The sequence below is a fragment of the Oncorhynchus keta genome, chromosome 18 (genome assembly GCF_023373465.1).
Source record: "Oncorhynchus keta strain PuntledgeMale-10-30-2019 chromosome 18, Oket_V2, whole genome shotgun sequence".
In the NCBI taxonomy this organism is placed as follows: domain Eukaryota; kingdom Metazoa; phylum Chordata; class Actinopteri; order Salmoniformes; family Salmonidae; genus Oncorhynchus; species Oncorhynchus keta.
In genome coordinates this window covers 37,527,959-37,600,047 of record NC_068438.1, presented here as the reverse complement: position 1 = coordinate 37,600,047, position 72,089 = coordinate 37,527,959, and the positions used below count along the sequence as shown (strand labels likewise).

Here is a 72,089-nt window from a genome sequence, read left to right as displayed (position 1 = left end):
ACTAAAGACCGGGAGGCCATTCCCAGATTTTTTGGGGGGTGGCACATGGGGAGATTGAGGTTGGAGACCTGAGCCAACTCCCCGTGCTTACCGGAGGGAGCATCGTACTGGTCATGCACCATGTTATGCGGTGGAGCGCACGGTGTCTCCAGTGCGCGTGCACAGCCAGGTGCGTTACCTTCCAGCTCCCCGAATCGGCCAGGCTAGAGTGGGCATCCAGCCAGGTTGGCGGATGTCGGCTCAGCGCATCTGGTCGCCAGTACGCCTCTACGGCCCGTGATATCCTGCGCCAGCTCTGTGAACTGTGTCTCCGGTACATCTGTACAGCCCAGTGCGTCCTGTGCCTGCGTCCCACATCTGAAGGGTGAAAATCCAGCCAGGACAGGTTGTGCAGGCTCCTCGCTCGAGACCTCCAGTGCTCCTCCACGGCCCAGTGTATCCGGTACCTCTGCCTAGGACGGGGCCTCCTGAATGTCTCTCCAGCCTGGTGAGTCCTGTGCCTGCGCTGAGAAGCCTCCAGTGATGATCCATGGCAAGAAGCCTCCAGTGATGATCCATGGCAAGAAGCCTTCAGTGATGATCCATGGCAAGAGGCCTCCAGTGATGATCCATGGCAAGAGGCCTACAGTGGTGAGACATGGCACAAAGCCTCCAGCGACGTTCTCCAGTCCGGAGCCTCCAGCAGCGACAGTCTCCAGTCCAGAGCCTCCAGCAACGACGGTGACCAGTCCGTAGCATCCAGCAATGAGAGTGACCAGTTTGGAGCCTCCAGCAACGAGGGTGCCCAGTCAGGGGCCCGCTACGAGGGTGCCCAGTCAGGGGCCCACTACGAGGGTGCCCAGTCCGGGGCCCGCAACGAAGGTGCCCAGTCCGGGGCCCACTACGAGGGTGCCCAGTCCGGGGCCCACTACGAGGGTGCCCAGTCCGGGGCCCGCTACGAGGGTGCCCAGTCCGGGGCCCGCTACGAGGGTGCCCAGTCCGGGGCCCGCTACGAGGGTTCCCAGTCCGGGGCCCGCAACGAGCGTCCCCAGTCCAGGGCCCGCAACGAGCATCCCCAGTCCAGGGCCCGCAACGAGGGTCCCCAGTCCGGAGTCAGCGGCGAAGGTCCTCGCACTAGAGGCGCCACCAAAGTGGGCCAAGCCAGAGGGGTCTATGTCCCGGACCAATGCCACCACCACGGATAGATGCCCACCCAGACCCTCCCCTATAGATTCAGGTTTTGCGGCCGGAGTCCGCACCTTTGGTGGGGGGGTACTATCTCACCCTGACCTTAGAGATTCTTTTTTATGTCTCAAAGGTCAGGGTGTGATTTGGGTGGCATTCTATGTTTATTTTCTATGTTTTGTATTTCTTTGTTTTGGCCGGGTATGGTTCTCATTCAGGGACACCTGTCTGTCGTTGTCTCTGATTGGGAACCATAAATAGGTAGCCTTTTCCCATCTGTGTTTTGTGGGTAGTTATTTTCTGTTCAGTTTTAATAAATAATCATGGACACGTACACCGCTGCTCTTTGGTCCACTCCGTCTTCATGCAACGACGAGCGTGACAGACGCCTGATTATTTTCTGTTCTACATGATCAAATTGTATTAGTCACATGTGCAGAATACTTACAGTGAAATGATTCATTTCGAGCCCCTAACCAACAATGCAGTTTCAAATAAATACAGATAAGAATAAGAGATAAAAGTAACAAGTAATTAAAGAGCAGCAGTAAAATAACAATAGAGAGACTGTATACAGGGTGTATATATTGTAATATATACTGTATATATTACTATTATTCAACCATGCTGGTCATTTATGAACATTTGAACATCTTGGCCACGTTCTGTTATAATCTCCACCCGGCACAGCCAGAAGAGGACTGGCCACCCCACATATGCTCTCTCTAATTCTCTCTTTCTTTCTATCTCTCGGAGGACCTGAGCCCTAGGACCGTGCCCCAGGACTACCTGACATGATGGCTCCTTGCTGTCCCCCAGTCCACCTGACTGTGCTGCTGCTCCAGTTTCAACTGTTCTGCCTTATTATTATTCGACCATGCTGGTCATTTATGAACATTTGAACATCTTGGTCATGTTCTGTTATAATCTCTACCCGGCACAGCCAGAAGAGGACTGGCCACCCCACATAGCCCGGTTCCTCTCTAGGTTTCTTCCTAGGTTTTGGCCTTTCTAGGGAGTTTTTCCTAGCCACCGTGCTTTTACACCTGCATTGTTTGCTGTTTGGGGTTTTAGGCTGGGTTTCTGTACAGCACTTTGAGATATCAGCTGATGTACGAAGGGCTATATAAATACATTTGATTTGATTTGATTTGTGTACCGATGCAGAGTCAATGTGCGGGGACAACCGTTATTTGGGGTAGTATGTAAATGTAGGAAGAGTTATTCAAGTGACTATGCATAGATGACAACAGAGAGTTGCAGTGGTGTAAAGAGGGGTGAGAGGGAGGGGGGAACTGCAAATAGTCTGGGTAGCCATTTGACTAGATGATCAGGAGTCTTATGGCTTGGGGGTAGAAGCTGTTTAGAAGCCTCTTACACCTAGACTTGGCCCTCCGGTACTGCCTTTCATGCGGTAGCAGAGAGAACAGTCTTTGACCAGGGTGGCTGGAGTTTTTGTCAATTTTTAGGGCCTTCCTCTGACACCGCCTGTAATAGAGGTCCTGTATGGCAGGAAGCATGGCCCCAGTGATGTACTGGGCCGTTCGTATTACTGTCTGTAGTGCCTTGCGGTCGGAGGCCGAGCAGTTGCTATAACAGGCAGTGATGCAACCAGTCAGGATGCTCTCGATGGTGCAGCTGATCATTAATTTCCCAGGATTAAATCAGTCCTTGCTTAGAGGGGAAGAATACAAATAAACAATGGAACTTACTTCAAGGTCCAGATTTGAATTTGAGAGGTATATATCATTAACTTATGAATCCCAAAATGCACTTTCAAATTAATGCAATTCAATGCTGAATATCAATATATTAGAATCAAATAGATGCTAAATAAATTTTTGTTTTGATACATTTTTATAAACAATATTAAATCATTAAGCATCTGTACAACATAATGTATTGTATGAAACTCTTTGTAGTTACATAGCTAAATCATTAAGATACAGCAGAGACTCTCTTTCTGTGGACCAGTTCATCTTTTGAATCTTTTCATCAAGATCTGTTTTATATCTTTTGTCTTGAAACAGTATATCAGTAGATTGATCATAGGAGGGAGCAGGCTATACAACATGATAATAACTATGTAAATCAGTGCTGAATCTAATGCCGGTATTACTGGACAGATACATACAAATTCTAGGGAGAATATAGAGGGCAATGATGATCAGCTGACCACTGCATATATAAAGGGTTTTGAGGCGGCCTTTGGTGCTGGCAATCTTAAGAACTGCAACATTAATGTAGTCAAGGGTCTAGATCAGATCATATTTATAAGATAATACTGCAATAATCTAATTGTGGTCCATTACTACATATGCTCTACGCTAACACTTGACATTTCAATAAAATTGCAATTAACAGTAGATAACATTTATAAGAGTTGTCAACAGACATCAAACTAATCTAAATCAGGCGTGTCAAATCATTCCTTGGAGGCCTCAGCGTCAACTGATTTTCTTTTCCTTACAATTTGTGTGCAATTAAGACCTAACCTGACCTCCCGTGATCAGTAAAAGACAGGAGTGAACACCTGTAGACTCATTGCCTTCCATGGAATGAGTTTGACACCTGTGATCTAAATCAACCAAACCTTGACACTCTTGTTGATTCAGAGTTGAAACCTGACTAGTTAAATTGAGATACAAGCCACTGATGAGTTTTAACAACTTCAATCAAAACTCAACATTGATTCAACATGGTTACATTAATGATGAAATAACATGGGAACAATTTTGACTCAACCACTTTTTATTGGAACAAGCAAGAAACAAGAAATGGCTTTGGTAACCCTAACCATTACATATTTGGAGAAATGTTAGATCTCTTGAAAATATATTTCAGGCGCCCTCTAATCTCCTTGGTTTTGAGACAATACACAAGTGGGTTCACAAGAGAGGGGCCCAGAGTAGAGCCAATGACTAGGCCATTTCTGTGAGAGATCTTGAGAACCAAACCAACCCTGGTGACCAATATTATCAACACCTTGGGGATAAAGAAGCAAGCCACCACTATCATGTGGGAGACACAGGTGTTAAATGTTTTCCTCCTGTCTTTGGATGAAGACATTTGTATCACTACATAAACTATCTTCATGTATGAGACGATTATCAAGGCTAAAGTAACCCATAATACAGCAGTCCCCAAAGCAGAAATTGCATTGAAATATTGTGAAAGATTCACGCATGATGCTCTTATTAAGTTGGCATATTCGCAAAAGTTGTATGGGAGTTTATTTGAGCCACAGAAGGGCAGATTGTTCACCAAGCCAGTCAACAAACTGGCAAGCATGCAGCCTACTGCCCAATTGGCTAATATAAGTAAACATACATTTGTATTAGTTAAGATAGTCTGATATCGAAGAGGATATGAAATTGCAATAAGGCGATCATAAGCCATCAGAGCAATAGCGAAGGGTTCCATGGAACTTCCAAAATGAAATAAGAAGCACTGTATCATGCAGGGTGCATAGGAGATTCTTCTCTCCTCACCAAGGAGAACGTTAACCATTGTAACACTAATGCCGCTGGTGTAGACTTGTCTACCATTGCCAGCGAGCAAATAAAAAAGTACATGGGGGTATGCAGAGGCTTGTTGAATGCTATGACACAAATGTTAGTGATGCTTCCGATCAGAATGAGAAAGAGGGCGAACAAAATGGCTAGTCCCACCAGCTTTGGGTGTTGTACTCCATCAAATCCTGTGATGAGGAATTCTGTAACCGTATGTGTTGTTCTGTTGTTTGGCTCCATGTTCCTGTAAAATAATTTACCAAAAAAAGTAGCAAAAGATTGTATATTGATCTACAGTGATTAGCAGAATATCTAATGGAGAGTGTGCCAGACAATTCTTTAATGTAGGCCAACATCACCAACTCCCAGCACTTTCTTGAATATAGCAGCCATGTACCACTATCAGTACAGAATAACTCTGTGGTCACTGATACAGTTCAGTTTGTATTTACTGCTACATGATGGAATATCTGTGAAAAGAATTGCATAAAAACAGTCTGCATTGTCAAACTGGTGCATTGATTGTAACAGAAAACATATAATGTGAATCATCTAGAAAACATACTGTTGGTCACAAGGTCCAGTTATGTTAATGGGTTGTTAAGTTCAATACTTACCAGGCCAGCCTTGTGCGCCAGGTTTCACACACAGCTGGTAGATGACACTCTGAACCGACTGGCATTGGATGTCTCTGAATTTATCCCCTTTCTGAACCACCTTCTCTCAGCCACTTGAGGAATCCCACGTCATGATTCTCATTAGTCAGCTACATACTGATTTGTTTCCAAAAACAGGTGTAGAAACTGCACACTAGAACATGCATACACGCTGATTGTCTCAAAGGTGTATAAGGCACATAAAGTCGGACATGTTTTGAGTTTTTCTTTATCTGTAATTGGTTGAATTGGGCTCTGCGTCCTTTCATGAGTGAACTGTAATCATAGAGTGCCAAATCCCTCATGAGACCAAATCTCTCTCATAAAATCTTGCATTGATGACAATGGTGAATTCCATGCACAGATCTCAAGGTAGGACCTTTGCCTGTGAGGACATCCTTCCACCCTGCTCTTTATTCAGTCACAACCAAAAATATCGGCACCCTTGATATAGATCAGAAAAAAAGAATGTCAAATAAATCATAGAAATACTGAGCTATACTGTATGCACATTTTTTAAATACACTTTTTATACTAATACAATTGCTCAGAGAAATATTTTCTTTCATAAATACCACAAAAAAACAAAAAAAGATAGGTGTCAAAATTCTTATAATACGTAGAATGTATGCACACATGACTGTAAGTCGCTTTGGATAAAAGCGTCTGCTAAATGGCATATATATCTTATAAACATAGTCATACAAAATGTTATCAAATGTTATCTGCATTAACCTTGTTAATATTGTAACTATTGTTCTACAGTTAATCTCATTTTAAGTAACTTTATTTTGCCATTTCATGGCTTCCAATCCACTGGGTATAAAAATGAGGTAACACGCATCTAAAATCCATTTGTCATTCATCACCATAGACAAAGGCAATGAATGTCACGAATCCCGCCGAAGATGGTGCTTCTTTTTCGGGCGGTGCTCGGCTGTCGTCATCGCCGGCCTACTACCTGCCACCGATCCCCTTTTCTGTTTAATTTAGTTGTGTCTGATTAGTTGCACCTGTTTTGTGTTTAGGTTGTGATTGTGGGCTATTTAAGCCCAGTAAGCCCGTCGGCTTTTGTGCGGGCTTGTTTCTGTTCGTTTTGTGGATGTGATATTTTCTGTATTTCTCCGGAATGTTTGTGTCCTGTTTTTGGGCTGGTCATTTGGGCCGGTCATGAACTCATGAACTTATATACATGTCGATCCGACTGGACAACCTGCTAGCTGCCCGCGGGCGTTCAGAGGGGTTCTTGACAATTTCACCTCCCAGCCCTCCCGCTTCAACTCCGATGGAGTTGGGAGGAGCTGCATCTAGGGGGACCGGAGGAGGAGTCTACTCCTGTACCTACTGCGGCCGGAGAGGACACACTTCGGACCGGTGCTGGAAGAGTCCATCTGGGAGTAGAGATGGCAGGCGGAACACTTCTCGGCCATCCCAGGTGACTAGGCACCAAACTCCCCCATCGACGGTGGGATTGCGTGATAAACCTCCAGGAGAACGCTGCACTTCCCAGGAGTTACGTGTACCCATTGTCACAGGAGGAGACGTTGGCTATGGAGACATATGTCACGGAATCTCTGACACAGAGGTACATTCGGCCCTCCATGTCACCCGTCTCCTCGAGTTTATTTTCTGTGAGGAAAAAGGAGGGAGGACTGCGTCCGTGCATTGATTATCGAGGTCTAAATTCGATCACAGTGGGATTTAGTCATCCGCTACCTCTCATCGCTACGGCGGTGGAATCATTCCACGGAGCGCGTTTTTTTTTTACAAAACTGGACCGCGTATAACCTGGTGCATATTCGGTGAGGAGACGAGTGGAAAACAGCGTTTAGTACCACATCAGGCCACTTATGAGTACCTTGTCATGCCGTATGGGTTAAAGAATTCTCCAGCAGTCTTTCAATCCTTTGTAGATGAGATTCTCAGGGACTTGCATGGGCAAGGTGTGGTGGTATACATTGATGACATCTTGATCTATTCTACCACACCCGCCGCACATGTCTCCCTGGTACGCAAGGTCCTTGGGCGACTGCTAGAGAATGACCTGTACGTCAAGGCTGAGAAATGTGTGTTCTCCAAACGAGCCGTTTCCTTCCTGGGTTATCGCATTTCCACCTCGGGGGTGGTGATGGAGCGTGACTGCGTTAATGTTGTGCGTAATTGGCCGACTCCGACCACGTAAAAGGAGGTGCAGCAGTTTTTATGGTTTGCCAATTCCTACCGGAGGTTTTGGCCAATTGGCGATGCCTATTACCTCACTGCTGAAGGGGTGGCCGGTGCGTCTACAGTGGTTGGCCGTGGCAGATGAAGCTTTCAACCAGTTGAAGGCGCTGTTTACTGACGCGCCCGTGTTGGCGCATCCGGACCCTTTGTTAGCATTCATAGTGGAGGTGGATGCATCCGAGGCTGGGGTTGGAGCCATGCTGTCACAGCGATAGGGGACGCCACTGAGGCTCCGCCCCTGCTCTTTCTTTTCTAGAAGCTTGGTCCGGCGGAGCAGAACTATGATGTGGGGGACCGGGTGTTGTTAGCTATGGTAAAAGCCCTGAAGGTGTGGAGACACTGGCATTGGAGGGCTAAACACCCTTTCCTCATCTGGACTGACCACCGCAATCTGGAGTATATCCGGGCGGCGAGGAGACTGAATCCGCGTCAGGCTAGGTGGGCCATGTTCTTTACACAATTTAGATTTACGATCTCTTATAGACCAGGTTTCCTTAACACTAAGGCCGACGCGCTGTCCCGTCTCTATGACACTGAGGACCGGTCCATTGATCCTACTCCCATCCTTCCAGCCTCTAGGCTGGTGGCTCCGGTGGTATGGGAGGTGGACGAGGACACAGTGGTATGGGAGGTGGACGCAGACATCGAGCGGGCGTTGAGGTTGGAACCTGCGCCACAGTGTCCGACCGGTCTCAGGTACGTGCCGCTTGGTGTCCGTGATCAATTGATTCGGTGGGCTCACACACTACCTTCTTCAGGTCATCCAGGGATTGCGAGGTCTTAGGGGGAAATACTGGTGGCCAAGGACGTGAGGCTCTATGTCTCCTCCTGTTCGGTATGCACCCAGAGTAAGGCTCCTAGGGCACCTGCCTAGAGGGAAGTTACAGCCCCTCCCGGTTCCACAATGGCCCTGGTCTCATCTATCGGTGGACTTTCTTACGGATCTTCCCCCATCTCAGGGGAATACTACCATTCTGGTCGTTGTGGATCGGTTCTCTAAGTCCTGCCGTCTCCTCCCATTGCCTGGTCTCTCTACTGCCCTCCAGACTGCAGAGGCTCTATTTACCCACGGCTTCCGGTACTACGGGGTGCCGGAGGACATTGTATCTGATTGAGGTCCCCAGTTCACGTCCCGTGTTTGGAGGGCGTTTATGGAGTGTCTGGGGGTCTCGGTCAGCCTGACCTCTGGTTGTCACCCCGAGAGTAATGGGCAGGTGGAGAGAGTGAACCAGGAAGTGGGTAGGTTTCTGAGGTCGTATTGCCAGGACCGGCCAGGAGAATGGGCGAGGTACATCCCATGGGCGGAGTTGGCCCAGAACTCACTATGTCACTCCTCCATGAACATGTTGCCGTTTCAATGCGTGCTGGGCTACCAGCCGGTCCTGGCTCCGTGGTATCAGAGTCAGACCGAAGCTCCTGCGGTGGAGGAATGGGTACAGCGCTCTAGGGAGAACTATCGGGCAGTCCAGGACTCTCTCACGCAGGCCAGTGGACGGCTGAAGAAGAGCGCTGACCGCCACCTCAGTGAGGCCCCTGTGTTCGCACCAGGGGACAGGGTCTGTCTCTCGACCCGAAACCTACCCCACCGCCTGCCCTACTGGAAGCTGGGGCCGCAGTGTGTGGGGCCATTTAAAGTACTGAGGAGGATAAACAAGGTGTATTATAGATTGCAACTTCCCTCTTACTATCGCATTTACCCCTCGTTTCATGTGTCTCTCCTCAGGCCGGTGGTAGCTGGTCCCCTTCAAGAAGGTGAGGTGCCGGAGGTCCCTCCTCCACCTCTGGACATAAAGGGGTCCCCGACGTACACAGTACGAGCTATTCTAGACTCGAGACGCCGGGTGAGGGGCCTGCAGTACCTCGTGGACTGGAGGGGTACGGTTCGGAGGAGAGGTGCTGGGTACCGGGAGGGGGGGCATTCTAGATCCTTCCCTCTTGAGGGACTTCCACCGCCTCCACCCTGCGCCTCGCCCTCGCCCTCCGGGTCGGCGTGCTGCGGGAGCTGTCATGAGGGGGGGGTACTGTCATGAATCCCGCCGAAGATGGTGCCTCTTCCTGTTCGAGCGGCGCCCGACTTTTGTGCGGGCTTGTTTCTCTGTTCGTTTTGCGGATGTGATATTTTCTGTATTTCTCCGGACTGTTTGTGTACTGTTTTTGGGCCGGTCATTGTATGCGCCTGGTGTTTTGGCGTGACCTACTTTTCTCTGGAATAAATACAGTTGTCCTTTACCCTCTGCTTTACCCTTTACCCTCTGCTCTCTGAGCCTGACTCTGCACCCACTACTCCTAGAAGTCATAACAATTAACTCACAAACGACAAGAACAAATGGTTGTTGACTTTCATACATCAGGCAGAATCAGTCTCTCGGTCCCAGATTTGATGCACCTGTACTGTCTCTGCCTTTTACACTGAACAAAAATATGCAACATGTTTAAGTTTTTACTGAGTTACAGTTCAAATGTGTATGTGACAAATACAATTTGATTGGATTTGATTTGATTTTATAAGGAATCCGTCAATTGAAATAAATGCATTAGGCCATAAGCTATGGATTTCACATGACTGGGAAGAAAGATATGCATCTGTTGGTCACAGATAGCTTAAAAATAGGTAGGGGCATGGATTGGAAAACCAGTCAGTATCTGGTGTGACCACCATTTGCCTCATGCAGCGTGACACATTGCATGGAGTTGATCAGGTTGTTGATTGAAGCCTGTGGAATGTTGTCCTACCCCTCTTCAATGGCTGTGTGAAGTTTCTAGGGACACTCTGTCGTGCACGTTGGTCCAGATCATCCCAAACATGCTGAATGAGTGACAACATGTGAGTATGGAGGCCATGGAAGAACTGGGACATTTTCAGCTTCTAGGAATAGTGTACAGATTCTTGCGACAATGGGCAGTGCATTATCAAACTAAAACATGAAGTGATTGCGGCAGATGAATGTCACAACAATGTGCCTCAGGATCTTGTCACGGTATCACTGTGCATTCAAATTGCCGTCAAAAAAATGCAGTTGTGTTTGTTGTCTGTAGCTCATGCCTGACCATGCCATAACCCCACTGCCACCATGGGACACTCCGTTCACAACGTTGTCATTAGCAAACCGCTCACTGAGATTCATCCATGAAAAGCACACTTCTCCTAACCTGGCGAGGTTACACGTGGTCTGTGGTTGTGAGACCGGTTGGACATACTGACAAATTCTCTTAAAGACACTCGAGGCGGCTTATTATAAAGAATTTGACATTAAATTATCTGGCAACAGCTCTGGTGGACATTCCTGGAGTCAGCATGCCAATTGCACACTCCCTCAAAATTTCAGACAACTGTGATGATTCAGTTGGAGACATGCATAGACACGTATTCAAGGATGAACAGGGAGTACTGGCGGGGGCTCAACACGCACCCCTGTGGGGCCCCCGTTTTGAGGGTCAGCATAGCAGAGGTGTTGCAGCCTACCTTCACCACCTGGGGCACTATGGTTTTGAAGGCTGAGCTGTAGTCTATGAACAGCATTCTTACATAGGTATTCCTCTTGTCCAGGTGGGATAGGGCAGGGTGCAGTGCAATGGCCATTGCGACGTCTTTGGATCTGTTGGGGCGGTATGCAAATTGTTGTGAGTCTAGGGTGTCGGGTAAGGTGGAGGTGATATTATCCTTAACTAGCCTGTAAAGCATTTCATGATGTCAGAAGTGAATTCTACAAGGTGATAGTAGTTTAGTTCACTTAGTTTCGCTATCTTTGGTACTAGAACAATGGTGGACATCTTGAAGCAAGTGGGGACAACAGACTGGGATAGGGGGAGATTGAGTATGTCCATAAACCCTCCTGCCAGACTTGGCCAGAGGTCAGAGGTCAAAGCTCATCTGTTTGTACCCATCCATGTTCCCAGTCACCTTTCTGTGGTAAAATACAATGGTCTGCACATTTTATTTGGTGTGAATCTATCTATGGTTAGGAGCAGGATGGTGGTGTGATCTGATTTGCTTAATGGAGGGTGGGGGAGGGCCTTGGAGCCGTCCCGGAAGGGAGAGTAACAATGGCCAAGCATGTTCTCTCCACGTATACCACAGGAGATGTATTTGGTTGAATTTTGAGAGCATTATCCTTATATTTCCTTTATTAAAGTCCCCAGCATCAATAAATGCCGTATTAGGATATAATCACCGCCGTGAGCGTACATATTACTTTTATTAGAAATGACACCGACAAAAACAATAAACAATCCAAAACAATTGTGAAGCTTAAGGGCTATGTGCCAAAAACAAAGTTAACTTCCCACACAGAAAGGAGGTAAAAGGGCTACCTAAGTATGGTTCCCGACAGACAGCTGTCCCTGATTGAGAACCATACCGGCCAAAACATAGAAATACAACATTATAGAAAAACAAAACATAGAAAGCTACAGATATGCCATTTCCATTTTGCACAAAGACCAGTGTTGTTCCTTGTGAGCCGTCGCTGTTTGGGCTTGGGGGGAAAATAACCAAATACATTTTCTTGGCAGCTAATGTGGTCAACATTTGATGGTGATGTATTCCAGATTGGGAAAACAAAAGGAATTACAGCCCATTATGGCACTGCTGCAACAATAAAGAGTATTCAGGAATCCTTATAACAAGACACCGTATAAATCGAATCCTTAGTAGAAACAAAATCAAAGTGGACACCCTGCCTCTGTTTTGTTTTTTAGGCCAGAAGAAATGCAACCACTCTCAAATTCATAGACAGAACTATGGATGCAAGGAATGACCATCCATGATATAATTGTTTTTATTGTCACCATGTTTAAAGGCTATTCAGTGTTTGCTTACATTTAAATTGTTTACAAATATTGGAGTAAAACAAGCTTATATTTTGGGTTGTGCTGGTGGTATGACAGTTCAACTAAACTCTTGATGCATGTATAAGTTATATTGTTGAAGAAACAATGGCTATATATCAGGGTTATTCAAATGTGACCCGACGAGGTCCGGCGCCTGATTCCTTTCTGTTCTACCTGATCAAATCAAATTGTATTTGTCAGATGTGCAGAATACAACAGGTACAGTGAAATGATTACTTACGAGCCCCTAACCAACAGTGCAGTTTCAAAAAAGATAACAATAAAAGATAAAAGTAACAAGTAATTAAAGAGCAGCATTAAAATAACAATAGCAACACTGAATACAGGGGGGTACCAATGCAGTCAATGTATGAGGGTATCTGTTAGTTGAAGTAGTACTGTATGTACATGTAGGTAGAGTTATTAAAGTGTCTATGCATAGACAAAACAGAGAGTTGCTGTGGTGTAACGAGGGGGTGAGAGGGGGGTTGGGAAACACTGCAAATAGTCTTGGTAGCCTGTTCAGGAGTCTTATGGCTTGGGGGTAGAAGCTGTTTAGAAGCCTCGGCACTCGGGTACTGCCTGCAATGCGGTAGCAGAGTGAACAGTCTTTGACCAGGGTGGCTGGAGTCTTTGACCATTTTTAGGGCCTTCTTCTGACACCGCCTGATATAGAGGTCCTGGATGGCAGGAAGCTTGGCCCCAGTGATGTACTGGGCCGTCCGTACTACCCTCTATAATGCTTTGCGGTCGGAGGCCGAGCAGTTGTCATACCAGGCAGTGATGTAAGCAGTCAGGATGCTCTCAATGGTGCATCTGATCATTAATATCCAAGGTTTAACCTCTAGCGACGAGCAATCCCGTATCCGGGAGCGTAATCATAGCCTCAAGCGCATTACCACAACGCAACGTTTCCTATTCATGAAAATCGCAAATGAAATGAAAGAAATATATTCAAACACAAGCTTAGCCTTTTGTTAACAACACTGTCATCTCAGATTTTCAAAATATGCGTTACAGCCAACGTTAGACAAGCATTTGTGTAAGTTTAGCATGGCATAATGCTCTGCTAGGCTGTGCTGGCAGCAGGCAACATTTTCACAAAAATAGGAAAAGCATTCAAATAAAATCATTTACCTTTGAAGAACTTCAGATGTTTTCAATCAGGAGACTCTCAGTTAGATAGCAAATGTTCATTTTTTTCCAAAAAGATTATTTGTGTAGGAGAAATCGCTCCGTTTTGTTCATCACTTTTGGCTAAGAAAAAAAAAATAAAATACATTCACTACAACGCCAAACCTTTTTCCAAATTAACTCCATAATATCGACAGAAACATGGCAAACGTTGTTTAGAATCATACTCAAGGTGTTTTTCACATATCTATTCGGTGATAAACATTCGTGGCAGTTGGGTTTCTCTTCGGAAGCAAATGGAAAAATACACGCAGCTGGAGATTACACAATAATTGCAACGGAGGACACCAAGCGACCGCCTGGTAAATGTAGTTTCTTATGGTCAATCTTCCAATGATATGCCTACAAACACGTCACAATGCTGCAGACACCTTGGGGAAAACGTGGAAAACGTAAGCTGACTACTAGCTCCTCCACAGCCATATAAGGAGTCATTGCCATGAGGCGGTTTTAAAAAATGCGGCACTTCCTGATTGGATTTTTATCTGGGTTTTTCTGTAACATCAGTTCTGTGGCACTCGCAGACAATATCTTTGCAGTTTTGGAAACGTCAGAGTGTTTTCTATCCAAGGCTGTCAATTATATAAGTAGTCAAGCATCTTTTCGTGACAAAATATTTTGTTTAAAACGGGAACGTTTTTCATCCAAAAATTAAAATAGCGCCCCCTATATCCAACTGGTTAAATCAGTCCTTGTTTAGATGGGAAGAATAAAAAAGCAATGGAACTACCTTCAAGGTCCAGATTTGAATTTGAAGGTTATATATAATTAATTTATGAGTCTGAAAATGCTCTTTAAAAATAACATTTATTAAGCAATTCAATGCTAAATATCAATATAATTTGATACAAATATTAGATACATTTTTTATAAACAATATTAAATCATTAAGCATCTGTACAACATAATGTATTGTATGAAACTCTTTGTAGTTAGTCTTTCTGTGGACCAGTTCATCTTTTGAATCTTTTCATCAAGCTCTGTTTTATATATTTTGTCTTGAAACAGTATATCAGTAGATTGATCATAGGAGGGAGCAGGCTATTCAACATGATAATAACAATATGTAAATCTGAATCTAATGCCGGTATTACTGGACAGATACATACAAATTCTTGGTAGAATATAGAGGGCAATGACGATCAGCTGGCCACTGCAGATAGAAAGGGTTTTGAGGCAGCCTTTGGTGCTGTTAATCTTAAGAACTGCAACAACAATGTAGTCAATTGTCTAGATCAGATCCTATTTTTAAGATAATACTGCAATAATCTATTTGTGGTCCATTACTACATATGCTTTATGATAACACTTGACATTTCAATAAAATTGCATTCAACAGTAGATAACGTTTAATACGGTTCGAATGGGCTAAATTGTCAAATCCAATCAATTTTGACTGACGTTTATATTTTGTTGTCAAAAAACATCAAACTAATTTAAATCAGGCGTGTCAAACTCATTCTTTGGAGGGCTCAGCGTCTACTGATTTTTGTTATTTCCTGACAATTTGTGTGCAATTAAGACCTAGAGTATAAGGTGAGGGGAGTTCCTAACTAACCAGTGACCAATTAAGACCTAGAGTATAAGGTGAGGGGAGTTCCTAACTAACCAGTGACCAATTAAGTCCAAGAGTATTAAGTGAGGGGAGTTCCTAACTGACCAGTGACCTCCCGTGATCAGTAAAAGACAGGAGTGAAAAGCTGCAAACACATTGCCTTCCATGGAATAAGTGTGACACCTTTTATCTAAATCAACCAAACTTTGACACTCTTGTTGATTCACAGTTGAACTGGTTAAGTTGAGATAAAAATCAAAAATGACTTTTTACAAATTCAATCAAAACTCAACATTGATTCAACATGGTTACATTAATGATGAAATAACATGGGAACAATTTTGACTCAACCACTTTTTATTGGAACAAGCAAGAAATAAGAAATGGCTTTGGTAACCCTAACCATTACATATTTGGAGAAATGTTAGATCTCTTCAAAATATATTTCAGGCGCCCTCTAATCTCCTTGGTTTTGAGACAATACACAAGTGGGTTCACAAGAGAGGGGCCCAGAGTAGAGCCAATGATTAGGCCATTTCTATGAGAGAGCGTGAGAACCAAACCAACCCTGGTGACCAATATTAACAACACCTTGGGGATAAAGAAGCAAGCCACCACTATCATGTGGGAGACACAGGTGTTAAATGTTTTCCTCCTGTCTTTGGATGAAGACATTTGTATCACTACATAAACTATCTTCATGTATGAGAAGAATATCAAGGCTAAAGTAACCCAAAATATGGTGGTCGCCACAGTAGAAGCTACACTGAAATAAAATGTAGGATTCACACATGCTGCTCTTACTAAGGCTGCATATTCACAAAAGCTGTATGGGAGTTTATTTGAGCCACAAAAGGGCAAATTGTTCACTAAGCCAGTCCACAGACTGGCAAATGTGCAGCCTAGTGCCCAAGTCGCTATTATAAGTAAACATACATTTGTATTAGTTAAGATAGTCTGATATCGAAGAGGATATGAAATTGCAATAAGGCGATCATAAGCCATCAGAGCAATAGCGAAGGGTTCCATAGAACTTCCTAAATGAAATAAGAAGCACTGTATCATGCAGGGTGCATAGGAGATTCTTCTCTCCTCACCAAGGAGAACGTTAACCATTGTAACACTAGTGCCGCTGGAGAAGACTATGTCTACCATTGCCAGCGAGCAAATAAAAAAATACATGGGGGTATGCAGAGGCTTGTTGAATGCTATGACACAAATGTTAGTGATGCTTCCGATCAGAATGAGAAAGAGGGCGAACAAAATGGCTGCTCCCACCAGCTTTGGGTGTTGTACTTCATCCAATCCTGTGATGAGGAATTCTGTTACCGTATGTGTTGTACTGTTGTTTGGCTCCATGTTCCTGTAAAATAATTTACCAAAAAAAGAAGCTAAAGATTGTATATTGATCTACAGTGATAAGCAGAATATCTAATGGAGAGTGTGCCAGACAATTCTTTAATGTAGGCCAACATCACCAACTCCCAGCACTTTCTTGAATATAGCAGCCATGTACCACTATCAGTACAGAATAACTCTGTGGTCACTGATACAGTTCAGTTTGTATTTACTGCTACATGATGGAATATCTGTGAAAAGAATTGCATAAAAACAGTCTGCATTGTCAAACTGGTGCATTGATTGTAACAGAAAACATATCATGTGAATCATCTAGAAAACATACTGTTGGTCACAAGGTCCAGTTATGTTAATGGATTGTTAAGTTCAATACTTACCAGGCCAGCCTTGTGCGCCAGGTTTCACACACAGCTGGTAGATGACACTCTGAACCGACTGGCATTGGATGTCTCTGAATTTATCCCCTTTCTGAACCACCTTCTCTCAGCCACTTGAGGAATCCCACGTCATGATTCTCATTAGTCATACTTGGTTACCTGTATACTGATTTGTTTCCAAGTGTACGAATAAACTGCACACTAGAACATGTATACACGGCATGATTGTCTCAAAGGTCTATAAGACACATAAAGACGGACATGTTTGGAGTTTTTCTTTATTTGTAATTTGTTGATTTGGGCCCTAAGTCCTTTCATGAGTGAACTGTAATCATAGAGTGCCAAATCCCTCATGAGACCCAATCTCTCTCATAAAACTTGCATTGATGACAATGGTGAATTCCATGCACAGATCTCAAGATAGGACCTTGTCCTGTGAGGACATCCCTCCCCCATGCATTTTTTACACTCACAACCCAAATTATCGGCTCCCTTGATATAGATGAGCAAAAAAGACTATAAAATAAATCATAGAAATACTGAGCGATACTGGATGCACATTTTGTAATTACAATTTTTATACTAATACAATTGCTCAGAGCAAAATATTTTCTTTCATAAGTAACACAAAAAATCTAAAAGATAGGTGTCAGAATTCTTATTAACATAATCTAACAAAAATGTTAAAAAATATGTAACAATTTCAAAGTTTTTATTGAGTTGCAGTTCATATAAGGAAATCCGTCAATTGAAATAAATGCATTAGGCCCTAATCTATGGATTTCACATGACTGGGAAGAAAGATATGCCTCTGTCACAGATACCTTAAAGAAAATAGGGGCGTGGATTGGAAAACCAGTCAGTATCTGGTGTGACCACCATTTGCCTAATGCAGCGTGACACATCGCATGGAGTTGATCAGGTTGTTGATTGAAGCCTGTGGAATGTTGTCCTACTCCCCTTCAATGGCTGTGTGAAGTTGCTAGGGACACGCTGTCGTGCATGTTGGTCCAGATCCTCCCAAACATAGCCAATGAGTGACAACAGGTGAGTATGGAGGACATGGAGGAACTGGGACATTTTCAGCTTCCAGGAATTTGAAGGAACTGACAGTTTGTGCAGAAATTCTTTGATTGGACATACACACAGTTTCTTCAGCTGTCCAGGTGGCTGGTCTGCAGATCATCGTGACATGGGGCAGTGCATTATCAAACTGAAACATGAAGTGATGGCGGCAGATGAATTGCACGACAATATGCCTCAAGATCCCGTCACGGTATCGCTGTGCATTCAAATTGCCGTCAATAAAATGCAATTGTGTCTGTGTCTGTAGCTTATGCCTGCCCATACCATAACCCCACCGCCAACATGGGGCACTCTGTTCACAACGTTGTCATTAGCAAACTGCTCACTCACATGACTCCACACGAGCTGTCTGCCATCTGCCAGTTGTACAGTTGAAAGTGAGATTCATCCATGAAAAGCACACTTCTGCAGCAATGCCGGTGACCATTGAAAGTGAGCATTTGCCCACTGAAGTTGGTAACAATGCCGAACTGCAGTCAGGTCAAGACCCTGGTGAGGACTATGAGCATGCAGATGAGCTTTCCTGGGATGGTTTCTGACTGTTTGTGCAGAAATTCTTTGGTTGTGCATATCCACAGTTTCTTCAGCTGTCCAGGAGGCTGGTCTCAGACGATCCTGCAGGTGAAGAAGCTGGATCTGGAGGCCTGTGGTTGTGAGGCCGGTTGGAGGTACTGACAAATTCTCTAAAACGACAGTGGAAGCGGATTATAATAGAGAAATTTAAATTAAATTCTCTGGCAACAGCTGTGGTGGACATTCCTGCAGTAATTGCACACTCCCTCAAAACTTTAGACATCTGTGGCATTGAATTGCATGACAAAACTGCACATTTTAGAGGGGACTTTTATCATCTCCAGGACAAGGTGCACCTGTGTAATGATCATGCTGTTTAATCAGCTTCTTGATATGCCACACTTGACAGGTGGATGGATTATCTTGGTAAAAGAGAAATGCTCACTAACAGGGATGTAAACCAATTAGTACACAACATTGGCGAGAAACAAGTGTTTTTTGCGTGTGAAACATTTATGGGAAGTTTAATTTCAGCTCATTAAACATGGGACCAACATTTTACATGTTGCGTTTATATTTTTGTTCAGTGCAGAAGGTAGAGGAGTGAACAAGCCGTGGATTGGGTGGCTGGGGTCCTTGATGATCTTCTTGGCCTTCCTGTGAGACTGGGTGCTTTAGGTGTCCAGGAGGGCAGTTAGTGTGCCCCTGATAATGCTTTGTGCTGACCACACCTGCGATTGCGGGTTGTGCAGTTGTAGTACTAGGCCTTGATACAGCCCAACAGAATGCTCTCGATGGTGCATCCATAGAAGTTTGTGATGTTCTTAGCGGTCAACCCACATTTCTTCAGCCTCCGGAGGTTGATGAGGCACTGTTGTGCCTTTTTCTCCATTATGTCTGTTTTAAGGGACCATTTCAGGTCCTCAGTGGCATGCATGCTAAATAACTTTAAGCGGCAGCACATCAATGTGGATGGGGGCATTCTCTCTCTGCTGTCTCCTGTATTCCACGATCACCTATTTAGTTGACATTGAGCGGGAGGTAATGTTCCTGTCACTCTTCCGCCAGGGCCCTCACCTCCTCCCTATAGGCTGTCTCTGCAATGTTGGTATCAGGCCTACCACTGTTGTGTTTTCAGCAAACTTGATTATTGAGTTGGAGACATGCGTGGACAAGCATTCAAGGATGAACAGGGAGTACAGGTGGGGGCTCAACACACACCTCTGTGGGGCCCCCTTTTGAGGGTCAACATTGCGGAGGTGTTGCAGCCTACCTTCACCACCTGGGGCACTATGGTTTTGAAGGCTAAGCTGTAGTCTATGAACAGCATTCTTACATAGGTATTCCTCTTGTCCAGGTGGGATAGGGCAGGGTGCAGTGCAATGGCCCTTGCGACGTCTGTGGATCTGTTGGGACGGTATGCAAATTGTTGTGAGTCTAGGGTGTCGGGTAAGGTGGAGGTGATATTATCCTTAACTAGCCTGTAAAAGCATTTCATGATGTCAGAAGTGAATGCTACCAGGCGATAGTAGTTTAGATCACTTACCTTCGCTATCTTTGGTAAGGGAATACCCCCTGTATTGGACAAAAATGAATGGCATGTCATTGGCATCGGACAAACCATATACACATTGGCCAATACCACCCAATTCGGCGTTGATTCATCCAAAGTGTATTGCAAATGCCATATGGTAATTGCCAGTTGTAACACTTTAAAAATTCAACAGGGGGCAAATGCGCTCCACCGGGGTTTTTCATATTGGATATGTAACCCAAATTAATGTCCAAAAGTAAAATTTTGAAAAAATGAACTTTTTTTCAAAAACTTATCACCCCTTAAAAAGTGCTTTCTGGACCGTTTTTCGAAATTCTTTCGATTTTTTGTCAATTACACATGTGTAAGAACTGTATGAATATACTTTTGTCCAATTTTATTATCATAATTTTTTTTTAAATTTTATATGCGCATAAGGAATATGTTTTGTCCAATTCCAATATGATTTCATAGGAAGTCAAAAGTCAAAGTCAAAAATGTCAAAATTTTGTAAAAAACTTCACACACCCATAAAAAGTGCTTTCTGGACCGTTTTCGAAATTCTTTCGATTTTTGTCAATTACACATGTGTAAGAACTGTATGAATATACTTTTGTCCAATTTTATTATCATAATTTTTTTTTTTTTTTTTTTTACATGCGCATAAGGAATATGTTTTGTCCAATTCCAATATGATTTCATAGGAAGTCAAAGTCAAAAGTCAAAAATGTCAAAATTTTGTAAAAAACTTCACACACCCTTAAAAAAGTGCTTTCTGGACCGTTTTTGAAATTCTTTCAATTTTTTGTCAATTACACATGTGTAAGAACTGTATGAATATACTTTTGTCCAATTTTATTATCATATTTTTTTATATATTTTTTTAAATTGTGCATAAGGATTTTTGTGGGCCAAATGACGTAAGAAATTTGACATGCTCAAAAATCCTGCAGAAATGCAAAATTGACTGGCCTGATGAACTCGGGATGGCCGGGCAGTGATAGTTGTTCCTTTCCATCACTCGTTGTGTTGACTTCATCATGTCCATTTTGTGATGTTTTTTCACTATATAATCATATTGCAAGTGCACGTGCATTTGCAATATGTTTCAATGTGCATTTACCATATGAAATTTGACCTTGCTCAAAAATGCAAAATTGACTGGTCTGATGAACACAGGATGGCCGAGCAGTGATAGTTGTACATTTCCATCACTCGTTGTGTTGATTTCATCATCTCCGTTAGGTGATGTTTTTACACTATAGAATCATATTGCAAATGCACGTGCATTGTTGTGCAACTGGTAACCCAAAAATAAAAATATGGTTGTAAATGCATTTACCGGTCATTCTGATATTAATGCTCGCTATGGGAACACAGGATGGCCGGGCAGTGATAGTTGTACATTTCCATCACTCGTTGTGTTGATTTCATCATGTCCATTAGGTGATGTTTTTACACTATAGAATCATATTGCAAGTGCGCGCATTTGCAATATGTTTCAATGTGCATTTACCATATGAAATTTGACATGCTCAAAAATGCAAAATTGACTGGTCTGATGGACACAGGATGGCCGAGCAGTGATAGTTGTACATTTCCATCACTCGTTGTGTTGATTTCATCATGTCCATTAGGTGATGTTTTTACACTATAGAATCATATTGCAAGTGCGCGCATTTGCAATATGTTTCAATGTGCATTTACCATATGAAATTTGAAATGCTCAAAAATGCAAAATTGACTGGTCTGATGGACACAGGATGGCCGAGCAGTGATAGTTGTACATTTCCATCACTCGTTGTGTTGATTTCATCATGTCCATTAGGTGATGTTTTTTCACTATAGAATCATATTGCAAATGCACGTGCATTGTTGTGCAACTGGTAACCCAAAAATAAAAATATGGTTGTAAATGCATTTACCGGTCATTCTGATATTAATGCTCGCTATGGGAACACTGGATGGCCGGGCAGTGATAGTTGTACATTTCCATCACTCGTTGTGTTGATTTCATCATGTCCATTAGGTGATGTTTTTACACTATAGAATCATATTGCAAGTGCGCGCGCATTTGCAATATGTTTCAATGCATTTACCATATGAAATTTGACATGCTCAAAAATGCAAAATTGACTGGTCTGATGGACACAGGATGGCCGAGCAGTGATAGTTGTACATTTCCATCACTCGTTGTGTTGATTTCATCATGTCCATTAGGTGATGTTTTTTCACTATAGAATCATATTGCAAGTGCGCGCATTTGCAATATGTTTCAATGTGCATTTACCATATGAAATTTGACATGCTCAAAAATGCAAAATTGACTGGTCTGATGAACACAGGATGGCTGAGCAGTGATAGTTGTACATTTCCATCACCTGTTGTGTTGATTTCATCATGTCCATTTGTTTATGTTTTCTCACTTTTGCAAAGTCACTGTGCATTTGCAATATGGTTCAATGGGCAGGTACCATCACGAATTTGTCATGCTATAAAAATCCTGCAGGAATGTGAAATTGACTGGTCTGATGAACACAGGATGGCCGAGCAGTGATAGTTGTACATTTCCATCACTTGTTGTGTTGATTTCATCATGTCCATTAGGTGATGTTTTTTCACTATAGAATCATATTGCAAATGCACGTGCATTGTTGTGCAACTGGTAACCCAAAAATTAAAATATGGTTGTAAATGCATTTACCGGTCATTCTGATATTAATGCTCGCTATGGGAACACAGGATGGCCGGGCAGTGATAGTTGTACATTTCCATCACTCGTTGTGTTGATTTCATCATGTCCATTAGGTGATGTTTTTACACTATAGAATCATATTGCAAGTGCGCGCGCATTTGCAATATGTTTCAATGTGCATTTACCATATGAAATTTGAAATGCTCAAAATGCAAAATTGACTGGTCTGATGGACACAGGATGGCCGAGCAGTGATAGTTGTACATTTCCATCACTCGTTGTGTTGATTTCATCATGTCCATTAGGTGATGTTTTTTCACTATAGAATCATATTGCAAATGCACGTGCATTGTTGTGCAACTGGTAACCCAAAAATAAAAATATGGTTGTAAATGCATTTACCGGTCATTCTGATATTAATGCTGGTCTATGGGAACACTGGATGGCCGGGCAGTGATAGTTGTACATTTCCATCACTCGTTGTGTTGATTTCATCATGTCCATTAGGTGATGTTTTTACACTATAGAATCATATTGCAAGTGCGCGCGCATTTGCAATATGTTTCAATGTGCATTTACCATATGAAATTTGACATGCTCAAAAATGCAAAATTGACTGGTCTGATGGACACAGGATGGCCGAGCAGTGATAGTTGTACATTTCCATCACTCGTTGTGTTGATTTCATCATGTCCATTAGGTGATGTTTTTTCACTATAGAATCATATTGCAAATGCACGTGCATTGTTGTGCAACTGGTAACCCAAAAATAAAAATATGGTTGTAAATGCATTTACCGGTCATTCTGATATTAATGCTCGCTATGGGAACACAGGATGGCCGGGCAGTGATAGTTGTACATTTCCATCACTCGTTGTGTTGATTTCATCATGTCCATTAGGTGATGTTTTTACACTATAGAATCATATTGCAAGTGCGCGCGCATTTGCAATATGTTTCAATGTGCATTTACCATATGAAATTTGACATGCTCAAAAATGCAAAATTGACTGGTCTGATGGACACAGGATGGCCGAGCAGTGATAGTTGTACATTTCCATCACTCGTTGTGTTGATTTCATCATGTCCATTAGGTGATGTTTTTACACTATAGAATCATATTGCAAGTGCGCGCGCATTTGCAATATGTTTCAATGTGCATTTACCATATGAAATTTGACATGCTCAAAAATGCAAAATTGACTGGTCTGATGGACACAGGATGGCCGAGCAGTGATAGTTGTACATTTCCATCACTCGTTGTGTTGATTTCATCATGTCCATTAGGTGATGTTTTTACACTATAGAATCATATTGCAAGTGCGCGCGCATTTGCAATATGTTTCAATGTGCATTTACCATATGAAATTTGACATGCTCAAAAATGCAAAATTGACTGGTCTGATGGACACAGGATGGCCGAGCAGTGATAGTTGTACATTTCCATCACTCGTTGTGTTGATTTCATCATGTCCATTAGGTGATGTTTTTACACTATAGAATCATATTGCAAGTGCGCGCGCATTTGCAATATGTTTCAATGTGCATTTACCATATGAAATTTGACATGCTCAAAAATGCAAAATTGACTGGTCTGATGGACACAGGATGGCCGAGCAGTGATAGTTGTACATTTCCATCACTCGTTGTGTTGATTTCATCATGTCCATTAGGTGATGTTTTTACACTATAGAATCATATTGCAAGTGCGCGCGCATTTGCAATATGTTTCAATGTGCATTTACCATATGAAATTTGACATGCTCAAAAATGCAAAATTGACTGGTCTGATGAACACAGGATGGCTGAGCAGTGATAGTTGTACATTTCCATCACCTGTTGTGTTGATTTCATCATGTCCATTTGTTTATGTTTTCTCACTTTTGCAAAGTCACTGTGCATTTGCAATATGGTTCAATGGGCAGGTACCATCACGAATTTGTCATGCTATAAAAATCCTGCAGGAATGTGAAATTGACTGGCCCGATGAACTCGGGATAGCTGGGCAGTGATTCTGGTTCATCTCCATGGCTCGTTAGGGTTGATTTCAGAATGTCACTTTTGGTGATGGTCCCTCTCCGTTTAAACATATTGCTAATGTACAAAAGTCAACTAGCAAGTCAGTGTCCATCAGTCAATTAGATGTCATTTTGACACCAAACTGATACCAATTGACACCAAACCCACTTTTTCCAACTCATTTAGAAGCCAACTATCATATATGTCAGAGCAGGCCCATAATTCACAGCGCCTTTAGTTTAAAACATAATAAAAACGTAAAACACATAGTTACGTTCTAGCTGCGGGTCCAGGTCAGACATTATGTGAAGGCCTATGTGAGGCGACCCCGAATCCCGAGTTTCGGCTCGATAGGTCCTTCGGTGCCCGAGTAAAACCCTAATTGGTGCTGAAAATCCACTTTTTCCATGCCTTGCTATGGGGTCCTTGAATGAGCTATCGGACCGAAACGTTGGGGTCCGTCTCTATGGGCCGAGCCGGTTCCAATGCACCTAGTCTTGTGTCTCTGAGACTTTTCTAAATGTCGCCATTTTCGTAATGGTCAAAATGAATTGAAATCATTGCAAATGTACGAGGCTATTTCTCGGTCCGAGAACCTTCTAGAGCCACCTAACTCACCACGCACTATCGACCCGAGGTCTAGAACAGGTTTCTAAAGTTTCGGAACTCTAGGTCTGACGGTTCTTTTTTAGCTCGAACAAAGCTAACTATTGGAGGCACTGTCTGTCTCTACAACCCCAATACGTCCCTCCTTCCAAGTTGTGTGTCTGTGTGATTTAGTTTTCCTTTGAAATTTTATGGGAAAAATGACTGATTTACAGTTCATGGGGGTTGCCTAATCACACATATGAAGTTTTGGACAGATCTGACTTTTTTAACCCCTCGAAACAGCCCCTGAGACACCAATTAAGGCACTTCCGGTTGGCACAGGAAGCTATAAGTCAACACATATCCTCACTGGGCTATGCTTTTACAGAATCCTGTGTTTTAAGTCCTTACGTTAAGAATTGACTGATTTACACAGGGTTGAATGCACTATGTCTATCAAACTGCAGGCAGGTAATGGAAAAACACTTTTAGGGTGATTTTAACCACTTCCGGTTGGTCCAGGAAGCCTAGAATCAACACAGGTAGACCTCATACTGGCCTGATGGACTGTTACCAAAGACAGGTTCATACGGCATTCATAACCCATATAGACTTCAGGTTGAATTTAGGGGTAAAGGCAATGTATTCCTATGGGGAGAGAAATCAATGCAAACTATTTGAAGTAAACACCTTCTTTTAACTATTAAGGGTTAATGCCACACGGTCAAGGTTAGGCTTGCACGGATCGGAAGGACCTTAGGAACGTACCTGAGGTCGAATTGTGCTTCTCACCCTAACGGTTCTCTCACTGTCACCCAAAAGCAAATGACGTTGTGGGGCAGGCTTCATTTTGGGCCTACTTTTCTAATGGTCGCTGCGCTCAGACCGAGCGAGCTACGGTCAAGCGGGATATCTCGTTGAACTCGGCACGGCCTAGAGATTATGTTTATGCCATTGCCTGCTCTCTGTGTCTTTGAGAACCGCACTTTTCACTCCATCCTTGCTGTGTGTGCGTGTGAGAGCTTTTCTTTGACATCTGTTGGGAGAAATGACTGATTTACAGTTCATGAGGGTTACCTAGTCACACATATGAAGTTTTGAAAAGATCTGACCTTTTTAACCCTTGGAAACTGCCACTGTGACAACATTAAAGGCACTTCCGGTTGGCACAGGAAGCTATAAGTAAACCCATGTCTTGATTGACATAGAAACTTACAGAATCCTGAGTTTTAAGTCCTTACGTTAAGAATTGACTGATTTACACAGGGTTGAATGCACTATGTCTATCAAACTGCAGGCAGGTAATGGAAAAACACTTTTAGGGTGATTTTAACCACTTCCGGTTGGTCCAGGAAGCCTAGAATCAACACAGGTAGACCTCATACTGGCCTGATGGACTGTTACCAAAGACAGGTTCATACGGCATTCATAACCCATATAGACTTCAGGTTGAATTTAGGGGTAAAGGCAATGTATTCCTATGGGGAGAGAAATCAATGCAAACTATTTGAAGTAAACACCTTCTTTTAACTATTAAGGGTTAATGCCACACGGTCAACGTTAGGCTTGCACGGATCGGAAGGACCTTAGGAACGTACCTGAGGTCGAATTGTGCTTCTCACCCTAACGGTTCTCTCACTGTCACCCAAAAGCAAATGACGTTGTGGGGCAGGCTTCATTTTGGGCCTACTTTTCTAATGGTCGCTGCGCTCAGACCGAGCGAGCTACGGTCAAGCGGGATATCTCGTTGAACTCGGCACGGCCTAGACATTATGTTTATGCCATTGCCTGCTCTCTGTGTCTTTAAGAACCACACTTTTTCACTCCATCCTTGCTGTGTGTGCGTGTGAGAGCTTTTCTTTGACATCTGCTGGGAGAAATGACTGATTTACAGTTTAGGAGGGTTACCTGGTCACACATATGAAGTTTTGGAGAGATGTGACTTTTCTAACCCTTCAAAACAGACAGTGTGACCCAATTAAAGGCACTTCCGGTTGGCACAGGAAGCTATAAGTAAACACATGTCTTGATTGACATAGCCACTTACAGAATCCTGAGTTTTAAGTCTTTAAGTTAAGAATTGACTGATCTACACAGGGTTGAATGCACTATGTCTATCAAACTGCATGCAGTGTATGGATCAACACTGATAAGGTGATTTCAACCACTTCCGGTTGCTTCAGGAAGCTTATAATTGGCACAGGTAGACCTCATAGTGGTCTGATGGACTGTCATAGAAGACAGGTTCATAAGTCATTCATAACCCACATAGGCTTCAGGTTGAATTTAGGGGTGCAGGCAATGTATTCCTATGGGGAGAGAAGTCAATGCAAACTCTTTGAAGTAAACACCTTATTTTAACTATTAAGGGTTAATGCCACATGGTCAAGGTTAGGCTTGCACGGATCGGGAGGACCTCAGGAACGTACCTGAGGTCGAATTGTGCTTCTCACCCTAACGGTTCTCTCACTGTCACCCAAAAGCAAATGACATTGAGGGCCAGGCTTCCTTTTTGCGCCTTCTTTTTTTCAAGGTCGCTGCACTCAGAGCGAGCTACGGTCAAGCGGGCGTCTCGTTGAACTCTGCACAGCCTGGAGACTATGGTGATGCCATTTTTGTGTTGATTTCAGAATGCCATTTTGGTGATGGTCCCTCTCCGTTTAAACATATTGCTAATGTACAAAAGTCAACTAGCAAGTCAGTGTCCACCAGTCAATTAGATGTCATTCTGACACCAAACTGATACCAATTGACACCAAACCCACTTTTTCCAACTCATTTAGAAGCCAACTATCACATATGTCAGAGCAGGCCCATAATTCACAGCGCCATTAGTTTAAAACATAATAAAAACGTAAAACACATAGTTACGTTCTAGCTGCGGGTCCAGGTCAGACATTATGTGAAGGCCTATGTGAGGCGACCCCGAATCCCGAGTTTCGGCTCGATAGGTCCTTCGGTGCCCGAGTAAAACCCTAATTGGTGCTGAAAATCCACTTTTTTCCATGCCTTGCTATGGGGTCCTTGAATGAGCGATCGGACCGAAACGTTGGGGTCCGTCTCTATGGGCCGAGCCGGTTCCAATGCACCTAGTCTTGTGTCTCTGAGACTTTTCTAAATGTCGCCATTTTCGTAATGGTCAAAATGAATTGAAATCATTGCAAATGTACGAGGCTATTTCTCGGTCCGAGAACCTTCTAGAGCCACCTAACTCACCACGCACTATCGACCCGAGGTCTAGAACAGGTTTCTAAAGTTTCGAACTCTAGGTCTGACGGTTCTTTTTTAGCTCGAACAAAGCTAACTATTGGAGGCACTGTCTGTCTCTACAACCCCCAATACGTCCCTCCTTCCAAGTTGTGTGTCTGTGTGATTTAGTTTTCCTTTGAAATTTTATGGGAAAAATGACTGATTTACAGTTCATGGGGGTTGCCTAATCACACATATGAAGTTTTGGACAGATCTGACTTTTTTAACCCCTCGAAACAGCCCCTGAGACACCAATTAAGGCACTTCCGGTTGTCACAGGAAGCTATAAGTCAACACATATCCTCACTGGGCTATGCTTTTACAGAATCCTGAGTTTTAAGTCCTTACGTTAAGAATTGACTGATTTACACAGGGTTGAATGCACTATGTCTATCAAACTGCAGGCAGGTAATGGAAAAACACTTTTAGGGTGATTTTAACCACTTCCGGTTGGTCCAGGAAGCTTAGAATCAACACAGGTAGACCTCATACTGGCCTGATGGACTGTTACCAAAGACAGGTTCATACGGCATTCATAACCCATATAGACTTCAGGTTGAATTTAGGGGTAAAGGCAATGTATTCCTATGGGGAGAGAAATCAATGCAAACTTTTTGAAGTAAACACCATCTTTTAACTATTAAGGGTTAATGCCACACTGTCAACGTTAGGCTTGCACGGATCGGAAGGACCTTAGGAACATACCTGAGGTCGAATTGTGCTTCTCACCCTAACGGTTCTCTCACTGTCACCCAAAAGCAAATGACGTTGTGGGGCAGGCTTCATTTTGGGCCTACTTTTCTAATGGTCGCTGCGCTCAGACCGAGCGAGCTACGGTCAAGCGGGATATCTCGTTGAACTCGGCACGGCCTAGACATTATGTTTATGCCATTGCCTGCTCTCTGTGTCTTTAAGAACCACACTTTTTCACTCCATCCTTGCTGTGTGTGCGTGTGAGAGCTTTTCTTTGACATCTGCTGGGAGAAATGACTGATTTACAGTTCACGAGGGTTACCTAGTCACACATATGAAGTTTTGAAAAGATCTGACCTTTTTAACCCATGGAAACTGCCACTGTGACACCATTAAAGGCACTTCCGGTTGGCACAGGAAGCTATAAATAAACTCATATCATGATTGGGGTATGCCTTTACAGAATCCCGAGTTTTAAGTCTTTACGTTAAGAACTGAGTTATTTACGGAGGGTTTAGTGAGTGTGTGTTATTTCAGAAAATCATAGAAAATCACAGAAATCTCGCAGAGCTCCGCAGCACACTTTAAAAGATTCGTAAGAACAACCTGCAACTGGATCTGTAACCGTTGAAAAAAAACACCTATCCGTGAACATCACCAAGGTGTCGTTATGCGATTTCTCTTAAATGACGATAGATAAATGGCTGGTTCTTTTTTATTGACACCGGAGGCTCCTTGACTTTGACGTGAAGTGGAAAAATAATTTCTCTATTTTCATTTTGGACCTTTAATCCCAGATAAATGGCCATAACTCAAAAACCGTTGAGGCCTAGACGCCATCTTGTTCGGGGCCAACTGCCCATTATGCCGCCCCTACGCTCACCGAGTTTCGGTTTCTAAATATTTTCAGTTTTCGAGATAAGGCCCCGTCGTGAATCGTGATGTTTTGTAGCAATAGCCATATGATTGCTTATGCCCTCTTGTGGGAATTTCCGGGACATGGGAAAAATGACATAAATCTTATTATTTTTGTAAAACGGAAACCGAATGTCCGACAACGTTCATTTGATGACTTCCTGGTAGGTCCGGCCCTGCCGCTCGGCCCGACGCCGTCCGCGAATTTTACAAACGATTTCGGACGTCTAGTAAGGGACCGTACATTTGCAATATGGACTTTCTCACTAACCATACAGGTACTGCCGAATTCTTCCCTTATGTATGTACAGGAACAATGGTGGCATCTTGAAGCAAGTGTGGACAACAGACTGGGAAAAGGGGAGATTGAATATGTTCATAAACCCTCCAGCCAGACTTTGCCAGAGGTCAGAGGTCAAAGCTAACCTGTCTGTACCCGCCCATGTTCCCAGTCACCTTATCGTGGTAAAATAGAGTGGTTTTCAATTTTTTATTGTGTGAATCCTGCCATCTTTCCATGGGTAGGAGCAGGATGGTGGTGTGATCTGATTTGCCCGAAGGGAGGGTTGGGCAGGGCCTTGTAGCCGACCCGGAAGGGAGAGTAACAAAGGTCAAGCAGGTTCACCACGTGTAGCATAGGAAATGTGTTTGGTAGAATTTTGAGAGCATTATCCTCAGATTTCCTTTATAAAAGTCCCCAGCAACAATAAAAGCCATATTAGGATATGCCATTTCCAGTTTGCACAAAGACCAGTGTAGTTCCTTGTGAGCTGTCGCTGTTTGGGCTTGGGGGGAAAATAACCAAAGAAAATTTTCCCGGCAGCTAATGTGGTCGACATTTGATGGTGATGTATTCCAGATTGGGAAAACAAAAGGAATTACAGCCCATTATGGCACTGCTGCAACAATAAAGAGTATTCAGGAATCCTTATAACAAGACACCTTATAAATCGAATCCTTAGTAGAAACAAAATCAAAGTGGACACCCTGCCTTTGTTTTCAATTAATTAAAGAGCAGCAGTAAAATAACAGTTGCGACACTGAATACAGGGGGGTCGCGATACAGAGTCAATGTGGGGGGGCATCGGTTTAGTTTAGATATTATGTACATGTAGGTTGAGTTATTAAAGTGACTATGCAATAGATGACAACAGAGAGTAGCAGTGGTGTAAAGAGGGGGTGAGAGGGAGGGGGGGGGACACTGCAAATAGTCTGGGTAGCCATTTGACTAGATGTTCAGGAGTCTTATGGCTTGGGGATAGAAACTGTTTAGAAGCTTCTTGGACCTAGACTTGGCGCTCCGATACTGCTTGCCGTGTGGTAGCAGAGAGAACAGTCTATGACCAGGGTGGCTGGAGTCTTTGACAATTTTAGGGCCTTCCCCTGACACTGCCTGGTATAGAGGTCCTGTATGGGAGGAAGCTTGGCCCCAGTAATGTACTGGGCCGTTCGTACTAATGTCTGTAGTGCAACTAATGTCTGTACAACATAATGTATTGTATGAAACTATTCGTAGTTACATAGCTAAATCATTACGATACAGCAGAGACTCTCTTTCTGTGGACCAGTTCATCTTTTGAATCTTTTCATCAAGCTCTGTTTTACATCTTTTGTCTTCAAACAGTATATCAGTAGATTGATCATAGGAGGGAGCAGGCAATACAACATGATAATAACAATATGTAAATCTGAATCTAATGCCGGTATTACTGGACAGATACATACAAATTCTAGGGAGAAGATAGAGGGCAATGATGATCAGCTGGCTACTGCAGATAGAAAGAGTTTTGAGGCGGCCTTTGGTGCTGGCAATCTTAAGAACTGCAACAATAATGTAGTCAATTGTCTAGATCAGATCATATTTATAAGATAATACTGCAATAATCTAATAGTGGTCCATTACTACATATGCTTTACGCTAACACTTGACATTTCAAAAGTTGCATTTAATAGTAGATAATATTAAATATGGTTAGAATGGGCTAAAATGTAAAATCAAATCAATTTTGACTGACATTTTATTAAGTTGTCAAAAAACATCAAACTAATCTAAATCAGGCGTGTCAAACTCATTCTTTGGAGGGCTCAGCGTCTCCTGTTTTTTTGTTATTTTCTTACAATTTGTGTGCAATTAAGACCTAGAATATCAGGTGGTGGGAGTTGCTTACTAATCAGTGACCAATTAAGACCTAGAGTATCAGGTGAGGGGAGTTCCTAACTAACCAGTGACCAATTAAGACCTAAAGTATCAGGTGAGGGGAGTTCCTAACTAACCAGTGACCAATTAAGACCGAGAGTATCAGGTGAGGGGAGTTCCTAACTAACTAGTGACCAATTAAGACCTATAGTATCAGGTGAGGGGAGTTCCTAACTAACCAGTGACCTCCCGTGATCAGTAAAAGACAGGAGTGAACACCTGTAGACTCATTGCCTTCCATGGAATGAGTTTGACACCTGTGATCTAAATCAAGCAAACCTTGACACTCTTGTTGATTCAGAGTTGAAACCTGACTGGTTCATTTGAGATACAAGCCACTGATGAGTTTTCGTAAATTCATTCAAAACTCAACATTGATTCAACATGATTACAATGATGATGAAATAACATGGAAACAATATTGACTAAACCACATTTTGAAATGTGCAATGCACATGCAAGAAACAAGAAATGGCTTTGGTAACCCTAACCATTACATATTTGGACTAATTTCAGATCTCTTGAAAATATATTTCAGGCGCCCTCTAATCTCCTTGGTTTTGAGACAATACACAAGTGGGTTCACAAGAGAGGGGCCCAGAGTAGAGCCAATGATTAGGCCATTTCTATGAGAGAGCGTGAGAACCAAACCAACCCTGGTGACCAACATTAACAACACCTTGGGGATAAAGAAGCAAGCCACCACTATCATGTGGGAGACACAGGTGTTAAATGTTTTCCTCCTGTCTTTGGATGAAGACATTTGTATCACTACATAAACTATCTTCATGTATGAGAAGAATATCAAGGCTAAATTAACCCATAATATAGTAGTCCCCACAGCAGATATTGCGTTGAAATAATATGTAGGATTCACACATGCTGCTCTTACTAATGCTGCATATTCACAAAAGCTGTATTGGAGTTTATTTGAGCCACAAAAGGGCAGATTGTTCACCAAGCCAGTAAACAAACTGGCAAACATGCAGCCTACTGCCCAAGTCGCTATTATAAGTAAACATACATTTTTATTAGTTAAGATAGTCTGATATCGAAGAGGATATGAAATTGCAATAAGGCGATCATAAGCCATCAGAGCAATAGCGAAGGGTTCCATAGTGCTTCCTAAAGTAAATAAGAAGCACTGTATCATGCAGGGTGCATAGGGGACTCTTCTCTCCTCACCAAGGAGAACGTTAAGCATTGTAACACTAATGCCGCTGGTGTAGACTATGTCTACCATTGCCAGCGAGCAAATAAAAAAGTACATGGGGGTATGCAGAGGCTTGTTGAATGCTATGACACAAATGTTAGTGATGCTTCCGATCAGAATGAGAAAGAGGGCGAACAAAATGGCTAGTCCCACCAGCTTTGGGTGTTGTACTTCATCAAATCCTGTGATGAGGAATTCTGTAACCGTATGTGTTGTTCTGTTGTTTGGCTCCATGTTCCTGTAAAATACTTTACAACAAAAAAAGAGGCAGATTATTGTAAATTGATCTACAGTATTAGCAGAATCTCTAATGGAGAGTGTGCCAGACAATTCTTTAATGTAGGCCAACATCACCAACTCCCAGCACTTTCTTGAATATAGCAGCCATGTACCACTATCAGTACAGAATAACTCTGTGGTCACTGATACAGTTCAGTTTGTATTTACTGCTACATGATGGAATATCTGTGAAAAGAATTGCATAAAAACAGTCTGCATTGTCAAACTGGTGCATTGATTGTAACAGAAAACATATCATGTGAATCATCTAGAAAACATACTGTTGGTCACAAGGTCCAGTTATGTTAATGGATTGTTAAGTTCAATACTTACCAGGCCAGCCTTGTGCGCCAGGTTTCACACACAGCTGGTAGATGACACTCTGAACCGACTGGCATTGGATGTCTCTGAATTTATCCCCTTTCTGAACCACCTTCTCTCAGCCACTTGAGGAATCCCACGTCATGATTCTCATTAGTCAGCTACATACTGATTTGTTTCCAAAAAGTGCACACTAGAACATGCATACATGCTGATTGGCTCATAGGTCTATAAGGCACATAAAGACGGACATATTTTGAGTTTTTATTTTTCAGTAATTTGTTGAATTGGGCCCTAAGTCCTTCATGAGTGAACTGTAATCATAGAGTGCCAAATCCCTCATGAGACCCAATATCTCTCATAAAACTTGCATTGATGACATTGGTGAATTCCATGCAAAGATCTCAAGATAGGACCTTGTCCTGTGAGGACATCCCTCCCCCCTGCTCTGTATTCAGTCACAACCAAAATTATCGGCACCCTTGGTATAGATGAGCAAAAAAGACTGTAAAATAAATCATAGAAATACTGAGCTATACTGTATGCACATTTTGTAAATACATTTTTTATACTAATACAATTGCTCAGAGAAAAATATTTTCTTTCATAAGTAATACAAAAAACAAAAAGAGATTTATATTCATAAGAATTTATACAACTAACAAAATGTTATCAAAATGTTATTTGCATTAACCTTCTACTGTTCTACTGTTAATCTCATTTTAAGTAACTGTATTTTGGCCTTTCATAGCTTCCTGTTTCACTGGGTTATAAAAATGAGGTAACACAAATGTAAAATCCATTGTCATCCATCAGCATAAAGAAAGGCAATGAACTCACAAATGAAGAGAAACAAATAGTTGTTGACTTTCAGAAATCAGGCAGTGGGTACAAAAAAACTATTGAAAAACCAATTGTACCACTTGTCACTATTAGGGCAACAATCAAGAAGTGTAAGATTACTGGAACAGTGGTAAACTTGCCTGCACACGCACAGTGAGAAAGCTTGTTCGGGAGGCTTGCCTGCACAAGCACAGTGAGAAAGCTTGTTCGGGAGGCTTGCCTGCACAAGCACAGTGAGAAAGCTTGTTCGGGAGGCTTGCCTGGACACGCACAGTGAGAAAGCTTGTTCGGGAGGCTTGCCTGGACACGCACAGTGAGAAAGCTTGTTCGGGAGGCTTGCCTGGACACGCACAGTGAGAAAGCTTGTTCGGGAGGCTTGCCTGCACACGCACAGTGAGAAAGCTTGTTCGGGAGGCTTGCCTGCACACGCACAGTGAGAAAGCTTGTTCGGGAGGCTTGCCTGCACAAGCACAGTGAGAAAGCTTGTTCGGGAGGCTTGCCTGCACAAGCACAGTGAGAAAGCTTGTTCGGGAGGCTTGCCTGGACACGCACAGTGAGAAAGCTTGTTCGGGAGGCTTGCCTGGACACGCACAGTGAGAAAGCTTGTTCGGGAGGCTTGCCTGCACACGCACAGTGAGAAAGCTTGTTCGGGAGGCTTGCCTGCACACGCACAGTGAGAAAGCTTGTTCGGGAGGCTTGCCTGGACACGCACAGTGAGAAAGCTTGTTCGGGAGGCTTGCCTGCACAAGCACAGTGAGAAAGCTTGTTCGGGAGGCTTGCCTGCACACGCACAGTGAGAAAGCTTGTTCGGGAGGCTTGCCTGCACACGCACAGTGAGAAAGCTTGTTCGGGAGGCTTGCCTGCACACGCACAGTGAGAAAGCTTGTTCGGGAGGCTTGCCTGCACACGCACAGTGAGAAAGCTTGTTCGGGAGGCTTGCCTGCACACGCACAGTGAGAAAGCTTGTTCGGGAGGCTTGCCTGCACACGCACAGTGAGAAAGCTTGTTCGGGAGGCTTGCCTGCACACGCACAGTGAGAAAGCTTGTTCGGGAGGCTTGCCTGCACACGCACAGTGAGAAAGCTTGTTCGGGAGGCTTGCCTGCACACGCACAGTGAGAAAGCTTGTTCGGGAGGCTTGCCTGCACACGCACAGTGAGAAAGCTTGTTCGGGAGGCTTGCCTGCACACGCACAGTGAGAAAGCTTGTTCGGGAGGCTTGCCTGCACACGCACAGTGAGAAAGCTTGTTCGGGAGGCTTGCCTGCACACGCACAGTGAGAAAGCTTGTTCGGGAGGCTTGCCTTAAAAAAAGCCTTTATTGGTAGCAACCAACACATATAAATGCCTGGAGTTACAGCATTGCCACTTGGATTGGAACCTAGTGCTATGGTCAGAGTAGATGAAAATACATCTCTTCAGCCAGGCACACCAGTGGTGGGTTTGGCCTTGAAAGAAACTTGACCGCAAGTGACTCTTCCAGCAAGACAATATCCCCAAGCAGATATAAAGATCCACAATTAAATGTTTAATTGACCACAAAAATCAACATTTTGCAATATCCTTCTGTCTCAGGACTTGAACCCCATTGAAAACCTGTATTTTGAATTGACGAGGGCAGTCCATAAGCGCAGATCGAAGGATATCAAGGAGGAATGGTCTAAGGTCCCTCCAAATGTGTTATTCAATCAAATAAAACATTATAGAAAAGGGCAAAGTGCCGTTATCCGCGCATGGGGAAGATGCACCACGTCTGCTAAATGACTTAAATGTAAATGTAAATGTATTGAAAACACGGGTGCCAATCATTGTGACACCTATATCTTTTTAAATATTTTTTTACTAACATATTTTTCTCTGAGCAATTGTATTAATATAAAATAAATATAGTTTTTCATTTTTATTGTTGCATACAATGTACAGTAGCTCAGTTCTTTGCTCATCTTTATCAAGAGTGCCAATCATTTTGGTCGTGACTATGTTTTTTAAATTATGACTTAGGCTGCTACCTTTTTAATATTGTATTCCATTGAGCTCCCCTCTCTCTCAACCTTTCAATATCTGTGAGTAGGTTTTGTCATGTGATTCATTAGAGTAGTCACCCTTTCACAGACAGTGCTGTTCCAGGGGATCATTAAGGGTCAACGCAAAAATATATTGTAATCCCAAGGCCCAGCTTGTCTAATGACATTAGTAAAGCATTTATACATTCCCTAGGAACAGAAAGGAGCAGCAGTCTTTTAAACCATCCCAGAGGGTTCCAGCATTAATAATTTATTCAATTAGGTAACAGCCCCATAGACTGTTCTGGGGTGTACTGTTCTGAGGTGTAAACAGACCAAAAGAACAAAGTGTGTGTATAAGCATTCATGATTAGCTTTCATAGCCCATTCATAACCATTATGGAAGCAACCCTAGTTGGCTACTGTAGAAAAAGGCCAACACCATGATTTGGTTACCTTATCTTTCAACATGAAAAATTACTTTTAAAAAGAGAATGCAATATATTATTTTCACTTCATAGTATACAGTATAATCTTCCGTAATTAGCACAATTCTTTATGACCCAAAATATAAACAATATTTTTTGAGAACTCTTGGGCGTGTCAACACTGGTTGAAAGTCTGTGGTGTGATTGCAATGAAGACACACACCATTAGAATAAAAACATTTTAGATAAACAAAAATGGACAACATGTAGTTGTTATCGCATGCATAGTGGAATCATAACAGCAAAACAGAAACACAGACGCGCGCACACACACACACACACACACACACACACACACACACACACACACACACACACACACACACACACACACACACACACACACACACACACACACACACACACACACACACACACACACACACACACACACACACACACACACACACACACACTAATCACACACAAGGGAACTTAGTGTATGAGAGGGACACTAATTAGACAGTAATCCTTCAAGACTTCATTTGTTGTATGTTGTTGAAAGACAGGGGTTGCCTCTGAGAATCATGTACACTTCTAACAAACGTCTGTGTCTTGCAAGAACATGAAACAACATGTCAATCTACCCTTAGACACAGTAGCAACGTAGGTTTTATATGCAGTATTTCTTCTATTTTGTTTGGATAAATCATCAGAGGAAGTTTTAAGGGAACTAGAAAATTAAGTGACTACTTTTCAAGTAGTACTGAAGGTCTATAGGTGCATGACAATCACAAAAGCACTAAACTCTTATGAAAAGTAGAGGCATAATATACCTCTCAAAGCTGTAGGTTATCCACAATGGGCTCCTTTTGTAGCTCAGTTGGTGCTTGTAACGCCAGGGTAGTGGGTTCAATTCCACCCATACATAAAATGTATGCATTCATGACTGTAAGTCGCTTTGGATAAAAGTGTCTGGTAAATTACATATATTTCATTTATTTATGTTCACATGATCAACCTAGTGTCCATGCAAAATGTATGAAATGTGACATGAGAGTACGGACTGGATTGACTGCCTGCCCACAGAGTGACTGTATTTGGTCACCCCATTTAGTCAGATGCAGAGCCATGTATTAAGACCTGGGCCAACTTTTCAATGTCACGCCCAAGTGTTGTTCTTCTAGGGGTTTTGTATATTATGTTGGCCTGATATGGTTCCCAATCAGAGATAGCTGTGTATCGCTGTCTCTGATTGGGGATCATATTTAGGTAGCCATTTCCCTTTTATGTTTGTGGGATCTTGACTATGTGTAGTTGCCTGTGAGCACTATTTTGTGTAGCTTCACGTTTCGTTTGTTATTTTTGTTGGTTTGTTCGGTGTTCATGCAATAAAAGAGAATGTACGCATACCACGCTGCACCTTGGTCCGATTATTACGACGAATGTGACATTCAAATTCTGAATATTGTTCTAATTCTAGACAAAGTGGAACTGACAGCATTTTAGCAACATGACATTTCATTCAAATCTGTTCATATACACACCCAGGAAGAATATGACTTATTATTATTATTTTTGTTGCATTTTCTGACAAGCGAGCGTTTAGATATGGTCATTTTGACCTTTTCATAAATTCATAGAATGTTTAAGAATGACGTATAGTGAGACATTTGTGAAAATTCTATTGCAATATAGAGTGGGAAAGCAGCCGTGTGTTTGGACAATTAATAGACACTGCAGTAAATAATAGTTCTTTTGTGTTTTCCATGTTTTAATGTTGGTCAGGACGTGAGCTGGGTGGGCATTCTATGTTGTGTCTCTAGTTTTTCAGTTTCTATGTACGACCTGATATGGTTCTCAATCAGAGACAGATGTTAGTCATTGTCTCTGATTGGGAACCATATTTAGGTTGCTTGTTTTGTGTTGGGGTTTGTGGGTGGTTGTTTCCTGTCTTTGTGTTCTCTGCACCAGATAGGACTGTGTTGGTTTGTGGGTGGTTGTTTCCTGTCTTTGTGTTCTCTGCACCAGATAGAACTGTGTTGGGGTTTGTGGGTGGTTGTTTCCTGTCTTTGTGTTCTCTGCACCAGATAGGACTGTGTTGGGGTTTGTGGGTGGTTGTTTCCTATCTTTGTGTTCTCTGCACCAGATAGGACTGTGTTGGGGTTTGTGGGTGGTTGTTTCCTGTCTTTGTGTTCTCTGCACCAGATAGGACTGTGTTGGGGTTTGTGGGTGGTTGTTTCCTGTCTTTGTGTTCTCTGCACCAGATAGGACTGTGTTGGGGTTTGTGGGTGGTTGTTTCCTGTCTTTGTGTTCTCTGCACCAGATAGGACTGTGTTGGGGTTTGTGGGTGGTTGTTTCCTGTCTTTGTGTTCTCTGCACCAGATAGGACTGTGTTGGGGTTTGTGGGTGGTTGTTTCCTGTCTTTGTGTTCTCTGCACCAGATAGGACTGTGTTGGGGTTTGTGGGTGGTTGTTTCCTGTCTTTGTGTTCTCTGCACCAGATAGGACTGTGTTGGGGTTTGTGGGTGGTTGTTTCCTGTCTTTGTGTTCTCTGCACCAGATAGGACTGTGTTGGGGTTTGTGGGTGGTTGTTTCCTGTCTTTGTGTTCTCTGTTACCAGATAGGACTGTGTTGGGGTTTGTGGGTGGTTGTTTCCTGTCTTTGTGTTCTCTGCACCAGATAGGACTGTGTTGGGGTTTGTGGGTGGTTGTTTCCTGTCTTTGTGTTCTCTGCACCAGATAGGACTGTGTTGGGGTTTGTGGGTGGTTGTTTCCTGTCTTTGTGTTCTCTGCACCAGATAGGACTGTGTTGGGGTTTGTGGGTGGTTGTTTCCTGTCTTTGTGTTCTCTGCACCAGATAGGACTGTGTTGGGGTTTGTGGGTGGTTGTTTCCTGTCTTTGTGTTCTCTGCACCAGATAGGACTGTGTTGGGGTTTGTGGGTGGTTGTTTCCTGTCTTTGTGTTCTCTGCACCAGATAGGACTGTGTTGGGGTTTGTGGGTGGTTGTTTCCTGTCTTTGTGTTCTCTGCACCAGATAGGACTGTGTTGGGGTTTGTGGGTGGTTGTTTCCTGTCTTTGTGTTCTCTGCACCAGATAGGACTGTGTTGGTTTGTGGGTGGTTGTTTCCTGTCTTTGTGTTCTCTGCACCAGATAGGACTGTGTTGGTTTGTGGGTGGTTGTTTCCTGTCTTTGTGTTCTCTGCACCAGATAGGACTGTGTTGGGGTTTGTGGGTGGTTGTTTCCTGTCTTTGTGTTCTCTGCACCAGATAGGACTGTGTTGGTTTGTGGGTGGTTGTTTCCTGTCTTTGTGTTCTCTGCACCAGATAGGACTGTGTTGGGGTTTGTGGGTGGTTGTTTCCTGTCTTTGTGTTCTCTGCACCAGATAGGACTGTGTTGGGGTTTGTGGGTGGTTGTTTCCTGTCTTTGTGTTCTCTGCACCAGATAGGACTGTTTTGGGTTTTGCCACAGTTGTTATTTTGTGCAGTGTTCAAGTTATCGTCTTATTAAACATGTTGAACACGAACTACGCTGCATTTTGGTCCTCTCCTTCGACGGAAGAAAACCGTTACGTCTGTCCTTTCCAGGGCCGGAGTGTTTACAGGCAGTTGCAACTGTTCAAAGGCTGGGTCATTAATAATGGTTGGAATGGAGTCAATGGAAAGGTATCAAACACATACAGTGTTTATGGGTCCATTGACTCCATTCCATTCACTCCATTCCATTCACTCCATTCCATTCACTCCATTCCATTCACTCCATTCCAGCCATTATCATGAGCTGTCGTCCCCTCAGCAGCCTCCACTGATTTCTGCAAATATGTAAATACCATGGGAGTCCTCTTACATTAGGAAACTTCATAATTCTACTGATCAAATAACCAAGAAAAGGTAGACTCTCTCCCCCTCAGTTACCTATGCACATCAACAACATCAAGATCAACAACTAATGCTAGCCAGAGCAAGATGCGCTAACATCTAACCAGGGAACATTAAATAAACCCTCTCAAACGTTTTTCAGCTCATTGGCCGTCAAAATTGCACTGATGAATGATGGGGAATAGTAGCCTGCTCGTCCTTCTGCAGCTTGCCTGCCAACGCCTGCTTGTCCAACCCACGTTTTGACGACTGAATCGGAACTTGCCTGCCTGCCCACCCATTTTCTCCATGACAAGTACATTTGATTGACATAAGAGAGCACGAGCCATATTGATAAACACAACCAATTCGCTGGCCAGACAGAATATTTGTTTTTACAAAAAAACACAACTGTGACCCAAACTGGCCATTGTTTAATAAAACAAATATTGCATTTTATAATGTCCACTTATTATTAGTATATAGCATTTTAACATACTGAAACAAAATAGCTAAATAATTTGTTCAGCCTTTGCTGCTATGCTTGCAGATGTGCGTAATATGCTGTGACCCTAATCAATACGTTTTTAACTCCAAATATCAAAAACGTAGCTGTAGGTTGTAACATTTAAACTTAAAATATGTTTTTCATTTAATTAAATAATCCTTATGGGTTAACACGCTATTCGTGGGTTGCAAATTTCGTCACAATATTGTTTTTAAGGTTTGTTTTGGACTGATGCCAGATTTAGCATTCTACTGAATAATTTGTCTATGAACGCTGATTAAGATTTCATCAGAAGTGCATTAGAGTGGATTGGATCTGCATCTGACTTTAGATGCTTTAGATCTGCATCTGACTTTATTATTATTTTTTATTTTTTAAACATTTTTAAATGTTATGAACACAACAAATACAAAAACAGAAACATACAAACAATAGTACATACACCTAACAGACAGTGTCATTACATGGCAAGATATATTTTCATTTTTTAAATTTGATAATAATATTTCAATTCTATCTTAAATAATGTGAAGAGGATTTGTTCTCTGTTCACTTCATTGTATGGATAAAGAATCTTACATGAAAAATAAACCATTTAACTATGAAATATAAATCAGGGTCCATATCATTTGGATCAAAATAAAGCATAATATCAGAGTCTCTCAGATTAACATTAATAGTAGTTTATTTTAAAATAAAATCTTCTAACTCCAGAATCTTCAGACATCAGAACAGTCCCAAAATAAATGGTCAAGAGTTTCTGGGTCACAACCACAAAATACACATGTTATCAATAGCTATTTTAAATCTGTGTATAATAAAGGTCTTTACAGGGTAGATTCTATGAATGAGTTTGTATGATACTACTTTCACCTTATTAGATACAATATTTGCCAGACAACAACAAGACTTTGTTCCAGTTCACTTGTAATAGCTATTGACTTGCCTAGTTAAATAAAGGTTAAACAATTATAGGGCTGCATTCCAGTACATTTTAGCAGAGGGAATAGTAACATCTTGACATAGTTTTCTTATATACATGTTATTACATTTATAGTTTAAAATGTAAATTCCTTCTTGTTGTATTGAGGCTGCAATATCCTCAACAATTGCGCTTGGAATATTGTTATATTCTCCTAAAAGAAAAGCAACATTAGGGACAGCTCTAACAACAATTTTATACTCCTCAGGAGTGAATGTAACATTGTGTGTTCTTATGAATTCTCAAGAGTCATTATTCAATAATTGTTTAACCGAGATAATGTTGTCTAACCAGTTCTGGAAAAACAAAGACTTTTTTTGTATTTTTTGTCTTTATTATTCCAGATTGTATACCTATGTGGGGAAAAAAATTATATATTATATATATATTAGAGCTTTTAATATCCAGAGCATTCGACCCTCCCTCACCTTGGGTGCTACATATTACTGCTTCTCTTAAATAATGAGCTTTATTCCGCCATATGAAGTGAAATAATTTAGTATCATTTTAGTTACTGACAGGAACATCTAAGGCAAGGGAGGTATAAACTCATCTGGACCTTCAGATTGATAAAAGTAAACGTCCAGATAAAGAAAGTGTTACGAGTAAATGTAACAAGACAGGAACAGCGTCAGCACACGGGTAACAAGACAGGAACAGCGTCAGCACACGGGTAACAAGACAGGAACAGCGTCAGCACACGGGTAACAAGACAGGAACAGCGTCAGCACACGGGTAACAAGACAGGCACAGCGTCAGCACACGGGTAACAAGACAGGAACAGCGTCAGCACACGGGTAACAAGACAGGCACAGCGTCAGCACACGGGTAACAAGACAGGAACAGCGTCAGCACACGGGTAACAAGACAGGAACAGCGTCAGCACACGGGTAACAAGACAGGAACAGCGTCAGCACACGGGTAACAAGACAGGAACAGCGTCAGCACACGGGTAACAAGACAGGAACAGCGTCAGCACACGGGTAACAAGACAGGCACAGCGTCAGCACACGGGTAACAAGACAGGAACAGCGTCAGCACACGGGTAACAAGACAGGAACAGCGTCAGCACACGGGTAACAAGACAGGAACAGCGTCAGCACACGGGTAACAAGACAGGCACAGCGTCAGCACACGGGTAACAAGACAGGAAAAGGAACAGCGTCAGCACACGGTTAACAAGACAGGAACAGCGGGTAACAGCACACGGGTAACAAGAAGACAGGCACAGCGTCAGCACACGGGTAACAAGACAGGAACAGCGTCAGCACACGGGTAACAAGACAGGCACAGCGTCAGCACACGGGTAACAAGACAGGAACAGCGTCAGCACACGGGTAACAAGACAGGAACAGCGTCAGCACACGGGTAACAAGACAGGCACAGCGTCAGCACACGGGTAACAAGACAGGAACAGCGTCAGCACACGGGTAACAAGACAGGAACAGCGTCAGCACACGGGTAACAAGACAGGCACAGCGTCAGCACACGGGTAACAAGACAGGAACAGCGTCAGCACACGGGTAACAAGACAGGAACAGCGTCAGCACACGGGTAACAAGACAGGAACAGCGTCAGCACACGGGTAACAAGACAGGAACAGCGTCAGCACACGGGTAACAAGACAGGAACAGCGTCAGCAAACGGGTAACAAGACAGGAACAGCGTCAGCAAACGGGTAACAACGACATTAGAACATTAATGCAGCAGTGGAGAACAGAGAAGGGGAACTGACTAATATAGGGGAGGTAATAAACAGGTGATTGAGTCCAGGTGAGTCCAATAATACCCTGATGCACGTGATGGGGAAAGGTTGGGGAGCCTGTTGGGGTGCCTTTGTGCGCAGGGAGGGAGAGCGGGAGCATGTGTGACAGACTTAAATAGTTGGGAGTTCCTCCAATTGTCTTGTATAATATCCTGGCGTCCATCTTGCAATTATCATCTTCCAACAGTCTACTATTGAGTTTCCAATATTTCCGATTTGGTTAATTAACTTCAGATCCATTGATATTTATAGATAAATACATAACTTTATGATCAGTAAGAATTGATGGTTCAATGGATACCTTTACAACAGTATTATCTAATAAATTAGAAATCAACCAATTAGAAATCACCCATCAATTCTTGACTGTCTGGACATGTCCTTGTTACTCCAAGTGAAGTCCCTTTTATCAGGATATTTAGATCTCCAAATATTGACTAATCCAAGACATAGGTTATTAAACTCAGGATTAACAATGCTGGATCTGTTAGGAGGGGGATATCTGTCAATCATCACATTAGATACAGAATTAAAATCTCCACCTAAGATAATTTTGACATCCTGAAATACACTTATAACTCTATTAATCTCTTCAAATTGTTGAAATAATATCCTGTTGCTTTGTTGTTGGATGCATATATATTCCCTAATAAAAAACATTTCACAGTTGAAATTCAGTGTTGAAATGAACCAACCTCCAGAGTGGTGAATCTTACTGCTGATGACCTTTCCGTTAAATATACCTCTTAAAACTGTTACACTTGCAGAGTGGTTGTTGCCATATGATAACCAGATAGCCTTACCCCACTGATTTTTCCAAAAAGCTAGATCGGAAAAACAAGCATGAGTCTCTTGTAGAAAGTAAAAGTCTGCATTCAACCATTTGCAATACAGGAAAATAACCTTATGTTTGAGTAAACTACAAATACCCCTGACATGAATTGAACAAAGAGATAAAGACATGGAGTTCAACCAACCTTGTTATGCTAATATAAGCTTTCCCTAAGGATATGAAACTCAAAAGGATTTCCATCCCATTATTAACCTCTCCAACAAAAAACTAAGATATCCTGGTCATAAAGTTACCAAAGTATTCTTCCTCACAAAAGGGGAGACATTGAGTAGACTTTACAATAAGCAGTTATTCACCCATAGTTAGTGTTTCGTTGACCAGTTCTCAGGTCAACCTTTTCTCACTCAAGTGTTTGTGTAATATTTTTACAGAGAAAGGCTGCTTTACACCTGGCAATTAGGCTGTTTTCGGGCCTGACCAGTTCTGTCCGAGTTCGACTCTCAAATGTTCTGATTTGGCTGCATTTCTTTCCCATCGATGGACACTCTTGCACTGACAACAAAATTATGTTTTCCCTGCCTTTCGAGCTGCAGCCACCATCGGCCACAGTTTCTCTCATGTCACTTTGAGCTCAGATCCCCAGTGAACCTAAATGTCTGCTTGATGAAGAACTCGCAGAGAAGATCCTGAGTAGATCTGTTGGTGAACCGGATGATGGTTGTCCTCGGTCTCATGTCTTGATCCTTGAGTCTTCCCAAACTTTTAATAATGTATTTCACCTTTATTTAACCAGGTAGGCCAGTTGAGACCACCTTTATTTAACCAGGTAGGCTAGTTGAGAACACCTTTATTTAACCAGGTAGGCCAGTTGAGAACACCTTTATTTAACCAGGTAGGCCAGTTGAGAACAAGTTATCATTTACAACTCTGACCTGGCCAAGATAAAGCAAAGTAGTGCGACAAAAACAACAACACCGAGTTACACATAAATAACAATATAGAAAAATCTATGTACAGTGTGTGCAAATGTAGAAGAGTAGAGAGGTAGGCAATAAATAGGCCATAGAGGCGAAATAATTGCAAATTAGCATAAACACTGGAATGATAGATGTGCAGATGATGATGTGCAAGTAGAGACAGAGCAACAACAAAACAATAACAATATGGGGATGAGTTAGTTGGGTGGGCTATTTAGAGATGGGCTGTGTACAGGTGCAATGATCGGTAAGCTGCTCTGATAGATGATGCTTAAAGTTAGTGAGGGAGATGTAAGTCTCCAGCTTCAGTGATTTTTGCAATTCGTTCCAGTCCTTTGCAGCAGATAACTGGAAGGGAATGCGGCCAAAGGAGTTGTTGGCTTTGGGGAGGACCAGTGAAATATACCTGCTGGAGCGAGTGCAATGGGTGGGTGTTGCTATGGTGACCAGTGAGCTGAGATAAGGTGGGGCTTTACCTAGCGAAGACTTATAGATGACCTGGAGCCAGTGGGTACAGGTCGCAGTGGTGGGTAGTATATGGGGCTTTGGTGACAAAACGGATGGCACTGTGATAGACTACTAGTTGGTGAACCACGCGAGGCAGACATTTGAGAAGCCAAGGATATTGAGTCTGCCGATAAGAATGCAATGATTGACAGAGTCGAAAGCCTGAAGACGGCTGCACAATACTGTCTTTTATTGGTGGCAGTTATGATATCGTTTAGGACCTTGAGCGTGGCTGAGGTGCACCCATGACCAGCTCGGAAACCAGATAGAATAGTGGAGAACTGGTGGGATTCGAAATGGTCAGTGATCTGTTTGTTAACTTGGCTTTCAAAGATTTTCGAAAGGCAGGGCAGGATGGATGTAGATCTATAACAGTTTGGGTCTAGAGTGTCTCCCCCTTTGAAAAGGGGGATGACCCCGGCAGCATTCTAATATATGGGGGTACCCGAAGGACGATACGAAAGAGAGGTTGAACAGGCTAGTAATAGGGGTTGCAACAATTTCGGCGGATCATTTTAGAAAGAGAGGGTCCAGATTGTCTTGCCCAGCTGATTTGTAGCGATCCAGATTTTGCAGCTCTTTCAGATCATCAGCTGTCTGGATTTGGGTGAAGGAGAAGCAGGGTGATGCTCAGGCAAGTTGGTGCTGAGCTGTTGGCCAGGTTAGGGGTAGCCAGTTGGAAAGCATGGCCAGCCGTAGAAAAATGCTTCTTGAAATTATTGATTAGTGTAGATTTATCGTGGTGACAGTGTTTCCTCGCCTCAGTGCAGTGGGCAGAGGTGCTCTTATTCTCCATGGACTTTACAGTGTCCCAAAACTTTTTGGAATTAGTGCTACAGGGTGTACATTTATATTTGAAAAAGCTAACAAATGTCTGTTTGAAAAAGCTAGGCTTACCTAACTGACTTAGTATATTGGTTTCTGACTTCCCTGAAAACTGGCATATCGCGGGGGCTATTCGATGCTAATGCAGAACTGCACATTATGTTTTTGTGCTGGTCAAGGCCAGTCAAGTCCGGGGTGAACCAACGGCTATATCTGATCTTAGTTCTACATTTTTTGAAAGGGGCATGCTTATTTAAGATGGTGAGGAAAGCACTTTTAATGAAAGAGCAAACAGGCATACTATACGGACGGGATGAGGTCAATATCCTTCCAGGATGCCCGGGCCAGGTCGATTAGAAACACCTGCTCGCTGAAGTGTTTAAGGGAGCGATTGACAGTAATGAGGGGTGGTCGTTTGGCCTGGGACCCATTACGCACGCAGGCAATGAGGCAGTGATCACTGAGATTCTGGTTGAAGACATCAGAGGTGTATTTAGAGGGCAAGTTGGTCAGGATGATATCTAATGATGAACGATGTCCACATTTTCCTGAAGTTTGGCCTTTGATTTGGAAATGACAGCTCCACAGATGTCAACAACGCTGCATTTTATGTCCTCACCGGCCTGCTCTGCAATTCTACGGAGCCTCAGTTTCCACCTGCCATGCTATATCTCCACCCCATTCACCTTTTGCTCAAGTGCAGCCACATTCTGTTCATTTCTCTGGCAGATATTTTCCACTTTCTTCATGTCACTTTTAAGTTTTCACTTCTCCAAAGATAAAGATAACAGATTTTTTCGTGGCCTCAATTTTCATCGTATTCTCCCTAACCATGTCCTCCAACCCATTTGCCCTTTCATCTATCTTTGCTGTCAAAAGCATTACAATATTGTTTTGCATCTTATGACGTGACATACAGGGGGGCAAAAAAGTATTTAGTCAGCCACCAATTATGCAAGTTCTCCCATAGGTACACTTCAACTATGACAGACAAAATGAGGAAAAAAAATCCAGAAAATCACATTGTAGGATTTTTTAATGAATTTATTTGCAAATTATGGTGGAAAATAAGTATTTGGTCACCTACAAACAAGCAAGATTTCTGGCTCTCACAGACCTGTAACTTCTTCTTTGAGAGGCTCCTCTATCCTCCACTCGTTACCTGTATTAATGGCACCTGTTTGAACTTGTTATCAGTATAAAAGACACCTGTCCACAACCTCAAACAGTCGCACTCCAAACTCCACTATGGCCAAGACCAAAGAGCTGTCAAAGGACACCAGAAACAAAATTATAGACCTGCACCAGGCTGGGAAGACTGAATCTGCAATAGGTAAGCAGCTTGGTTTGAAGAAATAAACTGTGGGAGCAATTATTAGGAAATGGAAGACATACAAGACCACCGATAATCTCCCTTGATCTGGAGCTCCATGCAACATCTCACCTCGTGGGGTCAAAATGATCACAAGAACGGTGAGCAAAAATCCCAGAACCACACAGGGGGACCTAGTGAATGACCTGCAGAGAGCTGGGAACAAAGTAACAAAGCCTACCGTCAGTAACACACTACGCCGCCAGGGACTCAAATCCTGCAGTGCCAGTAATGTCCCCCTGCTTAAGCCAGTACATGTCCAGACCCGTTTGAAGTTTGCTAGAGAGCATTTGGATGATCCAGAAGAAGATTGGAAGAATGTCATATGGTCAGATGAAACCAAAATATAACTTTTTGGTAAAAACTAAACTCGTCGTGTTTGGAGGACAAAGAATGCTGAGTTGCATCCAAAGAACACCATACCTACTGTGAAGCATGGGGGTGGAAACATCATGCTTTGGGGCTGTTTTTCAGCAAAGGGACCAGAACGAATGATCCGTGTAAAGGAAAGAATGAATGGGGCCATGTATCGTGAGATTTTGAGTGAAAACCTCCTTCCATCAGCAAGGGCATTGAAATGAAACGTGGCTGGGTCTTTCAGCATGACAATGATCCCAAACACACCGCCCGAGCAACGAAGGAGTGGCTTCGTAAGAAACATTTCAAGGTCCTGGAGTGGCCTAGCCAGTCTCCAGATCTCAACCCCATAGAAAATCTTTGGAGGGAGTTGAAAGTCTGTGTTGCCCAGCAACGGCCCCAAAACATCACTGCTCTAGAGGAGATCTGCAGGGAGGAATGGGCCAAAATACCAGCAACAGTGTGTGAAAACCTTGTGAAGACTTACAGAAAACTTTTGACCTCTGTCATTGCCAACAAAGGGTATATAAAAAAGTATTGAGAAACTTTTGTTATTGACCAAGTACTTATTTTCCACCATAATTTGCAAATAAATTCATAAAACATCCTACAATGTGATTTTCTTGATTTTTTTTCTCATTTTGTCTGACATAGTTGAAGTGTACCTATGATGAAAATTACAGGCCTCTCTCATCTTTTTAAGTGGGAGAACTTGCACAATTGGTGGCTGACTAAATACCATTTTTTGCCCCACTGTACCCTCTTGGCGTCTCATCTTTTTTCCCTATGGCTTGACTGGAGTGCTGCGGACTGCAAGTTGTGAGCATTGTAGTCCGTGCTCACCACATTTTCATCACCCATAGTAGTATTTCCCCCCCCAATTCTGAAGAGGAGTACCCAAAACCATACCATACCATCTGTTGCTGTTAATTGTTCACATGACAATTTCTCCACTTCCTTTCTTTTGGTTGTGGAAGTTTCCATGTAGACAAGCTAGTTTTTGAGCTAGCTAGCTGATCCGGCTGTCTAGTATTGTCGCAAACTTAGTTTTAGAGGTGAATAACTTGCAGAAAGTAATCAGCTACTTTGGTAAACAAACTAAACCATATTCATACGGGGTTTTATGACCTTAGAAATGACCAAATGGTCATATTTGGGTAAGGTATTCCAATACAATAACTCCAATAATTCCCCCAAAAATGTCTCTGCACTGACCGCTATCTTGCGTGCCCTCTAGATGCAGTGTAGATGCAGCCACTGGATTTGAGCTATCTAACGTTAGCATTGCTAGCTATTTTTTACAAACTTTGCAAGCTAATGACAACATTGCCTTCTGTCTAAAATAAATTTGACGACATGATAATGCTGGAAAAGTTGTTTCCTCCTAAATATTTGACTACTTCAGCAATGTCATCGTATGTCGAGGCACAATAGTTGTAACGAGTTTCCTCCTCTTCTTCCGAAGAGGAGAGGCGAAACGGATCAGAGGACCAATACGCGGCGTGGTAATTTTCCATGGTACTTTTTAATGCTATAAGGTACACATGAACAAACTAACAAAACAAGAAATGTGAAAACTCAAATTACAGTCCTATCTGGTGCACACACAGAGACAGGAAACAATCACCCACAAACACACAGTGAAACCCAGGCCACCTAAGTATGATTCTCAATCAGAGACAACTAATGACACCTGCCTCTGATTGAGAACCATACTAGGCCGAAACATCGAAATAACCAAAACATAGAAAAACAAACATAGACTACCCACCCAACTCACGCCCTGACCATACTAACTAAACACAAAACACAGAAAATAAAGGTCAGAACGTGACAGTACCCCCTAAAGGTGCGGACTCCGGCCGCAAAACCTTGACCTATAGGGGAGGGTCTGGGTGGGCGTCTGTCCGCGGTGGCGGTTCTGGCGCGGACGCGGACCCCACTTCACGATTGTCTTTGTCCGCCTTATTAACAGAACCACATCCTCCATCTCCACTATCTTACTTCCCACCAGGAACATGATGCCGAACGGGACGTACCACATGATCCAGGACACCAGCACCATGGTGGCTTCATTGAAAGCGTTGAAGAAGCGTATGAGCTCCTCCCCCTCTTCTCCCAGCTTCCTCAGTGCCACACCGAACACCATGGCAAAGAGAACCAGGCCCAAGATGTTCATACCATCTGGTTCTGTGCCCACAGGAACCATGGCAACCCCTCTCAATGACCCCACTGGACAGAGGGGCAGCTCGGGACAGAGGGGCAGAAGCTCTGGACAGAGGGGCAGGGGCTCTGGCGCCTCTGGGCTGAGGGGCTCTGGCGCCTCTGGGCTGAGGGGCTCTGGCGCCTCTGGGCTGAGGGGCTCCGGCAGCGGCGCCGGACAGGCTGGAGGCTCCGGCAGTGGCGCCGGACAGGCGGGACGCTCCGGCAGCGGCGCCGGACAGGCGGGACGCTCCGGCAGCGGCGCCGGACAGGCGGGAGGCTCCGGCAGCGGCGCCGGACAGGCGGGACGCTGGACAGGCGGGGCGCTCCGGCAGCGGCGCCGGACAGGCGGGACGCTCCGGCAGCGGCGCCAGACCGGCGGGACGCTCCGCTGGCGCCGGATGGGCGGGACGCTCCGGCAGCGGCGCCGGACAGGCGGGAGCACCTGCAGAGAGGAGACAGAGAGACAGCCTGGTGCGTGGAGCTGCTACAGGAGGCAGCGGCGCCGGACAGGCGGGACGCTCCAGCAGCGGCGCCGGACAGGCGGGAGGCTCCGGCAGCGGCGCCGGACAGGCGGGAGGCTCCGGCAGTGGCGCCGGACAGGCGGGAGGCTCCGGCAGCGGCGCCGGACAGGCGGGAGGCTCCGGACAGGCGGGAGGCTCCGGCAGCGGCGCCCGGACAGGCGGGAGGCTCTGCAGTGGCGCCGGACAGGCGGAACGCTCCGGCAGCGGCGCCGGACAGGCGGGAGCACCTGCAGGGAGAGACTGAGAGACAGCCTGGTGCGTGGGGCTGCCACAGGAACTACCAGGCTGGGGAGACTTTCAGGAGGCTTGGTGTTAGGAGGAGCCTGAAAGACCGGGCTGTGGGGAGCACTGGAGCTCTGGTGCGCAACCTGGCACCACTTCCCCAGGCTGGACAACTACTCGAGCCCGGACCCTCCAGAGTGCAGGCACAGGTTGAACCGGGCTGTGGGTAAGCACGGGAGATCTAGTGCTTACTACACGCACCTCTCCCCTAGGCTCCACTCCCACAGTTGCCCGGTACGAGCGGAGCGCAGGCAGAGGACGCACTGCACCCTCCCAGCGCCCCGGAGACACAGCACGCAGAGCCGGCGCAGGATAACCTGGACCAAGACTGCGTACCGGCGACCAGACCCGCTGAGCAGGCACCATACGCCCTGGCTCAATGCCCACACTCGCATGGCACTCTCGGGGGCTGCCCTATAGCGCACCGGGCTATGGACACGCACTGGCGACACCGTGCGCTCAACCGCATAACACGGTGCCTGACCAGTAATGCGCTGCTTATCATAAGCACGAGGAGTGAGCTCAGGTCTGCTACCTGGCTTAGTACCACACTCGTGTGCCCCCCAAAAAAAAAAAATTTGGGGCTGCCTCTCGTACCTGTCGCACTGCCGTGCTGGCTCCTCATATTGCTGCCGCTCAGCTTTCGCTGCCTCCAGCTCTGCTTTGGGGCTGCGATTTTCCCAGCCCGTGCCCAGGGTCCCTCTCCGTTCAGTATCTGCTCCCATGTCCAGGAGTCCTGTGATGGTGGCCTCTGTTGCTGATGCTGCTGCTGCTGTCGCCGCTGTCCTTTACCACGCCGCTTGGTCCGATTGTGGTGGGTGATTCTGTATTCTACTAAATCTTACTACAGTCATCATACTTACACTGCAGACTCCTCTCAGTCATACACAATGTACTGAGTAGGTTTGCGTTAATGATGACCAGCGATTATGACACGGCCAGTATAGCATCCAAATGTTTAATAGCTAATAAAGACTTCTAACACAGATCTGCTAGTTTGACTCATCCAGGAATAAACAGTAGGAACAACACCGTGTATGGTGTCCATATTAAGACAGCCTCAATCTCGGCAGGACTTTGGCTCTCCTAATATGGACACCGTAACCATGAACTGAGCCCGTGTAAAATAGACATCAACAGTCAATAAATAAAAAAAGTACACATGTATTTTTTTCCGGTTTAAGCTAATTGATTTACATATGTAACATGTTTGTATTGTGTGTTAATGAAACAGACAGTATGCAGGCTCCCATCACATTCCTGAAGCTGCTTGGCATTTTGTAGAAGAGGAACTTAACAAAACACACCACATCACAGAGCAGAGGCCTACAGCCTGTCTAGCAATCTGTTGAAATTATTATTCAATTTATGTCCTTGGAGAATCATTTAGCTCATCCTCTATTCGTACAGTGATATTTTGGGAGTCAAAGGCCCTCATTCTGACAACATGCTATTTGCCCAAAAGAACGAGTGAACTCTCACCATCCATTACCACCCATCCCTTTCTGTAACGAGTTTTTTCCTCCTCTTCTTCCGAAGAGGAGAGGCGAAACGGATCAGAGGACCAATACGCGGCGTGGTAATTTTCCATGGTACTTTTTTAATGCTATAAGGTACACATGAACAAACTAACAAAACAAGAAATGTGAAAACTCAAATTACAGTCCTATCTGGTGCACACACAGAGACAGGAAACAATCACCCACAAACACACAGTGAAACCCAGGCCACCTAAGTATGATTCTCAATCAGAGACAACTAATGACACCTGCCTCTGATTGAGAACCATACTAGGCCGAAACATCGAAATAACCAAAACATAGAAAAACAAACATAGACTACCCACCCAACTCACGCCCTGACCATACTAACTAAACACAAAACACAGAAAATAAAGGTCAGAACGTGACAATAGTGTAATTTAGACTACACAGTAGTTAGCCTCCATCCAGAATGACTGGGTTTCTCACTGCTTTAGGGCACTGCTATGGCGCCGCCAATAGAGGGCGGCTTGAGAACATTCATAACAATGGCATGACGCGACTGAGTGACAGAGCTGCAACCTATGAATAGTTTGATTGTATTGACATTCCCAGCCTTAGTTAAAGTGGTCTGTTTTTGTTTAAAATATTAAGTAATTGAAACTGAAACGCTGCAACCCGAATGGGTGGTGGCAGCAAACAATATACTAGGCCAGCTGTGATTTACAACCTGATTGTAATATTTCTTGGACTACCAAGACATTTTATTGGTAAATTATATTAATCATGCATTGAACTGCATCCATATATTCTGCCAACAGTGCCTTACTGTATGCCATTGTAGAACCTATTTTTAAAACCTCTTATAAAGTTGGTTTTGAAATCTGCAAAGTCGTTAAAACACTGTTAGTTCCACCGTAAGATATATAGCATTGTTTAAATATTCCTCATGTAATGTTAATGGGGCGCTAACATGGCTGCCATAGAATTTAGAAGTGTCAAATAAATTCATCATAATGTTCATTCTAGACAAAGGTATGGGCAACTTTGTTATGGGTGGGGGCCCAAATAAATCAGAACTCATCATGAGGGGCCGCAGTGGGTCTAAGTACCCACAAAAGACAGTACAGTATGTATGCAGTCAGAGCCTGACCTAGCTTTTTGGGGGACCTAAGCGAAAATTGAATCATTTCTCTAAAACTATCTGGCTATGTAACAAACACAGTGCAGACAATCTCCAAATGTATTGTTTTCCACAATATCTTATCACAGTACTGGCTGACCATGGTTGGTATTGTAAGTAAGCATTTCACGGTAAGGTCTACACCTGTTTTATTCGGAGCATGTGACAAATAACAATTGATTTAATTTGACCCATACAACTAGAACGAATGGAGAAGGCTTGGAAGCTCTAACCCTGGTAATTTGACTGGTCATTTCAAGGGTACATTCACAATGGTTGCCTGGTATTGTGATTTGCCAATAATTTCCATGGTATTTTAGAATGTTCTATCAACTGAAGCTGGATTTCCAAAGTAATGTAGAATGTTCCTTTAATTCATGCTAACTGATGTGGCTCAAGCAATGGAATGTCTTTTTTGTAATATCAATTGATTTGACTCAACAAATCATAGAACAGATTGTATGGGTTGACCAACTCCCTTACCAAAATGGCATACCTTTTATACCACCATACAAAGGGTCATGTCCATTCTAGTATTCCAATTCCTAATTCTATGGCAGAGACCCTTCTCTCTTCGACAGGGACAAGGAGACGGACCTTCCAAAGCTATGTTTTTCACTCAATTGCATTTTGAAATGTAATACAATCAGAGTGCATTATCTCTCAAGTATGTGGGAGGAAAGGAGAGGAGAGTGGCTCGCTCATCACAGCAGCAGCCCCCAGCGAGGGTACAGGCACAGGGCAGACATGTTCATTACAGGAATTATGAAGAAAATGCACTTCAATGTTTGACCAAATCATGGTTTTAGCCTCCAAAATATAGAAAGTTATGAGGGAGAATGTGCTCTTCCTACATTTATAGTCACCCTTTCCATTTTTAACACTCCATGATCTTTACTGTCTAACTGATGACAGTCTGAGCAGCTCTCTTTGCTGATGTCGCGTTTGACTTTGAATATGAGTTTGCGTGAGCTCATTTCACCTAATCAGAAAACTGGGCCGGCCCATCTTGGTAGTCCGGTTCCGACTGAAATTTGGATGTACAAAGCGTTCTGTGAAGGTCACAGGGTCGGGGTCCGGTGCCTTATCATGCCAGAAAGACCCATCTGCCTGATCTCTGCTACCACTCTGTCAGCTGACTTGAAGTGTCATGTTTCAAACCTCATATTTTGCATAGGGAGTGACATGTCACATTCTCTGGGTTATCCAGACAAAAGAAATGTGTTTTCTCTACCTCTGATCAATAGAGCACAGTCTGGGGGAGGGCATATGAAAGGGGTGGCAAGCAATTTCAGCAATCGTGGTCTCATCTTTCTGTGATATTCTCAGACGGAAGTTAATTTGGTAGATTTGAAACACGACAGCTTTCTCTCGGTCACTTTGTGCATAAAGATGAGGTTGTAACGAGTCTGAAGTCATTCAAACGACTGTTTGGCAGAAAAATATCTGTCGTCAGTTATATGGAATGAGGCAAAGTTTGTACTGTCACTAAATATGATCATATTTGTTTTAGTCATAAGAAAGGTGAAATTTTATAGTAAGTCATTTATCATTTTATTGTTACTATATTTAGAAACATGGCAACCACCCCTTAACTAGACCATAACTGTGAATAGGGAGAAAAAAACATCTCTGCCTCAATGGCCCAACTCCCTAAATGTATGGCTCTGGTCAAATGTAACATCAAATCAAATGGTATTTGTCACATGCGCCGAATACAACATTACATTGAAATGTTTGCTTACAAGCCCTTAACCAACAATACAGTTAAGAGAAATACCAAACAAAATAAATAAAAGTAACAAGTTATTAAAGAGCAGCAATAAAATAACAATAGCGAGGCTATATACAGGGGATACCTGTTACAGAGTCAATGTGCGAGGGGCTCTTGGACCTAGACTTGGTGCTCCGGTACCGCTTCCTAGTAGAGGTAGTAGAGAGAACAATCTATGACTAGGGTGGCTGGAGTCTTTGACAATTTTTAGGGACTTCCTCTGACACCGCCTGGCATAGAGGTTCTGGATGGCAGGAAGCTTGGCCCCAGAGACATACTGGGCCGTACGCACTACCCTCTGTAGTGCTTTTCGGTCGGAGGCCGAGCAGTTGCCATACCAGTGTCATGACTGTCCTGATCAGGTCAGGTTACAGGAGACCACAACCCTACAGATTATCTCTCAACCCCAACAGAGGTGGAGAGATCTAGGGTCTGAAGATGTGGGGTTTTTATGACCCCTCACGCCCCTGGTAAATCTCAGGCCACAGACAAAATCCTTTGTCCTGTTACTATGGAGAACCAGCCTCAGAACATTAAACATGAAATAAAGGGACTTGGGAACTGTCACACCCTGGCCTTAGTATTTTGTGTGTTCTTTATTACTGTGGTTAGGCCAGGGTGTGACATGGGTGATTTTGTGTTTGTCTTGTCTAGGGATTTTGTAGATTGATGGGGTTGTGTTCAGTGTAGTATTCTAGATACGTCTATGGTTGCCTAGAGTGGTTCTCAATCAGAGGCAGGTGTTTATCATTGTCTCTGATTGGGAACCATATTTAGGCAGCCATATTCTTTTGGTATTTTGTGGGTGATTGTTTCCTGTCTCTGTGTTTTGCACCAGTTAGGACTGTTTCGGCTTTTCCATGTTTTCTTGTTTTGTATATGTATATTGTTCACGTTATCATCTTTATTAAAGATGTTCAACCATAACCACGCTGCATTTTGGTCCTCCTCTCCTTCCCGGGAAGAAAACCGTAACAGAATCACCCACCACAACAGGACCAAGCGGTGTGGTGACAGGCAGCGGTAGCAGGAGCTGCGCAAAGAGGAATGGACATGGGAGGATGAATTTGACGGTAAAGGACCCTGGGCACAGCCAGGAGAATATCGCCGCCCCAAAGAAGAGCTGGAGGCAGCGAATGCAGAGAGGCGCTGGTATGAGGAGGCAGTACGGCGGCGCGGATGGAAGCCCGAGAGTCAGCCCCCAAAATGTATTAGGGGGGGGGGGCATATTTAGGCACCCATATTCTTTGGGTATTTTGTGGGTGATTTTGTTTCCTGTCTCTGTGTTTTGCACCAGTTAGGGACTGTTTCTTGATTTCCACATTTTCCTGTTTTGTATATGTATATTGTTCACGTCATTATATTTTATTAAAGATGTTCAACCATAACTACGCTGCATTTTGGTCCTCTCCTTCCCAGGAAGAAAACCGTAACAGGAACAATGTTTTCCGTTAGCCACAATGGTGGTCATGATGATAGACGGAATATGAAAATGTATGTCATTTTTGTTTTGTTATTAAAGGTTAATAGATATTGTAACGTGAAGTTTTCCTAGTATGTTTGATGTTTATACATTGTACACTGTGTGGAAAATGTCCAAATCAAAGGGAATGTTTTGGTAAAGATGAAATGTTAAGTTAGATGTCTAAAATTGGGTCAGAGTAAAATCTAGACCTTGCCTCATTAACTTGATACACCCAGAGAACTGCCCTATAAGGCGGTTACGCCCACTTCTGACCCAAGTGTATAAAACCTGTGAGTATAGAATTTACAGAGAAGACTACGTGACCCAAGTTGCAGGCACGGTCTAAAAAGTCAACAAACTCAAAACGCAACGCAAGTTTGAAGACAAAGAAATCCTTTTCTACCCAAGCTACGGATGAGTAGCTGTGTCTAAGCGGGTGAATTCAAGCCGGACCCCCTTTGCGTCCAATCCCAGCGACTCGTGGTATCTAAAAGGTTTCATTCCTATCCTGTGAGCTCTGAGCTACAGAGCTGTCTGTCCTCAGAAGACCCCTTCCATAGCAAGGGTGAGGGAACAGACTCCTAAGCCAAAAGGACACCGACATCGGGAGGACGATCGGAGAGGTGCGCAGGAGAAATGCGTCATTGAGCAGCTGAACGGTCCCCTAAACGGTCCACGCAGAGAATCCTCGGAGATCATCCCCACGTAATTACATCATTATATTCTGACCCATAAGAGCGGGCAGTATGGGGCAAGGCTAGGGTTAGAATAGCATAGCTGACAAATTCACCCAAATGTATATTTCTCTCGTGTACTTTTATCTCTCGTTGAAATCCCCATTTTGGGTAACGCGCCATAGTGTGTTGGCCCGTTATACTAAGTTCTAATCAATAGCCTATAATGTGTTTTGTCTAAGTATCTTTTATCATTTGAACTTTTTAGTAAATAAATATTCGACTAAGATTGGTGTGGTCAAACTCATTGGTGAGACCCGGGTCCGTGCAGATTCACGGGCTATACGACGTTCAGAACGAGATTGGTAGAGGCAACTGGTTAATTAGCAGCTGTTGTAAAATCGATATTCTGATATTCTTTGAGTTAATTTGGGAAAAATAAACTCAATAAAAACTAGTTTTCCCATGGTGCCCCAGGTTAATGAGTTAATAATTGCTTGATTCAGTTAATCACGCGATTAGAAACTTGTAATCATTCGATGAGCATCATTAACTAATACAATGTCACGACACCAGGCAGTGATGCAACCCAGGATGTTCTCGATGGTGCAGGATCTGAGGACCGATGCCAAATCTTTTCGTTCTCCTGAGGGGGAATAGGTTTTGTTGTGCCCTCTTCACGACTGTCTTGGTGTGCTTGGACCATGTTTGTTTGTTGGTGACGTGGACACCAAGGAACTTGAAGCTCTCAACCTGCTCCACTACAGCCCTGTCCATGAGAATGGGGGTGTGCTCCTTCCTCCTTTCACTGTCGTCCACAATCATCTCATTTGTCTTGATCACGTTGAGGGAGATGTTGTTTTCCTGGCATCACAGTCAGGTCTTTGACCTCCTCCCTATTGGCTGTCTCGTCGTTGCCTGTGATCAGGCCTACCACTGTTGTGTCATCGGCAAACTTGATGATTGAGTTGGAGACGTGCCTGGCCGTGCAATCATGAGTGAACAGGGAATACAGGAGGGGATTGAGCATGCAGCCCTGAGTGGCCCCTGTGTTGAGGATCAGTGTGGTGGATGTGTTGTTACCTACTCTTACCACCTGGGGGGCGGCTCGTCAGGAAGTTCAGGATCCAGTTGCAGAAGGAGGTGTTTAGTCCCAGGGTCATTAACTTATTGATGAGCTTTGAGGGCACTATGAATCACATTCTCACATAGGTGTTCCTTTTGTCCATGTGTAAAAGGGCAGTATGGAGTGCAATAGAGATAGCATCATCTGTGGATCTGTTGGGGTGGTATGCAAGTTGGACTGGGTCTAGGGTTTCTGGGATAATGGTGTTGATGTAAGCCATGACCAACCTTTCAAAGCACTTTATGGCTACAGCCGTGTGTGCTACGGGTCGGTAGTCATTTAGGCAGGTTTGGCCAGTCCAACTAGCATGTGTAAAACCTTTAGTAACATCATATTCCAATCATTCAGAAAAGTTTGGTTCAGCAAAACCTGAAAGCCTAGTATTTTCCTTTTTCATTAGGGACATATCCATCCATGTCCCTGCTTTGGACGCAAGGGACATGATTATTATGTAGATATATTATAATCTCAGTTTGATATCAAGGATATGGTTGGTTGTTGGGTCTCTACCCAGGAGGTTCTTAGGTGAACCAACCATGTATAAATATCCCATGCCATCATAGAGAGGATAGCCATTGGATCTCCAGGTGAGCTCATCCAAAGGAAGGATGTAGGTGTCTTAGATGTTCAGATGTAGAACTGCATCATTTCACTGTGTGGTATCATGTATCATCTCACTGTGTGGCTATACATGCAGTATCCTGATAGCATCAGGATTGTTGATATGAAAACATTCAATGAGTAGTATATTACAACAGGATCATGATACTTTATGTAAAAATCATGATTCTGTTTGAAGAGATTATCACAATTCAATATAATCAATCATAGCATTATTTTTAGTTTGCTGTGCATTGCTTTCTCATTGTTTTGAGTATATTTAATTCATGACCACTTTTTTTCTGATTTGAAAGTTAAGAAACATAAGAGAATGAAAATTGAGAATGTGCTTAAAGCTTTTGGTGCTTAAATGTTGTAATTTTGATTTAGAGCAGATATTCAGTAAAGCAGCGGTCATAATGGTGTAAGAAGTGCATGTTCATAAGTCTGGTTGAATGACACCTATTTTTTTCCCTTGTAGCTGTTTGGACCTTCGAGGGACAGTGGAATATGTCCTTGGGAAATGTCTCTGGCAAAATAATACATCAATTTGTCATCGGTGGTTTTGACACACTTGACAGACCTCTGACAGTGGGGATTGTAATTCTGTGTATCTATCTCCTAGTCATGCTTTCTAATTTGGCAAATATATGTTTTATCCTTCATGATAAGCGTTTGCACAAGCCAATGTATCTTCTGATTTGCAACCTTGCTGTAGTTGATATGCTGTACAGCTCCAGTGCCTGTCCAACTATGATTGGTGTGCTGGTAGCTGGTGATAAAGCCATAGCTTATGTGTCATGTTTCATTCAGATGTTTGTTTTCCACCTGGGTGGCGTAATGGAGATGTTTGCTATCTCTGTCATGGCTTTTGATCGTTTGATTGCAATCTCTAATCCCCTGAGGTATCAAAGTATCCTCACCAATGTTCGTACTCTGGTTCTGACCGGTGCTCTGTGGTTGGTTGCCTGTGCTTTTGTGGCTGTTATGCCTGCCACTGTGTTATCTCTCCCTTACTGCCACTCAACCCTCAAATACACCTTCTGTGATTATGCTGCGTTAGTGAGAGCCACTTGTGTCAATCCTAGCTACTATTTTAATATGATAACCATTATCACCTTCTTTCTCCTGTTTGGCACTTTCTGTTCTATTTGCCTGTCCTACATATGGATCATATTTGCTATGGTTAAAATGTCCTCCAAGAACGACAAGAAGAAGATGTACAGTACTTGCTTCAGTCACTTGATAGTGGTAGTGTGTTATTACGTTCCTTTATTTGTACGTATAGTCTTGACCAGGCTAGGTGTGGTGCTGACCTTGGAAGAGCGTCATGGCTTGATGATCGGGGCTATTCTCGGGCCCTCTCTTGTAAATCCTTTTGTATACTGTTTTAGAACCAAGGAGATCAAAAGCAAAATGTTGAAGATGTTTAACAAAGTTGCGCCCACTGAATAAAATAAAAAAACGTTTTAATGAAGTCATCTCCTTGTTGTGTAGCCTACTGTGTGAGTGAATGTGTAAAAGCATGTCTGTTACCGTGCTCTATAGAAGCATGCTGGCCTGTTTTAATTTCACCTTTATTATGTTCTCTATTGGCAATAGAGGTATAGGTATCAGGTATAAATCAATACAAATCAGGTGTCAAATCCCCTGCTAATATATTACAATGTAAGAAAAATATACATATTTTATATAGATAGGATGTGTTAGAGAAACAATACACAAAGTATTCCTACAAATCTGTGCTCTAGAACAATAAGGACACTGTGCTCTAAAAACAATAAGAACACAACAAAAAGGAGACCTATGACCCAAAGCCACTATTTCACCAACATTATCAGTAGTGGGAGAATAACAATGCATTTTAACTCCACATGAAAAGTAGGAACATGTATCCTCTGGACTGGAACAGTATCAGCCCCTTCATTTGCTTTCATGTTTGAATCAGCCTTCTGTCATGTGGCCTAACTCTGATGTATGGTATTGCGACATCTATCTCTTCAGATAACACTCAAAATCGTCAACACATCATTAACCTAGCTTAATTAGCTGTGCAACACCTGAGCAGTGCTACAGTGCTCGCCAACACATCTGTGGTTTCATTTCAGACTAACTAGCACAACTGAATGATGGATGCAACAGTGCACACTTATTTTGTAGTATACTTTATAAAGAGTAAATAAATTGCACATAGGGTTTAGTTTACTCAAAGTAGACAATACAAATAGATTGTGTGATGTCTTAGATTTTCCCTGAGAATGTTTTTTGCAATATCATATGAGAATGGTGTTGTTTTTCTCACAATAATTGACCAGTTAATTTAGTTTTTGTACATCACAATGCATCTAAGTCATTTAGCAGACACATCGTCCAGAATGACTGGCTAAGATGTAAATCCTCCCTGTCTATGCCTAGTCCCTGCCCCTGGACTGATTCAAGGACTCATTAGTCAGTTAATATTCTATTATCTCATGTGATATTGAAATCTCAGAACACTTTAATGACACGGGGCTGCTTAATTATTTATTTTGGAATGAATTGATGCATATAGTGTCATGATATCTTTTCAGACATACATTTGAAAATAAAGCAGGACTGTTCTTTCTGACCCGCAAACAACTTCATCGTCATGATTATAACCACAATATCACATGCAAAGTAAAGAACAAAATCCCGCCTTGACGTGGTCACGATAAAGATGTCTTAATCTGGTTGTAATTTGGTTACCTGAAGTCACATGTCATTGTTTATCTGAAAATAATGTCATTGTAACGTTGAGTCCCTATTTTGTCCATGGGAGCTGACTGCAGTACCAGTGTTTTTGCTGGGTTTCACACTCATATAGTTGTACATTAGTTGTCAAAGTAAAATGAGTGTTACTCATTAAGATTGGTTCTCATTCAATTATTCGTTACATGGGGGTTCGCTAGGACCGCCTACTCTCTTGAAATACCTATCAAAAGCGTCTGTTGGAAACAGTTAGAGTGGCGAATGAGGTGAGACCCTCACTTCCATAAAAATAACCATTCTCCCACCCTCTGCTTATTCTCATATTCCTCATATCAGCTGAATATCTGTTTGCCTGCTAAACTGCTCACAAGGGAACCATGAAGGATATCATTGCCGAGCGTAGGTGTTCAGACCCTGTTAAGAGGTTGAGTACTAACTGGAAGGTTTTTGTTTTACTGTAGAAATTCCTTTTCAAATTCTCAGTCTCTGTTGGTAGCTATCATCACTGCTAGCAGTTGAGACTCGGTGAGCCCAAGCTAACTTGGCTAGCTTGCTGAAAGGCAACTAACCTCACTAGCAGTGGTGTAAAGTTCTTAAGTAAAAGTACTTTAACGTACTACTTAAGTTGTTTCCTGGGGTATCTGTACTTGACTTTACTATTTAGATTTTTGACAACTTTTACTTATACTTCACTACATTCCTAAAGAAAATCATATATTTTTTACTCCATTAATTTTCCCTGACACCCAAAAGTAGTCGTTACATTTTGAATGCTTAGCAGGATAGGAAAAAGAGAACATCCCTGTCATTCCCCTGCCTCTGATCTGGCGGACTCACTAAACAAAAATGCTTAGTTTGTAAAGGATGTGTGAGAAGGAGTGTACCCCTGGCTATCCATAAATACATTTAAAAAAGAAAATTGTGCGGTCTGGTTTGTTTAAAAATATAAGGAATTTGAAATTGAGGTCACTGCTAGCTTGCTTACAACCCACAAGCCTCGTTATAGTGTTATGGCAATAGCATTATATGGTGATCAATATTGCTAGCTGTTAGCCACAAGGCTCCTAACTAGCTAGCTTGGTACACCGTCTACACAAGCTGCTATTTGCTAGACTCCCGTCCCAGACAGCCCCGATAAAACAACTACTCCCCGCAGTACCAGCTTTCCTCGGGGAAGCTAAGAGCTTGTGGGAAAAAACCTTCACTAGCAGGATTCTTGCCAAGTGCGTGCCAAACCTGGACTTGCACAATATGGAGGAATCCGGCTTTGGCAACCCTCCCATGGTGGAGCCATCACTGGCTGTTACGGCTTCTAGGAATAGTGGGTGGAGGGGTCAGGCGCAGAGAGCAGGTAGTTCAGAACGTGAATCTTCATTCCAAAGAAACTGAAAACGGACATGCCAAACACAAGGGCGCATAAAATATCCAGTCCAAACAAACAGGACTAAACTGTCCGGAAAAATAGAATCCACAAATAATCCAACACCATGAACAGAAAACAAGCCTGCACAAAAGCCCGCAGGCCTAGTGCCCTTAAATAGCCCACAAACTAAACTCAAAACAGGTGTAACCAATCAGACCAAACTAACAGAAACAAAAAAGGGAATCGATGGCAGCTCGTAGGCCAGCGACGACGACCGCCGAGTGCCGCCCGAACAGGAAGAGGCACCATCTTCGGTGGGATTCGTGACACTGGCTCACCACCTCAGCCCCTCACATCAAATCGGAGGGTCTGCTGTCCGGACCTCTGGCAGTCTCTATGGGGGTGCCACAGGGTTCAATTCTTGGACCGACTCTCTTCTCTGTATACATCAATGAGGTCGCTCTTGCTGCTGGTGAGTCCCTGATCCACCTCTACGCAGACGACACCATTCTGTATACTTCCGGCCCTTCTTTGGACACTGTGTTAACAACCCTCCAGGCAAGCTTCAATGCCATACAACTCTCCTTCCGTGGCCTCCAATTGCTCTTAAATACAAGTAAAACTAAATGCATGCTCTTCAACCTATCGCTACCTGTACCTACCCGCCTGTCCAACATCACTACTCTGGACGGCTCTGACTTAGAATACGTGGACAACTACAAATACTTAGGTGTCTGGTTAGACTGTAAACTCTCCTTCCAGACCCATATCAAACATCTCCAATCCAAAGTTAAATCTAGAATTGGCTTACTATTTCGCAACAAAGCATCCTTCCCTCATGCTGCCAAACATACCCTTGTAAAACTGACCATCCTACCAATCCTCGACTTTGGCGATGTCATTTACAAAATAGCCTCCAATACCCTACTCAACAAATTGGATGACGGATCACCACCTCAAGCTGAACCTCAGCAAGACGGAGCTCCTCTTCCTCCCGGGAAGGACTGCCCGTTCCATGATCTCGCCATCACGGTTGACAACTCCATTGTGTCCTCCTCCCAGAGCGCTAAGAACCTTGGCGTGATCCTGGACAACACCCTGACGTTCTCAACTAACATCAAGGCGGTGTCCCGTTCCTGTAGGTTCATGCTCTACAACATCCGCAGAGTACGACCCTGCCTCACACAGGAAGCGGCGCAGGTCCTAATCCAGGCACTTGTCATCTCCCGTCTTGATTACTGCAACTCGCTGTTGGCTGGGCTCCCTGCCTGTGCCATTAAACCCCTACAACTCATCCAGAACGCCGCAGCCCGTCTGGTGTTCAACCTTCCCAAGTTCTCTCACGTCACCCCGCTCCTCCGCTCTCTCCACTGGCTTCCAGTTGAAGCTCGCATCCGCTACAAGACCATGGTGCTCGCCTACGGAGCTGTGAGGGGAACGGCACCTCAGTACCTCCAGGCTCTGATCAGGCCCTACACCCAAACAAGGGCACTGCGTTCATCCACCTCTGGCCTGCTCGCCTCCCTACCACTGAAGAAGTACAGTTCCCGCTCAGCCCAGTCAAAACTGTTCGCTGCTCTGGCCCCCAATGGTGGAACAAACTCCCTCACGACGCCAGGACAGCGGAGTCAATCACCACCTTCCGGAGACACCTGAAACCCCACCTCTTCAAGGAATACCTAGGATAGGGTGAGTAAGGGTAAGTAATCCTTCTCACCCCCCTTCTCACCCCCAACAAGATTTAGATGCAAGTGGCTGTTCCACTGGTTGTCATAATTGGTTGTCACCAATTTGTAAGTCGCTCTGGATAAGAGCGTCTGCTAAATGACTTAAATGTAAATGTAAATGTCTATCACAGTGCAATCCATTTTGTCACCAAAGCCCCATATACTACCCACCATTGCGACCTGTACGCTTTCGTTGGCTGGCCCTCGCTTCATACTCGTCGCCAAACCCACTGGCTCCATGTCATCTACAAGACCCTGCTAGGTAAAGTCCCCCTTTATCTCAGCTCGCTGGTCTCCATAGCATCTCCCACCTGTAGCACACGCTCCAGCAGGTATATCTCTCTAGTCACCCCCAAAACCAATTTATTCTTTGGCCGCCTCTCCTTCCAGTTCTCTGCTGCCAATGACTGGAACGAACTACAAAAATCTCTGAAACTGGAAACACTTATCTCCCTCACTAGCTTTAAGCACCAACTGTCAGAGCATCTTACAGATTACTGCACCTGTACATAGCCCACCTATAATTTAGCCCAAACAACTACCTCTTTCCCAACTGTATTTAATTTATTTCTTTATTTTGCTCCTTTGCACCCCATTATTTTTATTTCTACTTTGCACATTCTTCCATTGCAAAACTACCATTCCAGTGTTTTACTTGCTATATTGTATTTACTTTGCCACCATGGCCTTTTTGCCTTTACCTCCCTTCTCACCTAATTTGCTCACATTGTATATAGACTTGTTTATACTGTATTATTGACTGTATGTTTGTTTTACTCCATGTGTAACTCTGTGTCGTTGTATCTGTCAAACTGCTTTGCTTTATCTTGGCCAGGTCGCAATTGTAAATGAGAACTTGTTCTCAACTTGTCTACCTGGTTACATAAAGGTGAAATAAAAAAATAAAAAAATAAAACATCGTATTATTAACGACACCAGTGCCTCACTCCCTGGGGAGGCGGAGCACTTTACTGCCTCTGTTTTTAAGAAAATGTACAAGGCCCAAGCAATTAGAGCCCTCTAAGTTCCATTTTATTGTTGGCAAATCAGGCTGAGTTACTGGAGGAAGTGGAAAAGCAACTGGACTAGACCCAGATGCTTAGGAGATTACAGACCTGAACCTCCGTGACTCCTGTAGTGTCATCCAAGGCTGTGGTCTAGCCTTGAGCCTAGCAGTAGTGGGAGAAAGGTCTGAGCTTATCCAGCTTAATATAAAGAGAAAAGGTGGACCTTCTGGATGCCCCAGTTACACCGAGAGAGTTGTTTGGGCCCACTGTCCCCGCCACAGAAGTGTGACATGCGCAAGGAAGTCGTCTTACGATGCGGCCGCAGCAAGGATCTGCCCCTCTGTCCCCCCAAAGGAGGTAAGAAGGGTCATCCATCCTAGGGCGCAGCCCTGGCAGTGGAGGAGGATAGTGTGCAACCATCTCTCTTTGGGTTTAACGGCTGCTACTCTTTCCCCTCTCCGAGTTTCGCAGCAGTGGGTATGCAGAGCTGTGTTAAGACGAAACCCTATTCTCTGTGCAGCAGCTCACTTTTGTGACCATGTTCAGATGAGGAAATGGAGGAGACACACTTTTTGTTCCTCCCCGAGTGCCTCCCTTAGGCTCTATCCCTGATATGTGCCACTCCAGTTTTCCCACAATAGGGCAATGCTACACTGTATGACAGGCAGGGGAACCCTAATCATACTGCTCCACCGTTCTACGGGAGTACAGGTTTCCAGGTTTCACTGGCCAACCCTCTTAGCCCTTTTTAGGATTCTGAGGGGTGTTTTTTTCTCTACTTGGCAAAGACAACTTGGCTCTGTTATAGAGAACACTCTCCATTGAGCAGTTTACTTAACTTTTTTTTAGTTTACTTTCTGGATCTCGGCAGGTAGCCAGGCGGGTAGGAGTGTTGGGCCAGTAACTGAAAGGTTGCTGGCTTGAATATCAGAGCTGACAAGGTAAAAATCTGTCGTTCTGCCCCTGAGCAAGGCAGTTAACCCACTGTTCCCCGGGAGCCGATGACGTGGAAGTCGATTAAGGCAGCCCCCCCCACCTCTCAGATTCAAAGGGGTTGGGATAAATGCGGAAGACATATTTCAGTTGAATGCATTCAGTTGTACATCTGATTAGGTACACTGTTTCCTTAGTTTACTTTCTGGATATTAGGGAAAGGGGGAGGGGCAATGCCCTCACAGGCGTCGGAGCCTCAGCCAGCTGTCTGGTACTCCCGAGTCCACAAAGCTTTGGAGTTTCCTTATCAGTTTTTTTTTTACTAAGATCGGTTCACGCAAGCCGGCCACTGCCTGCTCTATCTTCCCATCTTATGGGAGCGAGTGGCTGAGGAACTGTTATTGCTCTTGACAACCCTCCATGTAGCAGGGCCAAGACTTACCGGTGATGTAGCTGTCCTACTGCCCACGTTTAGGAATACTGTGCTGCAGGTGTTTCCTCCTTCCTTCAAGCTACATTGCCTGAAGTCTTACGTCATAGCGCTGGCTACTCTGTCCCGAAAGAGCCTGCTTCCAGCATTTGTCCAGACTGACTGCAGCCTGGTAGAAGCGACGACCCGAGGAGACCTGATCCCAAAACACGGTGACCACTCCGTTTGGGGTGGAAGAGCTTACACAACCATGAGAAGTGGGTGATGCCGTTTGCTTTCCCTCCACATCTTTGAGCCCCTCGATGACCAGTTATTTTCCGGTCAGCAGTTACAACCCTGCTTACGACCAGTCCTGGCAGCTATCTACATGCAGGGTCTTTACCCAAGAGAACAAAGCAATTTTCCCATTGTCGCACCTTGGAGCCTATGGCTTTTCACCTGTCGCCTTCCCTAGAAAGGAGTCCCCATTGTTGTCCAGTACATGTGGTTAGCATCTACTTGGATTTTAGGAGAGCTTGGGCAAGGGTGTCCTCTACGCTCGTTGGGCAACCACCCTCGGAAGGACCCTTCTATATTCAATGGGACCATTATATTGATTTATAACGGTGAGGGTAATAGCCGACAGAGTGGCTTGGAAGGACCCTTTCCTACGTAGTAGGTAGTAGTTAACCTCTTGGTCACTGTTTTTGGGGAATATCTCATTAAACTGAGATTGTATGCTTCCCCTCACTTTCTGTGAGGTTTTTCCCCCTTTGTGTTGTCTATGCACCTTTTTCTGTGCATACTCCCTTAGCTTCGGGACCTCTGAAGGTTGCTGATGTTGGAACTTCCCTGGCTTCAGAGAGCATTTTTGCGATACAGGAGTTGGCCACATCCCCACATGATATCGAAACAAATAATTGAACGATAAGTTAAGTTTAGTTGCGTAACCCAGGTTCTCTGACATTATGAGTGAGATACAGTGCATTCAGAAAGTAAGACTCCTTGACTTTTTTTCCCTTTTTTATGGATTAAATAAATCATTTTCCTCATCAATCTACACTTTTTTAGAAATGTTTGAAAATGTAAATATTTTGTTCTTGCAAATCTATATATAAAAAAGCAGAAATACCTTATTTGCATAAGTATTCAGACCCTTTGCTCTGAGACTCGAAATTGAGCTCAGGTGCATCCTGCTTCCAATGATCATCCTTGAGATTTTTTTGCCACTTGATTGGAGTCCACCTGTGGTAAATTCAATTGATTGGAAATTATTTGGAAAGTCACAAATCTTTCTAAACAATGTCCCATTGTTGACAGTGCATGTCAGAGCAAAAACCAAGCCATGAGGTCGAAGGAATTGTTGGTAGAGCTCCGAGACAAGATTTTGCAGAGGCACAGACCTGGGGAATGCTACCAAAAATGTCTGCTGCATTGAAGGTCCCCAAGAACACAGTGGCCTCCATCATTATTAAATGGAAGACGTTTGGAACTACCAAGACTCTTCCAAGAGCTGGCCGCCCGGCCAAACTGAGCAATCAGGGGAGAAGGGCCTTGGTCAGGGAGATGACCAAGAACCCGATGGTAACTCTGACAGAGCCCCAGAGTTCCTCTGTAGAGACGGGAGAAACTTCCAGAAGAACAATCATCTCTGCAGCACACCATCAATCGGGCCTTTATGGTACAGTGGCCAGACGGAAGTTTGCCAAAAGGCACCTAAAGGACTCTCAGACCATGAGAATCAAGATTCCAAGATTTGGCCTGAATGCCAATTGTCATGTCTGGAGGAAACCTGCCACCATCTGTACTGTGAAGCAAGGTGGTGGCAGCATAACGCTGTGGGGATGTTTTTCAGCGGCAGGGACTGGGAGACTAGTCAGGATTGAGGGAAAGATGAATTGAGCAAAGTACAGAGAGATCCTTGATGAAAACCTGCTCCAGAGCGCTCAAGACCTCAGACTGGGGCAAAGGTTCACCTTTCAACAGGACAACGACCCTAAGCACACAGCCAAGACAATGCAGGAGTGGCTTCTGGACAAGTCTCTGAATGCCCAGCCAGAGCCCGGACCTGAACCTGATCGAACATCTCTGGAGACACCTGAAAATAGCTGTACAGCGATGCTCCCCATCCAACCTGACAGAGCTTGAGAAGATCTGCAGAGAGAATGGGAGAAACTCCCCAAATACAGGCCTGACATGCTTGTAGCGTCATACCCAAGAAGACTCAAGGCTGTAATCACTGCCAAAGTTGCTTCAACAAAGCATGGAGTAAAAGGTCTGAATTCTTATGTAAATGTGGTATGTCAGTTTTTTATCTTTTATACATTTGCAAAACAAATTGAAAAAACTGTTTTTGCTTAGTCAGTTATAGGTTATTGTGTGTAGGTTGATGAGGGAAAAACATTTTTTAAATCAATTTTAGAATAAGACTGTAACGTAACAAAATGTGGGAAAAGTTGAGGGGTCTGAGTTCTGACCGAATACACTGTATCTCTCCACATTCCCCTGCTCGCCAAGAGAGTGAGGAGGAGAAGCATGCTTGGGAATAACCAGGGGGCAGTGGTTCATTCTATATAAGTGAGGGTCTCACTTCATTTGCCACTCGCCACTTTACTCTTCTGTCTCCAATAGATACTTTTGATAGGTACTTCAGAGAGAGTAGCAAACTCCCACATGAGATATCTCACTCAAAATATTAGAGAACCCTCTGACAGTGGGGATTGTAATTATGTGTATCTATCTCCTAGTCATGCTTTCTCATGCTTTCTAATGTGGCAAATATATGTTTTATCCTTCATGATAAGCATTTGCACAAGCCAATGTATCTTCTGATTTGCAACCTTGCTGTAGTTGATATGCTGTACAGCTCCAGTGCCTGTCCAAATATGATTACTTCATTCTCCTGGGGGTTTTCAATATCCTATGACAGACATTTACAGTGAGGGACACTTACATATAAATGGCAGATGGCGTAGACTTTTTAACCAGAAGTAAGTGGCTCTCCTGCAAACAACAGACCTTCACCTGCAAATACACTGACTTTTACTGTGATTTGATCAAATGTCAAGTTATGTTTGTAATGTTTAGGCTACTCTGGTAAAGACAAAAGGCCCCTGTATCTCAATATGTTAGACGTGGAACAAGACTAATATTTAGTTAAGTAATTCATAACATTGCATTGTATTATACGGTTCCATGTGTGAAATCACTATGAAGATGAGTGTAG

At 43.5% G+C, this 72,089-nt stretch overlaps 3 protein-coding genes and 1 pseudogene across 4 annotated transcripts; 1 reads left to right on the top strand and 3 right to left on the bottom strand.

Annotated features, from left to right (window-relative positions):
* Window positions 1-3,894: 3,894 nt before the first annotated feature.
* On the bottom strand, window positions 3,895-5,471 carry LOC118396892 (putative olfactory receptor 10D3; annotated as a pseudogene).
* Window positions 5,472-15,473: 10,002 nt separating this feature from the next.
* On the bottom strand, window positions 15,474-17,000 carry LOC127908761 (putative olfactory receptor 10D3). The gene is made up of 2 exons (XM_052468008.1): window positions 16,871-17,000; window positions 15,474-16,497 (listed from the first exon to the last, which is right to left on the bottom strand). Exons 1-2 carry the CDS (start codon window positions 16,933-16,935, stop codon window positions 15,540-15,542), a joined length of 1,023 nt encoding a protein of 340 aa, XP_052323968.1. The 5' UTR covers window positions 16,936-17,000; the 3' UTR covers window positions 15,474-15,539.
* A 15,162-nt stretch (window positions 17,001-32,162) lies between these two features.
* Window positions 32,163-34,222, bottom strand: LOC118397575 (olfactory receptor 5P3-like). 2 transcript variants are annotated; one of them, XM_035792485.2, is made up of 2 exons: window positions 34,185-34,222; window positions 32,163-34,037 (listed from the first exon to the last, which is right to left on the bottom strand). In XM_035792485.2, the coding sequence occupies exon 2, from the start codon at window positions 33,921-33,923 to the stop codon at window positions 32,853-32,855; it is 1,071 nt and encodes a 356-aa protein (XP_035648378.2). In that variant the 5' UTR covers window positions 33,924-34,037; window positions 34,185-34,222; the 3' UTR covers window positions 32,163-32,852. The 2 variants fall into 2 exon arrangements, with proteins under 2 accessions (XP_035648378.2, XP_035648377.2); XM_035792484.2 differs by having other exon boundaries at window positions 32,163-33,810.
* A 26,453-nt stretch (window positions 34,223-60,675) lies between these two features.
* LOC118397577 (olfactory receptor 1M1-like) lies at window positions 60,676-62,171 on the top strand. The gene is made up of 2 exons (XM_035792488.2): window positions 60,676-60,704; window positions 61,176-62,171. The coding sequence occupies exon 2, from the start codon at window positions 61,205-61,207 to the stop codon at window positions 62,147-62,149; it is 945 nt and encodes a 314-aa protein (XP_035648381.1). The 5' UTR covers window positions 60,676-60,704; window positions 61,176-61,204; the 3' UTR covers window positions 62,150-62,171.
* Window positions 62,172-72,089: the final 9,918 nt, after the last annotated feature.

What these genes read in the sequence shown, in the direction of transcription:
- LOC118397577 (XM_035792488.2), top strand. Translation starts at nt 61,205, where the DNA reads ATGTCCTTGGGAAATGTCTCTGGCAAAATAATACATCAATTTGTCATC.
- LOC127908761 (XM_052468008.1), bottom strand. Translation starts at nt 16,935, where the DNA reads ATGCCAGTCGGTTCAGAGTGTCATCTACCAGCTGTGTGTGAAACCTGG. An exon ending in TGGCGCACAAGGCTGGCCTG is followed by an intron (nt 16,498 to 16,870) that starts GTAAGTATTGAA and finishes ATTATTTTACAG; the next exon opens with GAACATGGAGCCAAACAACA.
- LOC118397575 (XM_035792485.2), bottom strand. Translation starts at nt 33,923, where the DNA reads ATGTTGGCCTACATTAAAGAATTGTCTGGCACACTCTCCATTAGAGAT.